A 60,948-nucleotide genomic window follows, 5' to 3' on the forward strand; every position below is an offset into this window, starting at 1 on the left:
AGAGGGGGCTGAGACAGAGGGATGGAGGGAGGGTTTGCCAAAGGATGGGGTGTTGGGTGAACAAGTGGCTGAAGCTTGGCTGCTGATTGTGGGTCAGAAAACACAAAACAGGCTTAAAATCATTGAGTGTTGGGGCGGTGGTGGGGGGGAGAGAAAGCAGAAGAGTGAGGCTGCAGAAGTTGTTGAAGTGAGGGAGCTGAGAACTACTAATGACACACAGAATCACAAGGGTTCAGGTGACGGTAAGAGGAGCACAGGAGTGATAGGAATACAGCAGATGTTTGGATGAGCTGAAGCTTGTGGGTGGTGGAGCTGAGGAAACCAGAGAGGAGAGCATTATAGGTTGGGTTTTTCAGTGACAAAATGATGGTTTCAGCAGAATCTGCATAAGATAAGGACGGAGACGGACGATGTGGCAATAATGCAGAAAGGGGACTTGGTCAGGCACAAGTTGAGAGAGATGAAAGAGGGTTGACATTGGTTCAGTGAATTGGAAAATGTCCTGGAATTTGATTATTTCAATCAGTTTTTTTTCTATTAGGAAAACGTGGATAAACTGACAAAACCAAAACTCTCCAGGCTGATCACATAGGCAGAGTTTGATGTCTTCATTCAGCGGATGTTAGAGAGAGAAATATTTATTGTACTATTATTAATAGTGTGAAAAACAGGTGATAGTTGTTGAGCTCTCCTCTCACTGTTCTTCTGCCTGCAATTGCGAAGCCAATTTTCACAGTAGTCTGCTAATCGGCATTTATTTCATCTTCGTTATAGCTTCATATTTGGAACCTTATCAAATGCTGAGTCGTTCTATCTGCTGATCGCCTTTATCTATCAATTTCATTTGCTCCCTTAAGAATTTAAACAAAGGCACTTTTGCCTTTGAACCTTTGTGCGGCAATTATCCGTTAAATCTGGCTTTTGCCATTCCCTATAGATATGGCAGAATCTGCTGTTCGCACTGCAAGCTCTTCCCCAGGACTTTAATCAGATCCAGTCTTGTTAAGATTAATAAGCCTCAAGTGTAAATCAAAGTGCTTGAATCGAGAATTGTGAAGAAACAAGTACCATATAGATAGATTTTTAGCTAATATGCTTAGCTAATGGAGCATGGCAGACGTTTTCCACTGTGGCTAGCGTATGCAGTAGAAAGAGGATGGAATTCAGCAAAAAATAAAACTGCGTGCTGTTACCTCAGCTCAGTGCAGCACCCCCTACCGTATCAAGGGAGCCTAACAATCAAAAAAAACCTCAAGCAAACAGCACCAGCTTAGAAAAGGCTGCAGAACACACAGCCTCACTTTGTGCTCATCCCTTCTCAAACACTGTTATGCTTTCTCATTTTGTGTGAACAGGAAACATTTTTTGGATGATGAATGTTAGGAAGTTTAAAATTATTTCAATAAAATGAAAAAGAAAATGCATGAAAAAAGGGCAGACAAGAAATGTTCCAGAAAACTATAAAATACTAAACTGGAAAATTGGAAGAATAAAATTACCAAACAATAATAAACAATGCTTACATTTGGTATAGCTTCTTTCACATCAGGAGCAAGTCCAAGTTGCATTATATATATATATATAAAAATAATCCTTGCATTTTATAAAGCACCGTATCATGTCTTTGAGACATCTCAAAACTTCATACTGTAAAGTGAATTGACTATATTTTGTAGGGCGAGACACGACAGCCAATTGCACATAGCAGTGACCCACAAACAGTCGTCGATTGAGTGACCAAATTATTTAAATTTATTTTGAAGGAATTATTACACCCCGAAAAACAATCCACCAATTGACCAACAACCGGGTTCCTACTTACTGCTAGGTAAACAGGCATGTGGAGTAAGGAACGTTTTGCACTACCGGGAATCAAACCCAGGTCCTTTCACTTGCCTTTAATGAGGGGTAACATCTCAGAGTGTGGCAAAGACAAGAGGCAGAGTTCTACAAATGCACTGAAATGTTCCTGTCTGGAAATGGAGAATGCACTCTCTGCCTGGAGGGGCATTTACTGAAAGTGCTACAAGATGTCTTGATCTGATAAAGCACTATAAATATGCATGTTTTGTCTGAGGAGCTAAGCAATTAGATTACTTATGTTGTAGAATTCATAACCATGGTAAAGTGTCAGCTAAGCTCAGTTTTAGCACTTTCGACTGTCTGTAAACACAGTCACTCCATTTCACAGTAAATCCTGTGAAGTGCTTCGAGGGGTCCTTCTGACGTGATAAGGTCCTATATTATTATTTTGATAATTGCTGAGCTACTGCAGGTAAGAATCTCACCTTTGCCTTTCCATCATTTGAATAGAAGCAGACATTTTAGCACAGAAGGAGATCATTTGGCCCATAGAAGAGATCTGAATAGAAAATATCACATTTGTGATAGTTTAACTGGGCAAGCTGTATGTTTTGATACTTTATAGCACTAGCTGTTTATATGCAAAAATATTTGGGACCACCCTATTGTTGTAGCCTCTCTTTTCTTGGGATGTCCTCAACTTGAAAAGCGCTGGATAAACGTAAATTTGTTGTTGCAAGGTCTCAGAGTAAAAATATAGATTTATAAAAATCTACCCCATTACAGCATGTACATTTGGCTAAGAAAATGATTATAATTCATGATTCACCCTTTTTCACACGAGGATCCTCATACATTTTACCGAGCTCATGTTCTTTTCATGTTTCAATTGGTTTTACTTCAATACTGTTCCACACTACTATAGCACCCTCCACTGGTGGTTATTTTGTATAACCAATTGTGAAAGAAACATTGCACAGTAAATACATGTCCCATCCATAAACAATAATGGTATGTATGCAAAACATAACTGACGCATAATTATAATACATTTTAATTTGAATGGCAAGTTAGTTTGCACAACCCATGGGCATAAAAAAACATGAAATAAGAAAAAAAAATTCAGCCCATAAAGTGCTTACCTTATCAAGGGTTTCACTGCACTCACTCATTTCTTTAAAAGCTCTGTAGATTCCTCCTGAACCCCAAAGCTCATCAAGCAAACTTTCAGAATATTTATTCATCCATTAGATGGCAGGTATCAGGAACTCCCTATGAACCCACTAGGTTCATAAGAAGTTCTTGGTACCTGCTATTCACCTCGTGAAGCCTCAAACCTGAGCTTGGTGGTTGTCAAATGATCAACCGGTAATTATCCACCGGGAGGTGGGGGAAAGAGACAGAGGATAAGTGGGGTATCCTTTGAACTGAACTGGCTTCAATTGACCGAACCCTCTATGACAGTCTCAGTAGGCCAGTTCCTGAGCCAAGCAGGTCCTCAGTACTCCAGGGCACAGCAGCTGACAGCACTGCCAGCCTGGCTCATCGGCAGGACTTGGAAGGGCAGACCAGTCACTGCAGGCAGGGACTCTTCCCACTCAGTTCCCATTAGCCGTGCAAGCCAAAAATAATGCCTGAAAATCTTAAAAGTCCACCTGAGCAAGTAGACAGAACCTTGGTTTCATATCTCATCCAAAGGTCAGTACCTCAAAAAATGAGAAACATCCCAGCACTGCATTGGAGTGTCATCAACAGCTTGCATTTATATAGCATGCTTCACTCAGGGCAAGATCTTGGAGCACGTCAGCAGACAAGAGTTAAATGTCCTGAGGTGGAGCTTAAAAGCTTTAAGAAAGGTTATTTGCACCTCCTGATTACTTTAAACATGTTTAACATTTAAATGTGCCTCTGCAGTATTGCAGTTATATATTAGGAAGCCTTGAAGTACACATGCGCAACTTTATAAAAATATTGATGAGCGCACATAACAAACGAGTTAGTTGGAGATTGGAAGGGAAAAAGGTCATGGCCATAAAGCTTCAGCATTATTCCGTATATAGTCATTCAAAATAATTGTCCGATTGGAGTCTAGTTTGGTATTTCTTAAGAACCACCCTGAGAAGTAGACACAAGTCACAATGACCCATAAGAACTCTGCTCAGATTTACTTCCGAATCAGAGGACTTGCAAATTTCTGAGCAATCCCATCAAGAAAAACTAACAGAGCCTATTATTCATAAGATGGCTAAAAGCAAGAAACCAACAGTAATGGAGATGGCAACACTACAAAAAACAGCCTCTAAGAATGACCTCTAAACAACAGAAAGAAAATCTGCTGAAAGAATTACTGCACTTTCAGCTAGTACTGTGGAGGTCGGCCAATTGTCCAAGAAAAGGTTAACCCAAATTGTCAGTCAACCAGTGAATACAAAAGCAGGAAAAATGGAGCCTCTACATATATACTGAATGCTGCTTTACAGTCCCTCACTGATCCTCGTTTCAAAAGAGCCAGTTTGCGTTAGTGCAGTATCAAAAAAACGAAAAAGAATCAAGTTTTGTAGGCAATAGGAAGAATTCATCCCCTGAAGCCTAAATTGAATTTATTGTCCTAGATTGAAAGGGCAGTGTTTTAATGCAAAATTCCACTTCCTCAGGGCAAGGCTTATAATAAAAATGATTGGGCGACACTAGATAATTATGTGACTTTGTACAGCCATTGGATGCTGTGACCCAAGCTTAATATAAAAGTAAAAATAGTGATAGCTTTGCATTAAGAATTTATGACAATATAATCCAGATGTTAAAAAGGAAAGCAGCTTCCACTCAGATAATCAATGTCTCAGATGTTACATTGAGATGTTGCTACAGTTGAATTATGTTGATGTGTAATTTACTTGAGTTTACTGCACTACAAATTATATAGTATTAATACTCTTGTTCTTGAAAATTATAAAATAAGTGAATTGATTTCTGCCCTGAACCAAAATCAAGTCCCATAAAAGAAGGAAAATGATCATTTCCATAAACCAAGGATAGGCAATTAGGATTAATCTAGATGTTTAATTTTTGGAAAAGTACAAAAATATAAATCCTTGCAGTTGAAGCATCTTTCATATGAGGGCAGTGTCTCAAAGATTTTCATAGAATTGAAAATTGTATTGAATGTATTTTCCAGGCAAAATTCCTCGATTTAGTGACAAATTTGGTGTATCAAACCCCAAAATGGACTTAAATAATGATCAAGGTATTATTATTATTATTAAGGTATCAAGCTCCCATTAAGCACTCAGAGACATTGCCTAATGTGAAAGGTGCTATGTGAATGCAAGTTGTGGTTATAATTCTAAGATTTCTCCAAAAGCCAATAACATTGCATGGCCCAGAAGCACTTACACCAAGGAAATAGGACAGAAAGGCTTAGGTTTGTGAAGCAGAAATTGAAGACATCATTTTTTTTACAGAAGGCTACACTGCTGGAACAGGTTACCAGGAAAGGTTGACATCATTAGTAAATAAACTTTTAATAGCTTGATGCTGCAATGGTAACATGGAGGAGTGTGTATTCTAAGAGGATTGAGTCACATTTGTGAATGTTTATGCGAGTCAAATGAAATAAAAACCTGGAATTGTATGTTTCTCAGATCTAGACAATGTAGAATTACCTTTATTCAGAAATTTCTTTGCCCAGGGTTGGTGAAAACCCTTAAATCTGAAGGTGGAAACTTATAAGGGATGTCACACTCATCTGAACAAATTTCTACTCAGAAGTTATGATCTACACTTGCAGTCTGACCAACAACAAGAACTTGCATTTATATAGCGCCATTCATGCGGGCTAGCAACCCGGAACACTCATGGCATTTGTATGTGCAGAGATGACTCTGAGCTGGAGGTGGGGGGGAAAAGAGAAACTACGGTGTACTAGAGATAGCAGCTGAATTCAACAAGATATGCACCTGGGAAAATTAAAGGCAATAATCACAAGCTAAATAATAATCCTTTCCTAGTGCCTTTCATGTCAGAACATCCCAAAGCATTTCACAGGATTTACTGCACAGTGACTATTTTGCAGGCAATCGTGGCAAACCAATTGCAATAGCAATGTCTCACAAACAGCATGGAATGAGTGACTAATTTTATTTGGGGCATTTTTAGCCACAAAACTCCCTACTATTTTCAAAAAGTGCCATGGGATCTTTAACATCCACCTGAACAACCAGACAGGACCTTGGTTCAATGTCTCATCCGAAGTACAGCATCTCTGACAATGCAACACAACCCCAGGACTGAATTGCAGGGTCAGTTTAGACTATGAACTATTGCCTACTGAAAGTAAAAATAGAAGGCATCTATACTACATGGAAGCAAGAAACATTGCCATGGGGAGGAGGAGGAGTGAGAAAACAAGCAGCAATAAAAGTTAAACAGATGCTGCCTACGTTGCCAAATCAGTTAAGTTATCTCCAAATGTCACACTGAAACTACAAAGTGCTCTGGTCAGACTGCACATTAAAAACAAAGCATACAGTTCCGGTCAACTTGACATAAGAGGGCTATCCAACCCCTAGAAGATGCAGTGAAAAGAGCACGAAGTCCAGTGCTCTGGACTGGATGAACCGGGGTAAGGTTCATCATCAAACAACAAAACTTCTCAAAAAGGACTGTAATAATAATCCTTGCATTTGATACAGCGCCATATCACGTCTTCAAGACGTTTGAAAGCGCTTCGCAGAATATACTGTAAATTGAATTGACAGTATATTTTGTGGGCGAAACACGGCAGCCAATTACACACAGTAGTGTCCCACAAGCAGTCGTGGATTATCCCCAGAAAAGCAACCCGCCAATCAACTAACAACCAGATTCCTATTAATGCTAGGCAAACAGAGGCGTGTGGAGTAAGGAAACTTGCCCAACATTTTGCCCTGCCGGGAATCAAACCCAGGTCTCTCACGAGGCGAGTGCTCTAACCACTAAGCTACAGGACTCCACAAATGTTCTAAGACTATTGCAGTTTATGTAATACAAATGAGATTGAAAAACTAAAAACACTATGCAGCATGAATTTAAAAATAATCGAAATCCAGGACAGAATTCATTCAGAACAATGATTTGAATTGACAAGTTGGGAGGCAATTTCGTGCAGAAGGGTGCTATACACTCTTGCTTAAGGATGCACAATTCCTTGTCTTCAGGAAATAAGGAGATCCCACTACCGCCTGCCGATTTGCTGGGCTGTGCAGAGTCCAGTAATATTAACTAGTATAACTAGTATAGTATAGCAGTGGGCAGTCCAGCAGCATCCACTGGTAAACAAGGAAATAAGCAGGTCATCAGTGGCATTTTTTAGGTGAATTTGGATAAGGGGGAATAAAAATCAGGTCGACCAGAATAAACTCCCCACTTTTCTTTAAAAAGCAGCAGGGGGAAACGGGAGAGAGGATGGACGTGCCTATTAATAGCCACCACGGTTTATGCTTAATTATTGATGGTTATGTCGGGAATTTGTAGCTGATTTCAAAATTGGTGGGGTGAGTAAAATCAGGTGATTAGTCCAAAAAGCAGGGGCTGCCTGAAATAAACACTGTTTAAGGAATGGAAATATTGAAAGATGAGAACTAATCAATTCGTGTAAATCAATTCCTGTAGGGAGCTCAAGACTTCCTAAAAAACCTTTTAAGTGTTAAAAACTATTAAGGCTATCTTAAAATCACGAAAACACTGATTAAAAGGACTACAGGGACTTTTCCCAAGTGTCAGATACAATAACAACAACTTGGATTTATATAGCGCCCTCCACGCCGGACGGGGTCTCAATGAATGGCCAGGGCTATTGCCAATTTGGAGTTGTGTACCGCATTGATTAGAGCACTCGCCTTGCAAGTGAGAGGGCCCGGGTTTGATTCCCGGGCAGGGGGAATGTTGGGCAAGTTTCCTCACTTCACACACCTGTTTACCTAGCAGTAAGTAGGAACCCAATTGTTAATCGATTAGCAGATCACTTCCCAGAGGTAATAAACCCTTTAAAAGATGTGGTCACTCAATCCACCATTGTTAGTGAGCCACTACTGTACACCATTGGCTGCCGTATATCACCCTACAAAACATAGTCATTTCACTTTGTAGCATATTCTGTGAAGCGCTTTGAGACTTCTCGAAGATATAAGGTGCTATATCAATGCAAGGATTATTATTATTATAATAATATGATGACAAAGTTGTGGCATCAGTACACTAGGGTGAGGACAGGCTAATGAAAATGGACCTGAAGCTCAAAGCTGTTAACAATGTGCCTATCATTCACATCAGATGTGAATCACTCATACATGAACAGATGATGTAAATACTGTACATTTAGACACCATAAAGGCAACGCCTTACATTATTCCATTCCTGAACTAAGCACTTCAACTGATATCATTACTATATTTATTCAAGTCTAATCCACCTCCAAAACTAAAATTCAGGCAGATTTTAGGGATTTTTGGAGAAGAAAAACAAAACAGCTTTACTGCAATTCTAAGGCACACCCTGATTTTGGAGGCATTTTCTGGGGGAGAAAAAATGTTTTATCTTAGAATTAAAGTAAAATAGTATATAATTTGCAGACATTCTTTTGAAAACAATTACCAATTGATTGCCACATTAAGGCAATCTAAAAATCATGAAAAGCACTTTAGGTTAAAAAATAAATTCGCCAGAATAAACGATAAATGCCCATTTCCCAATCCCTCCCCTCTTTCAAGGCAGTTCTCAAAACGTACCTCTTTGACCGCACTTTCAGTCATCATGAAAATCACGCTGATTAACAAATCTGTTTTCAGGTTTTTTTAAAAAAAACATCAGGGACAAGTTCCAAGATTGTCGCAAAAACTGAAAACGCAGAAACGTTGATAGGTTCATTGTACACATAGAGTACATTTATATAAAAACATATCAAATACAATTGTTTCATTAAGTTTATTAAAAATAATCAAATAGAAAACTATACATAAAAAATATGTCAAATTTTACTTGCCGTAACAAGTTGTCCCAGCAGAGTCCTAAACACGATTCATTTTGTACGCATGAACGCACAACCCCACAGTGGTAGTCAGGCCAAATAATTGTTCACCATGACAGAACTTGAACATGATACAGATGGTTATCCAGCACCACAAAATACATAGCACATTTCAGATATTAACTGCATAAACCAAACCTTTGCAATGTAATGTTTTTCTGCTGTTGCCAAAGCTTATACAGCTAGATGTTATGCATCACTTAAATTAATTGAAGCAACTCACCTTTATCTTTCAGGTTTTGGTTGGTGTTGCAGTGTTTATAAGTGCCAATGGAACTTAACCATTACCTCCTATTGTAATTTCATGAAATTAACCTATCCACTCACTTCCATTTGGTAGTTTTATTTCATACAAGTACTCACCAGACACATCTACTTATAACTCAAGTCATCAACACAACTAGCAAACAAAAATCCTCCAGATTTTCAAATTATACTTCAGATTAAATATGCCTAGAAAAAATAAAAAAATTGCAACCTAAATAGTTATCTTCGATCTTAAACTTTGTGAATTCAGCATCTTCTGATGGTCATTTTAAAATTGAACAAATGTTTACTTGTTAAGATATCCATCAAAGACTTATGGGAATGAAAGGTGCAAACTTTTAAATAAGTGTCACTCATCAAGTGTACTTTTTTTTAAAAAGTGAATGATCTAAAAATGGATTGCGCATTACACAGAAGTGAGGTGCCCATCAGCTATGAAAGTGCAGAGAATTGCAAGCCATTAATATATTTATTATTCTATAAACACCTCTCTAGAACAGCAATGCCCAATATATGGCATGCATGGTTAATGTGTGCTGCTAAGATATTTGTGTTTCCACAAGGTGCAGCATTCTAGTTGCAGAGTCGTTTTCTCAGAATATAAAACATTTGTGACTGCAGTTATCCTTTATTAATCTTTCAAACTTAATTCACTTGCAAGTCATATTTATGCAGATTGCTTCTTTTTTGGGGTGAGGCAAATAGTGTTTGTTCATACTGAATACTGATCATAAGGATCCACCGAGCTGCTATATTCACACTACAATCAGTAACGAACTGAGCTGCTAACACATGGTCTCAAATTTGATGGGCACATATTCATCATTCAGCACTGGTATAGGGATATAGATTTCATTTGTATTCTGGTAAGGGGCAGATATCCAACAATGTGCCACATCATTTCTAAAATGTGCAGAATAAAATGATTGAAAGATTTAGGCACATAGCTTTTGTTGTAGATTTTGAATGCAAGCATGCAGAACTGGAATGAATGAAATTTCACTGTTTTGTGATTAAAACACTCAATGTATTTCTTGGTGTAGCTTAGATTTTTAATGCCAACACATTGGATGTATCCAATTCTGAACTCAGCTCATGGGGAATATTCTCTGCAAGTTATCATGGGTTAGAGTGGAGACTTAAACCTCATTAAAAAGTGTAGTCTCCAACCTTAATAGTAAAAGTATCTACAGACTACTTGTTTGTAAAAAAAAAGCAAACTGATAAACCTACAAAATTCAACCTTGTTGCACTTGGATTACATTTTCATATCCTTGTTATTTTCATGAAATTACAGTAGCTACATAGACAAAAGTATGGACTTTACTGGAATGTTCTGGGACAAGAGCACATAGACAGTAAACACGTTGATACAATGCAACATAAAATCATGGCAGTGAGCAATCAACACTACACTTGGCGTACAAATCATTGAGATGAAATACCCTTGTGTTGCTGAAAAGGTTGAAACTATTTAAAAAATGTCTAAATGCTTTCTCTACAAATCTCTTTATGTCATGGCAACATTATATCAAACATAACCACCACCAACAATGGACTTCTTCCTCCATCTATTTATGTTTAGAAGAGTCACAACCCTTTTGTGAGACAGTGTCATGTTTAATTTCAACCTAATTCAGGCAATATACAAGACAAATCCCTAGGACAACTGCGGTACATTCTTTAAAACATAGGGCTAGGCAGGCTGTAAATTTTCTCTCTTCCAAAAAGTAACAAAACAGTGGTTGTCGTGAAAAAAAATCTTGCATAGTCTAACTGTATGCATCAGTAATTTTCATTAAGTGCCAACAACACTGATGTGTTAGATCACTGCTGTCGTACACCACAATGCTGCACCAACCCACTTCTCACAAATGCACACAGCAGATGAAGTACTGTTTCTTTTTTGCTCCTAATAGAACGTATGCATATGAGTATACAGATTCCTTAATGGAATCAACATAATTCCTTCCACCACGTTCTGTTAGCTGGGAACATCATTCACAAATGCCATTTGGACCCCAACATTAACAGGTTACATTTCTACATCAAATGTGAACCAACACGAAACAAAGCTCTGCTAATTCACACGTTTGTTTTCTTTGAGTATGCCTCTCTAGCAAGGCTTGCGTTTCTGGCTCTTACTCAAATTGGAAGTTAGAGATTCAAGGTGACTATAACAGACCCTGAGAAAACGCAGCCCAAAACACAATTGAAGACCAAAGCAGAAGAAAGGTGGATTCAGTTATGCTAAACTCCTTTGAAAACTTCCTGTTAGTATGGAGCGTTACATTGTGTATCAAGGAGACTTAACTGCTCAACTAATTCCTTATGTTGTTAGGACACTCACCTTAAATATCAAACCTGCCAAAACTAAGAATCCTCTATAAAGTTAGATAATGCAACCCGGAAAAGGATTTGTAAACTTCAAAACATTTCCCTCCTCCACTTAAATATAACTTAAACATGTGATAATAACATCATATGAAAATTAAATAAAAACTTCTGAAAACAGTTATTGCACAAATGATACAATCTGTTCAATATGTACAGAGTAAAAAGTTCTGATATATGTATGAAACAATGACTAAGAAGTGGCAAAAAACTATTGCCATGAAAATGTCCATGTAGATCAGCCACGAAAATGACCCTTGGATTAAAGTATTCCTAAAGTTTCCTCTGCTTGTAAAGAGTTGCAGAAAGTGCCTTTCATCTGCAGTGTTGGTGGAGAAAGCTTAAAGCTCTTGCAGATCCATCACCAGAGCTGTTCCAGCAGTGAGTTGAGAACTATGGGAAGCAAAACCTCCAAATCCAATAAGGCTTCACAAATACTTAGCACAAGATGATGTTCTGTGGGATGGAGTCCAATCATCATATTGGACACATGCAAAGTCAGTTGGAGATATGAACCAATATCCACGAACTGCAGTTAAATGCTGGTCTTTATTTCCAGTCTAATGTCAAGATTATTTCCAGTCTGACGTCAAGATTATTCCACTTTAGTGTGAATACGGGATGATTTTCCAATGGAATCACACCCCCTATCTACTTAAACTAATTACAGTGTCCCGAGTGTGTTTTCTCCTTTTCGAAGTGCTGCGAGGATATTGGTTATGGCCTCTGTTCAAGACTGGTTGCTTCATGCCACCCACTGAATTGAGATTGGAGCCTTGGTTATGAAGTCCCTTCACAGAATATTTTGGACTATTGTGCTGCTGTTAAAATTAAAGGAAAAGTAAATCAGAATACTTCAAATGGCAAGAAATTTCAATCCATAAACACCCACCACCCAAGTCTTTTTTTTCATTACAAATGTAAAGCATCATGCACAATACAGAGATTTCACCATTTAAAGTACTGTACATCATTTAATAAATAACGGTTTTAAAAATTTAAATACATAACCATAAATACAGAATCAGAATTTTTGGAGAACAATTTCACAATAGAAACATTTGGTTTATTGACTTACATTTGGATTTACAGCATAGAAGATCATTTGGCTAATCATATCTGCAACAGCTACCTATTCAGTCTTACCTCTTTGCCCCATACACCTTAATATTGCTCATTAATCTGTCTAATTTATTTTGTAAACTATTATTGATTCTGCATGTGTTTTGGTAGAGGATTCTATCTCCTAACAACAACCCTCTGTAAATAAAAACAAATTGCTTACTTAGGTAGCTGGTAACTAAATTTACGTGCTCTAATTATCAACTGACTGGTGGAAATGTTATCCCCATTTACCAACCTATCAAATCATCTCAATTTTAACACCTTAGTCATGTCCATTTTCAAGCTCTTTGTTCCAGGGAACATAGGCTCAATTTATAATTCCATCACTAAAGCCTCTTAGCATCATAGAATCATACAACACCAAAGGAGGCCATTCGGCACATCGTGTCTGTGCCAGCTCTTTGAAAAGAGCTATCCAAATCAATCTGTCCCTGGTATGATCCCGGTGAATCTCTTCTACACTTTCTCCAATGTAGAGTGCCCATAATTGAACACAATACTCCACTGCAAATTAACTAATGGAATGTACTTTTGTACTCTTAAATCCATATTTATAAAACACAGAATTCTATTAGTTTAACAGCTTTGACAACTTGAACTCTTAAAGCTTTAACATTTAGTGCATAAAGTTCCACCCAAAATATTAACACCTCATACTTATCTGCATTACATTTTATCTGCCATCTATCTGTCCAATCACTAATCTTCCTATGTTCTGAAGTTTTGGTCCTCTTCGGCTAGCCATGCTCCCTATCTTTGTGTCTGCAAATTTTGATATTGTGTCCCCTATGCCAGAGTGCAGATTTATACAGATTGATTGCCAGAGGTTCTATGGAAAATGGAAGAGGGGCAGCTCATTCACAGTGATGGTGAACTTTCCCCCTACACACTATTGCAGCAGCAAAATAAATCAAACATCAACCTAGCAATTAATGAATTATGAATCTCAGATACTGAATGTTACCAATAATTTAATAAATGTATCTGTTTGCCTCGACAATCTTCCTCATCCTCTTGTCTTATTTTCCGCAACTTTTACTCTTTTCTACCTATTCTACTTCATAATGGTTTCTTCTGCTTAGCTATATTCTGTGCATCTATGCAAATCTTTTATTTTGGAGGCGAGAGCAAGTTAACAGCTCAAAATAGTTAGCCAATAAAAATCTCAAAAGTTGCAAGATCGACTTAGCTACATCCTACTCAATGTCAAAATTTGTTTCAAACCAGGAAACAAAGCTGACATATAAACATGGCTACTGAACTCAAGGGGTTAAAATACCGACAGCCTATAATCAATTTTTATGGTCCTGTTAGCATCTCAAATCATCCAAATGGAACAGACAATACTAAGTTTTCAGTTTGTAACGTGCATCTATGAAAATTGGGTCAGTCTACAGAAAGGGAGGGCTGTGCAGCAACATTTCTTTGTTGATAAAGTAGTAGGTTACTTCTCCAGATATTAGATTCCTCAGCATAGGTGGGTTGTTCATTATTCTTTGAAAGCTCAACCTTCACATAAAAAATATTAAGTTTGCTGCCATTCTCAAAGGAAAATCTAGCACTGTGCCTGTCTCGTTTTGATATAACAGCTTGTGAAAGGGCTGAGAAGGGTTAGGATGCCAGCAGTTAAGTTTCAACATCCTCCAAAAAAGAATCAACGAAAGTTCTAAAAATGCCAAATCGAAGTGCTGTATCCACTGATGTCAGCAATTGGCATGCAATATACAAGCAATTAAACTTTACATACACTACTAGGATGGAGGGGATCTCACTGAGAGCCCACATTACTATTACTGCATAATGAGGATAATCAGGGGAAAATACAATTCTTTGAAGAAAGTTATGCTTTTCACCCCAAGGTGTTATGAACCACTCCATGGTACAACTTCATTCTGAGGAAAATCTTCAGCTTTTTTTTCTTAGAGGAGCCTGTAGCAACACTGATAGAACTAGCAAGAGAAAATATCACAAAGAGTTAGCTGGCAACAAATGTTGAGTCTGACAACTCAAAACCACACCACTTCAGAAAAGGAAAGCTTTGCTAAATGCAAGATAAAGAATGAGGATAATGATACTAAATAAAGGTAGGCGATCCAGCTTCATTTATTTAATTTCCACATACAAGCAAGAAGTTGTGCAGAAACAAGGAATGGGGCTCTAAAGACTTACATTTTCAAGCCACCCTGAAAAACAGCATAAAAGTTATTGCCTTAAGATCTTAAGTCAACAGCGAAGGCATGCAAACAGCTTACTGGTCTGAGAAGTGGCAAGTATACAAGTAGAACGAGCTCCAATTTTCCCTGCCAAAAGTATACAAATCCATGTAGTGTGCAAACTGCAGCTTGGTGCTGCTTTCAACAGAAATGGTTTGCAAAATAACTAGTTTCTGTTGAATGCAGAACCTAATGCTACAAGTTAAGGCATCAAGTGCTTTATGAATTTAGGATAGTTGTTTCTTCAGTGTAAAGAGTTCAGTAGCAACAAAGAAAAGTTCATATGGTATCAATTATCTTTATGCCTTAAATGTCCCATTTTCACATATCCTAAATCAGAGCATTCCACTGGAAGAATCACAATCCGGAAAAACTTCCTTGAACATTACAAATTAATGTTTAAAATGTAAGCAGGACATTTTGGAGAAAAAAAAAGGAAGTACACCCTAAACAGCAGTTCAGGAACAAAAATCTAAACGTACAGAATAAGAATCGTTGCATTTGGTATAGTGCCTTTCACATCAGGAAGACATCTCAAAAGTGCTTCACAAGATGTACTGCAAAGTGGGCAAATGCAGCAGCCAACAGTCAGGAGGATAGGTTCACTAAATTGGAGTAGTTTTCACCGCAACAGAAGATTAAGAGATGAGTTAATCAAGGTCTCTAGAATTTTATAGATTTGAGGAAAACAAAAGTAAAACATTCCTGCTGCATAGTGAAGAAATCCAAGATAGCATAACATCAGCATCACTATTAGATTAGTGACAGAAGAGGAGGAAAATATTTCACACGAGGATCATACTATGAAATGCTTGGCAGTTGTGCCTATTAAGCAAAGCCATAACATTAAAGAGAACTGTATAATAATAATAATAATCCTTGCATTTTGATATGGCTCTTTTCACGTCTTCTAGACATCTCAAAACACTTCACAGAAATTCACTGTAAAGTGAATTGACTGTATATTTGTGGGTGAAACGCGGCAGCCAATTGCGCACAGCAGTGTCCCACAAACAGTCGTGGATTGAAAATGACCAATTTATTATTGTTTTGTTCTGGAGGGATTATTATTAGGTGTGTGGAGTAAGGAAACTTGCCCAAGGTTTCACCCTGCCTGGAATTGAACCCAGGTGTCTCCCTTGCAAGGAGAATGCTCTAACCACTGAACTACAGGACTCCGCTGATATAAGATATAAGAGGATATAAGAGAAACAAGATAAGGAGTACAAGGAAGAACATATTGGAAGTGTATAGCTCCGATGGAGAAGATGGCACCAAAATAAAGTCGATGGGACTAGTCACCTCCTACTAGGCTTTGATTACTACTACTGTATGATTCTTCCATTTGGAAAATGTCCATTACCAAAGACAAATCCTGTATCAGGCTCAGTGTGCAATTTCTTCAATCATCACAATTCACAGATGTTACATCAACAAACCATCATCTCCAATGATTGTTAAAAGGATGCTCTGACACATCTTGGTACACATAAATGTGCAGGTCTCCTGAACTACTCCATGGTACAATAATCGTGTTTCAAAACTCTGGAACTAAACACATCTGGGCTAATTGTTTTTTTTAAAACAGTTCTCTTTAATGTTATGTAACCAAAAGTTTTAACTTCTTCAGAGATTGATCCTTTCCCTGTATAGAGAAGTGCAAGGTACTACATTTAGGAACAATAGGAAACACACTCCATGGAGAGCGTAGAACTTGCTGGGGGCAGGGGAGGGGTGGGGGGCAAGAGTTAAAAGACATCTAGGGGTGCTGGCTCCTTGCTAACTATGTAAAAACAGTGTGAGGCAGCAATAAACAAGGCAAACCAGTTGCTGGTCACGCTGCAGCTGGAGACTGCATACAGTTCTGGTTGCTGCCACATTTGGGGCTGCTCATACCCAAGAGGCATGGCAGAGCAAATCAATGAAGATGATCCCCAGTGTTAAGAGGAATGAGCTACGAGCAACAATTAGACAAGCTAGGGCTCTTCAGGCCTGTGCGAAAACAACTCATAGAGGACCTTAGAGAGGTGCATAACATTTTAAACTGGAATGAAAAAGTAAACCCAGAACAAAACTTTAGGATGCACCAAGACAGCAGAACAGCAGGACATGCGTTTAGGGTTACAAAAGGCAATTTCAGGAGATACTAGGATGTTTCTCCTTATCCAGATGGTCATTAACAATGAACAGGATGCCAGGAAGGGTGGTTGAGACCAGGAAACTGGACTCATTTAAAAAGCAGCTCAATGCTGTGATGGGAGGACAGAAGAGTGGGTGACCTAAAATCAGATGGGCCAAAGGGCCTTCATCCCAAATCATATTGTGACTCGCCATGCTTTGTTTGTAAGGGGATATACCTTCTGGACACCAGAAGATCACCAACCATTCAGAACAAGCTACCCCAGAATATCTTTATTGTTTGCAATGGGTCTCATCAACAAAACTGCAAAGCAAATACATCCACCAGGACTAGAAAATATCCTTGCTTATCATTGAATAGTCAACCACCACTCTAAGGACGCTGCAGAGACAGTAGATTCAAAATCTAGGATTTTAAATGCAATTTGGAACTAGNAAAAACAATGTATTTTCCTCATTTTAGGTTTTCTATCTCATATTACATATTCTCATTGAAAGGCAAGATCAACTTCAAAGGAACTGCCCATTTCAGCTGGTAGAAAAGGAGTTTTTGCAAGAATGCCTGACAAGCTCCACTATCCCATTCTCTTTGAGAAACTGGGAACTACTCTTTGCCTCTGAACCCTGAAATAATTCTACCCACATATCATAGTTAAAAGTCTTAACAATTACAAATCATGCAATGCAAAACGCACAAGCCCTTGTTGGTTCTGAAATTTAATCTGGTCTTTGGTTCCATGGATTCCTACCTTGTGACATATATGGGGACTTGGCAGAGGGTTAGGATATGTAGAAAGGGGAACAGGATATGAACCTGTCACACGATTCAGTGTTGCTCCTTCTATACAAACCTGTCTGGAAGGAAGTGCAGGGTGCGTTGAAACACCAATGCTAGTAGGTGCGATACCAATCCTAGCCTGTTTGAGGATAGTAAAATAAATATTAATAATGTTCATCAATAACTTGGTTAAAGAAACTAATTTCCATCTATACAGATATATTAATTTAGCCACAAACATTAAATAATCCATTTAACTACATAATGATTCAAGAGCTCAATTTCTAAATGAAGGCAGAGGGATTCAATACTAAAGTAACATCCGAGGGATCGTTCTACCACAATTCACCTTCGTCCATCCTCACAAAAAGACAGCCATTAAATACATCCTCCCCACAGATGTATCTGCACAACTAATCAATTCCTGAAGAATATCTTAAAGGTGCTAAACACAATATTTTGATCAGTAATGGGATGATGCAAAACAATATAGTGGGGGAAAATCATTGGCAAATTCACTGCAGTTTTACAGTCAAAATAGTATTCATTTAAAAAATATTTGAGTGAAAAATACATTTTCAATATCTAAATTCCACTTTTAGTTTGGACCAAATGGCCTTTTAGTCCACATTACCTTATGTCTTTTGCATGGCTACACAAAGCTTTAAGTGTTACGATAATAAACACCATCTTGTGGTACCAAGTCTAGAAAGCCTTAAATGCCCTGTTAACTGATCTCAACTAAAGCAGCAATAGGGCCACTGCAGTTGGTCCCAGCATTTCTGATGTTCATTCAATTGCTTGCAGGGGGGGTTTGAGAGGAAAGAAATTGAGCCAAGGCTCCCAATTTTAATTACCATCCAAATAGCCCTATTAGAAAGCACACTACTGGATGTCAGGCAAGATCAAGTATGACTGGGATGCCTCTCACAATTCAATAGTGTGACCCTCACACATGAAGATACAATATTTGAAGTAATTAGTTACAGTGGAACCACTCCCCAGCAAATTACACGAAGAGAGAAAAATCAGGACGGCGGGGGAGGGAAGAGAGAAATAAAACGGATTCATCTTAAAGTGGTCAAACCGTCTTCAGAGGCTGGAGCAAACATAAATCAGTTACTAGACATATTTTGACTTTACAATTCCCAGCTAAAACATAGCAACTGGTATAAAACTGGACAGCTATCATCATTGGGGAGTTGTTTCCTTTAAGTATATAAGCAACTTATAACATTGGAAATTAGATCAAATGTTAATATTTTATGTTAAACATTTAAAATTTTGGTTAAACCACCATTTTGTAGTGTTTAGTTTATTCTTGATGTCCATGGTGTTATGCACTGCCTCTTTATAATAGCCAACATTAGAAAGTTTGTAAATGTGACAGTGAAATCTGCTTATTTTGAAAGCTGAAGAGGGAGATTTGAATACTCACTCAAATGACAACAGCTTTCTCACCTGAGTACTTGAAGTCACTATCAATGCACTCGTTATGTTTGGCTGTGGTTTCCCACTTGGGATGGGCAGTGTAGGTGCTAAAGTTGCCATCAAAGAAGCTAATGCTGGGATGCTAAGTTGGTGAACGTTTGGAGTTGTGCATGGTGTAGAATCAGAATCCTGTCAAAAGTACCATTAAAAACTCTTTCACAGTGCTATTAAACCACTTATTTCAAATACTAATAGTATACATGTTTGATCCAGCAAAATTCAATTTAAGTAAGTTTGAATGATAGATGTGCTATTGCTGTCCCGTATTTCAAACAGTTCAGACATTGGGTACACTAACTATACTTTAGCTGCAATTTTCAGCACAAAATTCAATACAGAAGAAAAGATAGCATTAACGAGTTTACTTTGGTTGAAGGATTACTTACAATATCACTTCCAGACAGGGAAGAAGCTGATGATGAGGCAGAGGAGAACTGCTGTGGACTGCACAGGGACATAGGCGATGCTTGGCTATAAGGAGATTCAGAATCTCTTTGTTGTTGTTCCCTATTAAGGTTACCAATCATCTGATCCAGTGGCTCAATTTTAACACCATTATCTGCTAATAAAAAAGTTGGCCACATGTAAATGTATAAACAGAACAAAATATTTTCTTTGAAAATTACTCCATGTACTTATTCAAATTAAATTCATAATAATGGGCCATAATCCAAAGCCATAAATGTTCATGAATTTTATAATCCCTCCATGACAAACAATTTCATCTGTAGCATCTACGCTATAGATCAGAGGCCCAAATGGAAATTCAAACATTGTATTGAATTATTTACTATAACTGCATTTTACAAAGCAACTTATCACATCAAGACATCGCCACAGAATATATTATAATTCGGTTTGACTATTTTGTGGGTGAAAACGGCAATCTCCCACAAGCAGTGACCAATTTCATTTTGGTGGATTGCTGTCCAGGATATAGGGAAACTGAATTTTAATGTCCTTCTGGACAGGGAGCCGTTTAACATCTCATTCAAAGGACAGTAATTCTGTTCAAATTCCACTTACAAACCTGAAAGCTGCAAAACACACTCTCCCTATAGAAATCACCCTTCAGTGACTACATGACTATGCTATGTTCCAACATCGAGCATTTTCAGGGTAAGGATAGCACAAGCAAATTATAGAATAAAACTTCACATTACTAGGTTTCCTATTGAACCAACCCCTCGTTTTTCTATTGTTTGGCTGGAAGGTAAGCATAACTGCTCAATGGGGAAGGCAAATGGTAGTTGGAAATTAATGCAATCCATGTCAGGATATGCTCTCTTTGTATCTGCTTCAAATACTTTTCAGTATTCACTGTTAACAGTGGGGGAACTGAATAAATGGTTTCATTTTGAGCCATTTCTGAGATGACAAGTGTTCCTCTGGCAACAATACAGTCCCCTGCATATTCTGGAATTCTGATCCTATAAAAATGGATACCCTGGGAGAAACATCTGTTTCGTTGGGCTGTACTTCAGGCAGCTTTCCTAGCCAGAACTTTTGTAAGAGTGCTAATATTAAGTGTTAGACCGTGTTTTAGAGAAGCCCAGAAAAGTTTAGCTACATTAAATCTCTGGGGGTTTTTAAAAATGAATATTGAATGGATGACAACTTTTTTTAAAAAAAAGTGGCGTGAACAAGAACATCTGAAGCGTAATGTAGGCTCCTAGACAAAGTAGAAATTGTCCCATAATAAAGCCATTCATGCTTTATTTTTGAAAATCCAATTTGCTGGCTTTAGATCACAAATGATTTGTGGAAAGTTACTTTAAAAACNTTTTTTCTGTCAAACATTTTCCACAACATTGTTCTCGTTCACACCTCGTAATTCTATCAATTCTGACACCACCCACCCAGATTATTTCCATTAAATTTGCAGAAAAACTCTGGATTGCAATTTGGATTTAAGCACTTAATTGCCATTAATTGGATAGATAATAATTATAATAATAGACCAACGTTCCAAAAAAATAGTACCAGAAACTATTATACTAGCAGAAAATTCAAATTCAAGAAATAATTTACAGTTGTTGAATTTGATAGTTAAACCACAATCTGCAATTATACAAGAGGGTTTAAACCATAACCAAGTCTGAGTGAAACGGGCAAAAGGAACAGAGAGTCAAATAAGAAAGAAATCCTCCAAAGTGGACAAATAGGATTTCAGGACAATTTGGGGCATGAATTGTCAAAGAACGAACTGTTGGTGGGATTGGCATGAGGATCAGTTCAGAGTGAACAAAGGAACAAATATGGATACATATCTCAAAATTATGGCTCGTCAAAAAACGTTGAAGGTAAATGATGGTCTGTGTCTTAAAATCTCAAAAAGGGAGCAGGAGAATCCAAAGTTTGTAAATAGCATTATGCTGAACATTTTACAATTTTGTCTGTTCAAAACAATGACATTTTCAGCACAACATTTTGTATTACTAACCAGAAGATCCGAGATTATTTCCGACTCCCCATTTCTTCCTGATCCATTCCCTGTAATCTATTACCTCTTGTGTTACTTTGATTATTCGTCCAAGAGTGCTGCAACAAAATAAATAACTTCCATCAACTGCAGAAACTCCCAAATCCTTACAAGCAACTCGAGCATTTGCAATATCCTACCTCTCAGATTCTCGGTTTGGATAAGATCTTGCTAATGGTGTCACAGCATGACTGAGGACAATGTACGCATAATCGAAGACCTGCTTGACTTGCATGGCTCCATAAGAACTCCTGCCCACATCATTTCCTAAAGAAACAAGACAATACAAATTAAACACATACTAGGGAAACCTTCAGTTCCCATCAGAAAATATGGAGCTTTGGAACAGTCAACTACAGTGCAAATAAAAATTAAACCAACATATACTTGGTGGGCAATTTCAACCATAATTACAAGTTCTTCATTACTGTAATCATTTGGATGCAACCATCAATAGTCTGTCAAACATTCATTTCAGATAGCATTCTGAATGTGAATTTTCTGATCATTCCACATCTGCCCAACACGTGTTAGAGTAACATTGAAAATGAAACTTGAGGGAATGAGTAAAGGAAATCTAGCATTTGAGAGGTCGGAAGAACAACTCCACCATTCTTAATATTCTACCAAAAATAGTTCTTGTGAAATTTTGGACATTTAATGAATAAAACCATAAACTTTTGTGGGTATTGTATTCCAAATCTTAGCCTCGTCCAGGTTTTGGTTCATAAAGTGAGGTAAATAAGTCATTCAACAAACAACAATTTGCATTTATATCTCATTATACATGATATTAAACATCTGTGAAGGACTTCGAAAAGTTTGATGTGATAGGCGCTATACAAATACCAATTCCTGCACCTGACAGCTCATATCGGCTTTACTCATGTCTTTTCAACTGCTACCTCCAAGGTTACTAGGATCAAGTCTGAGTTAGTCTTGTCTCAAACCAATGCTGTGATCACAATGGCAGAGAAAATTGAACATATTCCTCAACACCCTTTATGACGATCCTGCAAACTGATTGCTCTCATGTTTTTAACAAGGCTAGCGTCAGTGCCAAGAGCTACATTGGTAGAAATGACGCAATTGCTTCACTGCTAATTGTGACCACAACTTCATCGTACAGCAAGTACTGGCCGTAACCCAAATGACTGGGCTGATCGGTGATCGGCTGATTTACAAGCTGGCTGTATGGGGTTCAGACACATCAGATGCTTGCTCTCCAAACACTGGATCCAATTTGGAATATGGTTTGGCAAGAATTTCTTAAATATCAAGTTGGATGCTAGACAGTTCTGTCCAATTGAGTTGTTTATCAGATATGAGAAGGAATGAACCTCTACTGAGCTGTATGCCAAAGTACATCGGCAATGAGAAGATCGCTTCACCGTGATGGTTCAGGACCATGAATTAGGTTGTGTTAAACCTTATAAACGGTATGTGATAATTGAAGCCATCTCACGGATCAGGAGCTTGATATGGTAGGATCCAAGCACTTGACAATTTTTAAAAATATAAATTAGAAGCTGGAATCAAACGGTTCCAAAGGTTGAATGAAATCCTTCAGATGGAGACATTTCGCCCACAAAATATACAGTCAATTCACTTTACAGTATATTCTGTGAAGTGCATTGAGCTGCCTCGAAGGCGTAGTTTAAAAACTTGATTTCAATGCCTTAGTAATACTGCAATTACATTTGCTGTCTCTGCCACACTGCTACAGTAATGTTGCCTTCATTACTACGACAACAACTTGCATTTATACGCCTCCCTTCACACAAGTAGACTGTGAGTGCTTAACAGCGGTGTGATTTAACTCCAAACTGGAAAGGGAGGGTAAGTAACCAAAAGCACAGTTGAAGAGGAAATTCTTCAGGTGTGATTTGAAGAGGCAAGAAATTCCAGAGATTCAGAGGATGGTGGCTGAAAGCATGGCTGCTAATTGTGGAGTGGGGGTAACAAGGGATTTCAGCAGATCTTTATCAACAAAGTGAAGGTGGAAAATAGTGGGGTGTGTGCAGATTGGGGAGGTAGGGACATGACAGATCTTGAAAAGATTTTAGTGAGTATCTTAAAATCAATCTTTCTTAACAGGGAACCAGTGGAGCCTGGCAAGAACTGGGTGATAGGGGTTCAGAGACTGTTACGGGCAAGTGCAGTAGATCATTTGAACCTTGTTAAGAGTGGAGCTGTGGAGACTGGCAAGTGCATTGGAAAAAAATGTAAATGGGTTTACGTGATTTTAATGATTTTAATGCCCTGCTGACCAGACTCCCCAGATTCTTCCTATGCAAGCTCAAGACTATCCAGAACACTGCATAGTGTCCTTTCCGGCATCAGGCTCCATGAGCATTCTCATTCAGCTCAGTGGCTCTTCATTCTCCAACAGATCAACACCAACAACATTACATTTATATAGCGCCTTTCACGTCGGGAGGACATCCCAAGGTGCTGGACAGACTGAGTTTCGGACCCGAGCTGAAGGTAGGGGTGGGGGAGGGGGAAGCATTGAGATCGAAAGCACGATCGAAGAGGAGAGTCTTGAAGGTGGCGGGAGGGGGCGAGATGGAGGGACTGCGGGATGGAAATCCAGAGGGTGGCTGCAGAGCAAGGTGATAGTGGGGCGAGCAAGGCGGGGGACGTGAAGCAGGCCAGAGCCCGCTGAGCGGAGAGAGCGAACAGGATGGTAGGGGGTTAGGAGGTCAGAGAGGTAATGGGGAGCAGGACCATGGAGGGCTTTGAAGGTGAGGTCCAGGATCTTGAACTGTATCCTCTGTGTGAAGGGAAGCCAGTGGAGTTGGGCAAGATGGGGGTGATAGGGTCATGAGAGCACAGTGCGGGAGAGGACACAGGCTGCAGAGTTCTGGATGATCTGCAGCCTGTGGAGGGAGGAGTTGGGGAGGCGAAAGCAGTGAATTTGCATAGTCGAGCCTGCGGTGTCAGACAGTGTCGGAGCCAGGCGACAAATTCAAAATATTAAATCGTTCTATGGACTCAAGCCTACTCTACCTCTGCAACCCTACCACCCCCTCCACTAAGTGAACACCAGCCTGCTTTATGCTCTTAACGCAAACAACCATCGATGTGCAGGCTTCCAGACAATCTGCCCCCTCTTTCAAGAACTCAGTCTTCTCGTTCTCGTCCCCAACCCCCCACCCACCCAACTCAGGTGCCCAGTCAGCTGAGTAAAGAGCTTTCAGAGATTCTTTCATGTGAAAGGTATTATATGAATTTTAAATTTTTGTTCTTGTTGTAGCAATTAGAAATCTGACACCAGAACTGTATGAACTGGCAGCAGTCATAATTGATCAGCATTCTGGCAAAGCCCACAATGCTCCACTACTTCCAAATGCTACGAACATTTTCATATTCAAGAGAATTTATCAACTATCACGACAGAGAAATATTTGAACTTCAAATCAACAGCGCAAATTTATCTCCTACCTTCAGTAAATTAGATAAGCCTCAGAAATACTTTGTTCCGTAAAATTCTATGATTCCGTGAGCACATTTGTGACAAGTGACATCTAGATTTATATCAACTCAATGCAGAGTTCTATATAACTGCCATAAATATTGACATTAACAAGCACGGAGATAACCAAACATTGAAAGACTGAGATTTTCTATAAAGTAATAATCAATATAAAATATACTGTAATTATCTCAAACAGCTATACTTTGAATGTATAGCAACATATTCACTGCTAAGTTAAAACCATCTAAATTGTATACATAATTAACTATTGTGACAGAGAAATGTTATGCATTTTCACAAATAACTGTAAAAGATACCAAACAACAAAAGTATTGAATCACCTTCTTAATACCACACGTTTATCACTTATATCACTGAGTCATCCATTGGATGAATTAATACAAAGAAAGGTAGGAACCACTGAGAATACCTTTTCAATAGGATTTGTGCAGTCTCAATTCATCTTGAAGTTTTAATTAAATTTATTATACAGCATTAAGTTGAAATAAAACTGGTGTAAATTGAAATGCAATTATGAAGATTCTGGATTTTGAAGTGACATTGGGTTTGAGCAATAAAACTTTTTTTTTTAAAAAATCCACTAATTATAAACTAGATTGGGAAATTAAAAAACAAGTCACACATTACAACATTAAGTTATTTTTTGGTCACATTTGTTTTTAAAGATTCATTAATATAGAATCCTGCTAGAATTCTCATCAACTTACAGGAATTCTGTTCCAGAAGTTGACTGCACTGGAGCAGAGTTCCATCAGGTCAGCGTGACATACCTCTGATTACCAGAAGGAGTCCCTATTTGTGCAATTCTGATTCCTCAGCGAATTGAACCGCATTGCTTCACTAAGCATTTTTTTTGGGAACAAGAGAATCCAAGACAATTTTGTTTAAAAAAACCTCACAATTATTTTATCCATAGCTTCAAAAAATTACCTGGGACCAGAGGATCTTCAATGCACAACATGGAAGGTCTATATCCATTGGTCATGTTCTTCATGATTTCATCTTTGGCAACATAAGCACCTCCGCTTCTTATTCGGATACCAGTTTTCAAATAATTAAAATGTCTACCATACAGTTCAAAGAATTCTATCAGAAGAACGCCAAGATCTACGCTGGACGCTCTGGCATCAATCCTTGGATGTAACTGCAGAATTCAAAATATTTACATTTTTAACACCAACACAAAAACCTTTTATTCAAAATTAACATGCTCACCACTTGGGTATTACATCACAAGCAAGAAAAAAAAGCAAACTAATATGTTGACTGAAATGCTCTTAAGGTTTTACCTGCAGGAAGCTAATAGCCATCAAAATAAGGCTGTAAGAACTAATTCCTCCAGTAAAGACTTCATTTAAATCCCTCTGAAGGAGAAACTGTTTTAATACCAGTATTAAGTAAGGCAGCACTGGGTAACCCTGTAACGAGAAAAATCCATACATCATCACTATAAGCCACAATTTGAAACAACTGCAAAGATAAAGTTATCCTGTACAAGAATGTTAAATAGATTTCAACAGCCATGGCAGCATCTACAGATTGCTGACATTTGGCCATTGGAAGAGAAACAAGTGAGAAACAACACTGTAAACATATTGCAATTAACATTCAGTTCCTGACACTGTCCATTGTTGAGTTACTGTTTTTGGTACTACTGACTAGTAACAGTGTTTCGTCCACAAAATATAATCATTTCACTTTACAGTATATTCTATTAAAATCTTTTGAGAAGTTTCAATAACATTATGAGGCACTATATCAAATGCAAGGATTATTATATATTATTGTTACATCAATTTTTTTTAGAAGAAGCTTTAGCTTCATACAGTAGTTAATTGCCTTAGGATGAAAGCACCACCTTATTTCTTTACTATAGGACATGAAGTTTGAAAAACGTGACAAGACCAACTTAGAACCTCTGCCCTCAGCAATACTGCAACAATTCATACATGTCATAAACACTTGAAACTAATTTTGATTGGGTTCCAGTTCACAGGAATATTGCAACAGTTCAGAAGCCATAAACTCTCAACATGGATACAAAACACTTATATAACAACGACCTTTCAATCAGTTTTTCAGGCTTAATAAAATTTGCTTTATTCAATACGACTATTGGTATGTGCATTACATAGGATTTGGATAATTAAACACAAGATACAAAAATAACCATGTATGATTGAATCCCTTGTGGTTAAGATGGATTCTTCCAAGCAAACCAGAAATTGAAACTGAGCTGATTTTGAGTATCCAAACAGTCAGATTATTTTGAGGAAGCAATTACTGGCACGATTGAAGATCGGTTAAGAACTTGACGAATTATAAAAGGTTGAAGAAAGGGACAGATTTTTTTTAAAAAAAACGACTTGTTTTGGGGAATAGAGAAATTATTTTAACTTAATTTAGAATCAGACCAACATATTGTAGCAGATTTATTCTGGGGGAAATCAAGAGTGGAGCAGCCAATCTTCGGACAGGGAGTGAAAGGACTGTGCTCTTGCTGCTAAACAGCAGAGGACAGCACACTGTAGCTGAGGTGCCCCAGGAAGCAAGTGCATGAGATTCCCATCCACACACAGTGCATGAGATTCTGGCCTCCCTCTGGATTGTTGAGGTGCACAATTCCCAGAATGATGCAGTTCTGGACTAGTTAGAACAAGTTGGGAGAAGAGGCAAAAGAGGTTTAAAAGGCAATCTGTACTCAGGAATTGGAAGTGCAAGTAGCAAAGTTGGTTGGAGTGTATGGATGTTTGAATGACCTCTCCAACATGTGGTGTTCCAAAATTTCTATATTAAAGTTTTTTTTAATCTTAACAAGGTCTGGTCAGCAGCTTTTGTTCCCTTGAACCCCTAAAACTGCTACAGCATGAACATTTTGTTTTGATTGTGTACTATTTTGCTGCAGAATGATTAACATATGTACAAAATACTCCAGGGAAATCTATTCACTGGAATCTTTTTCTACTTTAATGGTCACTTTCTCTGAATTGATCAAATCTATGAAATTGCATGGCAAGAGTGTACAACTAAGAACAAAATTAGGGCTATACACATCACAAAGTGAACGGTGATTAATTTATTTTGACGTTCACTACCCTCAATTTACTTCAGATCTTAAAATTTAAAAATCATTATTAATGCACTTTTACAGTCTTAAGCCAAGGAACACAGCCAATAGTAAATCCCAGATTCTTCAAGGTGCATAAGCCAGCACTTATTTTGATGTATACACTGTGGTTAACAGAAGTAAGACAGGTTTCTCATCTTTTTCTACTCCTTTCCTCTGCTTCTCCCTTCACTCAGTGGGTTTAGCTTCAGCCACTCTGCCTTAGTTTTCTGGAATTCCATCCCAGAGTCCCTCCGCTTTGCCTCTCTCAAAACCCACCTTAAGACTTATCTCCTTGACAATGCTTTTGGACATTCCCACCTCCCCTACTCGGCTCTACCTCCTCCCACCCCACCTGAGTTTCCCAGTCAGTTTTGTGAAGCGATTCCCAAGAGGATAAAAAGAGGAGAGATAATGGTGATAGACCAATATGTGATGGTCTTCATCTAAATAGGGAAAACCTTTAAAAAAAAAACACTCCTTTTCCCATTCAGCAAGCAAACTAGAACAATATTCCAACCAAGAAGTATTCAAAATGAGAAGCTTGCCATTTTGGTCTGAAATAAGACGTAGACCGACCGAGCAGACCAAATTCCTTGGGATGGAATTAATACAGGACAACGGTGTTATAAGACAGCAATTGGGGTTCATAAAGTGTCAGTATAATATGATAAGCTTAAGAGTGCTGCTGGTCAGTACTCAACAATCACACCTCGTGAAATCACTGAATATAATAATAATCCTTGCATTTGATAAGGCGCCTCAGAGACATCTCAAAGCACTTCACAGGATATACTGTAGAGTGTAGTGACTATGTGTTGTGTGGGCGAAACACAGCAGCCAACTGCACACAGCGACGTCCCACAAACAGTTGTGGATTGATATAATAATAAATAATCCTTGCATTTGATATAGCGCCTTATCACGCCTTCAAGACGTTTCAAAAGGCTTCACAGAATATACTGTAAAGTGAACCAACTGCATATTTTGTGGGCAAAAATATATTTTAATGCACAAAGAAAGCAAGCCAACTGCTCCCATTGTACCGCTTCATTGGGATTTGAAGTGTGATGACTCAATTTAGATTTTCAGGTAAACTGTTTGCAACCACAGTCCTATCGCATTATAAGCAAACCCGTGTTTTGAGGTTTACCCTGGATAATTATCAGGTGTGCAGACACTGCAGTGACATGAAGATTAATCCTCAGATGTATTTAGTTGAGCAACTTACAAAACTCAATATAGATAACTTCCGAGGACAAGAAAGAAATTACATTTTACATCACTGTATGTCAACTGCAGTATGTCACTCAATGGAGTTTTTGTAGGAAACATGACAGCTATTTGCTGCTAGGAAAGGTCCGGGAAACTCCAAATTATTAGTCTGGAGGATTGTTGGTCAGGGCAGCAGGAAAGCTGCGTCTCTTAAATATCATGAAATCTTCTTTGTACCCGTCATTTTTCTCCTGACGCCCAGCTAATTTAACCAATTCTTTACCATATTGTAATAGAATGTTCATGAGGTTTAGGCCAAGCAAACTCTTAGGATATAAGTCCCACAGATGTTCCATATCATGATATGTACAATATAATTTATGTTTACCTTAATAAATTCCTTGATAAACTGAGCTGCCTTCACACCAGTTTCTACATTGAAACTGATATCTACTTTGACTTCAGTCTCCTGGTCAGTAAGCTTTATAATTGGCACCTAAGAATTAGGAAAACACATTAATGAAACAATCACTTAAAGTAAACAATAGCTCTAAAAAGATGAAAAAAACTTTGAATAACCTACTGTAGCTTTGTCAAGTACTTTAATAGAATATGGTTCAGCAACATTGCGTCTTCGTAGTGCTTGTTCTAACAGTTGAAGAGGTGGATTCTTCCATTTCCCAAAAACTACCAGGTCTATGTCACTGTAAAGCAAAAGAAAAAGATGAACATCGGCCAACTAAAATACTCAATTTATAGAATTAAAAGGAAGAGATTTAACAAAATTCACAAAAATATTTGGTGCATCTACTTGAATGCACCTACTTGAGATGCGACCTGAAGATGGGGAAGGAAGGTGCAAGGTGGAGGGAAAGAGGAAGACTATCCCAGAGTTCCGGGGCATAGTAGCTGAAAGTGTGGCTACCAATGGTGGAACAGAGAGCACAAGGCAAATGCTGAAGGCTGGAGACAGTCGAACAGAGGCAACGGGTTGTGGGGTAAGCAGGTTGGAGAGATAGGGAGGTGCCAGGGCACGAAGGGGTTTGAAAACGAGTGTGAGGATCATGAAATCAATCCTTTCGGCGATAGGGAACCAGTGGAGCCTGGCTAGAACTGGTGTGATGGGGGTACGGAGTTTAATACAGGTGAGTATGCAGGCAGCAGAGTTTTGGATCAGCTCGATCCTGTGCACGGTGGACCTGGGGAGACTGGCAAAGAGAGCAATTGAGAAGTCAAGTCGGGAGGTTGACGAACGCATGGTAAGTGTTTTGGCTGCATCTGGGGTAACGTAGTGGGAGGTGGGCAATGTGGCGGAGGTGGAGGAAAGCGGTCCTGGTCAGGGACCAGATGTGGAGAAGGAAGGACTGCTGTGGGTCAAACATGCCTAGATTGCACACTGGTTCGGTAAGTCTGAGGGATAGGCCAGGGAGGTTGAGACAGGATAGAAGACATTAGCAGGAGTCAATGAGTATAGCTTCTGTCTTGTCAACATTTAGATGTAGGAAGTTTTCGCTCATCCAGGCATTGCTGGTTCAGATTTTGTGAAAAAAATCCAACCCAATATAATCAAAGCGATTGAGTGCCCTCAGAACATTTGTGTCCAATATTGAGGCAACATGCCACACTGATTTGCAAGAACAGAATTATATCTATCAATGGACAATTGGCAGTCGATTCTAGATGAAAATGAAAAACTGCTAGTTAGTTATTTTCACTGATGGCTGCATGTCAAACAACGTCTTAGAACTGTGGACAATGTGACAATTTGACTGGTTCTTATTTGGCAAACAACAAGCTACCCTCTACGCACATGCATAAAGTGACATGCACAATGACTCACAAGTCACCAATTTTTAGCATAGAGGAAGCCAAAATGGCCAACTTCTGGAGCAATAGGCCACTGCCATCACTTTGTGCATGTTATGTAGAAAGTGGCAATTTCAGTGCCCTTTTGTCTCTGAAATAGCCATTTTGCTTTCCCCCCATACTAGTGAGCATTTTGAAGAGGCAATGGAGCACACACACATTTTGGACTTTTGAGTGAATGGCATGTCCATATTCCAACTGCACAATACACAAACCCATGTTCTATTGAAGCACTTTATAACATGGTTCTTACAGCATATATTCTTATCCTTGTATCTTTCTATAGATTGTCACAAAATTTTGCATAATTAAACATTTCACAGAACTCATTCCAGAACGAGATTTTGCACAGTTTATGCGTGTCTGCCTGGAACCCTGAGCTTGGTTATGACTTTAAACAATTTTCACATACCTAGTTGGGAGATAGAGTCCTGTACTGAAACTTCCAAAAATCTGAACCTATAAACATAAAAAAAGACAGGTGTATTATTCACTGAAACATATGACTGGTACATAATTCATATTCTTCTGTTCGGGTGGTCCATTCTGTTGAGGGCCAGATGAAGGATTTGAGAAATGTCTGTGGGCCACGCAATCAATATTGTGCTCTAGTAGTATCGTAGAACTAAGCATTCTGGGTTGTTACACTGCGTGAGGAGCACGATATAAATGCAAGTTGTTGTTTTAAATTGTACAACTGCATTACGTAATTTCACTATAGATTAGTTACAATGTAAGCTTTAAATAGGCAATGTAAAATGCATGCATATTTTAAAACAATAATATCAATAAAGTACATATATGCAAGAATAATCATTAAATCCAGAGAAAACTAAATGAAAGTAAAATACTTAAATTAATTCGAATGCACAGAATTTAATACCCCTAACAATGAATAAAGTTATGATAATCTCAAATCAAATAATATGCAAGTTAATTTTTATGTATTAAAATCAAAATACAACATAACAACTCATCATATGAAGTCTATGGAATTGCCAGGCATAGAGTACATGGTGTCACTCGGTCACGTGTCTTGGTAGCCTGGCACAGGGAGTGAGGAGGCGGTCACCGATTGGGGAGCACGGGGAGTGGAGGTCACAAATACTCAATTTGGGCACCCAGGTAGAGATTGAGGGCAGGGGGCATTGATAACAACAGTCCGGGCAATGGCCACCAGTGTCAAACCATTTCCTGAAAGAACATTCCAACATTAATTTGAATTCAAAATCTTGGGAGAGCATGGCCTTGCTGAAAGTGAAAGATTAAAGGTTGAGGACAGCACCGGGCTTGGTGGTGATGCTCTCTGTGGTCGATGAATTCAACCTTGCCCAAAAAGAATGGTACATTCAACAAGTCAGAGAGCTAACAGCTCATGAGGAATCACCCAGCAAGAGTAACTTCCCTCACTAAAAATTAAAAATATAAAATGAACTGATTACCTGTATTAATAAAAACGGTATGGTGATGATAATGGGGAGGGGTTAGGGGATGACTTGCATTTAAACAAAACTACCAGTCTTTACATTCACATTCAAGTGGCCTTCTTTCATATCCGCCACACATACACTTAGTTTAATTTAGCAATCAAGCAAAATGCAGTGCTTGTAAATTTCCAGTATTCCAACTTAGTCTTTAGGGAGTAGTTCGCTGCAAATAACAAATTATTGGCCTACCCATTTTAATCATTCTGGTCATTAGCTTTGCTCAAATTCAGACTAAAACAAGAACAAATTTTAGTTTGGTCCAGCTGAGGATCTGACATGTACAGAAGCCCATCAACATATTTAAGAATCTCTGACCAAAACTACTGAAAATTCCACATAAATTATCTTTTGCATTTGATATTGTGCTTTTCATATCTGAAGTATGTCTCAAAACGCTTCATAGGATTTATATGTGTAATGACTATTTTGTAGGTGAACACAAAAGGCAATTTATGCACAGGATATATTGCAAAGTTTAGTAAACGTATATTTTGTAGGGTTTTAGTTTGTTTGATGTGGAGTGCACATGCTTTCCAGAAGGAAACCATATCTACTTATTTATTCACAATAAAACATTTACTCAAGTCTTTTTATTCTCTGTGCCAAATATCTATTATTTAACTATATAATGTAACCTACACTTAAATACTGGCCCACACTTATAATTACAGTGAAATTCTGTTAATTGAATACTCAATTTGACAGCGAAAATTATTCAATAAAACAAACTATTGATATAAACCAGACTAAATGTAAGAGGAGACTCATCTCCCGGAGCTTGGACCCCACCGGAATCTGAAATGCTCCCCTCCACTGTACTCAGATTAATTGGTTTTACACGAATGGTCACATGGAAAATTATTCAATAAACTGAATCATTCGTATATCCTGTATTCAATTAACTGATCTATATTCTTAGATTAGGCATACAAATGGTTTGAGATTTCTAAATTCTATTCAATAAGCCATTCAATTATCCCATATTCAATTAAGTGAATTTCACCGTAGTTGGGTACATTTAATGTTCTATCACATACATAATCCTTGCATTTGTTTAGAGTGTTGATGTGACGAAGCGCTATAAAGTGCCTGAGATTTTTCTGTAAAGTGAAGTGATTATTTATAGACAAATGAAGCAGCCAATTTGCACACAACCACAAAGAAGCAAGGAATTGAAAACTTTTTTTGCACAATGATTGTTCCGCATGGGGATTGCTCTGGAACTCCATCCCATAATCCTTCCAACTCCCTCCCTGTATTCAAGGCCCAACCTTGACCAACCTTTTACCTATCTTTCCCTTCCCCACCCCTGCTGAGTTACCCAGCCAGCAAGGTCAAGCAGTTTGAGATGTCTTCCTGACATGAAAGGTTCTACATAAATGTAAATTTTATTGTATTGTTACCCAAGAAAATGAGAGAAAATTCACTCTTTTTGAATTGTGCAATGCAATCTATAAGGTCCATCTGAACAGATAAGTGGACCTCAGTTTAACGTCTCAGTCAAAAATGGCACCTCTGATGACTGAGCGCTGCATTGAAGTGTCAGAGCTCTAGATTATAAGCTCAAAGTCCTGATGTAGGGTTTGAATTCACAACCTTCCAATTTAAGAGTGCTACCAACTCAATCAGGCTAAATCCTTGCAAATTTTACATGAAAACATTTTTTAAAAATGTATTATTTTGCACCCACAAAATAGTCAATCCATTTTTACAATATCTTCTATGAAGCGCTTTGAGATGTCTCAATGATGTGATAAAGCACTACATGAAATGCAAGAATTATTATTATTATACAGCAAATAGATCATTTGTATATGACAGTATAGAGCTACTGGACAATGTGAGTACCAGTGTAAAAATGCTGCATGGGTTGTGGGCAAACCCACACCTTTAAAATGGATTGCATTAGAATGGATAAGTTCAATATTAAAAAGTAGAATTCATGTATACTCACATCAGCTGATGGCCAAAGCTCTTTGATAACAGATTCTATCCGTTTCACGACTTCTTTACGCATGGCTTCCTCTTCAGGACGTGGTGACATGAAATTGTAAAAATCCATGATTTCCTCATGCAGACTAAGAAGTAAGAAATATATTAGAAATGTTGACAAGGTTCAATACAACTATTACTCTACAAATTGTTCATTTAGAAATAATGGATCAACTTTTTAAACTTAGTTCATCTGATATCATAGTTGGATGGTAATTGGCTAACATCTGGCTCTACTCCTTAAAATGTATACAACATTGTGCTGAACACAGGCAAATTCTAAGAATTTACTCCTTGATGAGTCATGTGTATTACATTAGCCAGGTCCATAAGCTGCAGTATTTTACAAACCAAGATAGCAGCAAAGATTTTTGGCATCACTCCTGAATTAAAGTGTGCCTTGAGGTTGCTGAACATTCAACCCAGTGATCCTCAATTTCTTTGAGGCTTAATTTGTCTTTACAAAATTTCCAAGAAATATTGTCAACAAACCATCTCAGTTTCTAAACACTGCAGAGCTACAGTCTGGATCTACAAACATTTAGCAGCGATACATGAAAAAAACACCCAAAGTAAAAAATGTGTTGACAACTAATTTTTAAAGACAAATTGATTTTTTTCTTGCCTCCATATGACTGGATTGAAGGCACCATATCTGCATTGCAATCATTGGTTGTAGTGTATACAATCACTTCCACTACCAGCATTGTACTGCAATAGAAACTAAATATAAATGCCTTACGGAAGCAAGTAATTCCCAACATCCTATTAAGGGAGTGCCTGAAGAGTCGTCTTCATTCTTTGAGAAGCTCACCCTCTACGTATAGGTGTGTTAATGGGCAAGAGAAAAAAAGTCAATCCTTCAACACAGGAATTTCTTAAAGAGGGAAAGAAAGTGTCCTCATGACATTTCTGATCCATGATGAACCAATACCAATATGTGAAGGATGTGNAAAAAAAACAAATGCTGAATTAATATCCTAGCATGAACTGCAGCAAATATCCTATGTTAGAAAGATATGGCCACCCTATTCTGAAACAAACAAACCACAACGGACAGTCATCTCTGAGCAAGAACAGACTTGAAGTAAATCCTACCATGTAAATAGTCAAGTTCGATTTGCCAGAAAATCTGACCTGATAGTGCCCCATTTTAACCTGTCCTTAAAAGACACCTCTACAATCAGAGACTGCACTTCTGTTTTCTGAAGATCTCCAGTTTACATTCACCTGATCCACATGCCTAACTAGGGCTTAGAGTGAATGGGAAGGAATATCACATAACAAGGAAAAAACAGCACTCCAGATCACACAATCTATCCAGATGAGGCAAAGGATCAAAGAAAAACAATTACAAACATTTGAAATCTCTGCAATGTATCAATTTCTACTCCAAAAAAGCTTCTCTGATAAATTCTGGATAAAAATGGGATATCTACATTCATTACAAACCAATGCTCACAGATGACAGAATGAATATAGCAAAGCAGATCCTAATCACTTGGCTGTTTTCCAAATATCAACAGTAATGATGGTGCCATTGAACACACTTAATGCAGAATGTGTTTGTGGTTTAAAAAAAAATCTAATTCTGCACCTTTTAATTTTGTAGTATTGTCCAAGAATTTAATACTAGTTAGTTACCTAGATTTTTATCCATATTCTCCGGGCCCCATGTAATCCTCCCTTCTACCCAATCCAACCTTTGTACAACACTCTATCTGCAAACCTTGGTGCATAACGTCATCCGCAAAACTTGTTTCCTCTCACTGGATTGTATAGATGTCAATTATACAGTTCACGAGGCACACATAGTGGAGATAATGCAAAATGTCACACTGGTACACTGGTGGGTCCTCTTCAGGGAGTGTAGCTGATGCATTTTCTTGCATTTGAATATAAACTTTATTTTGCACCCAGCCTGCGCTTCACTAACCCGAGTACACTTAATGCCTGAAATGGGAGTTTATTGCCTACCTTCAAACTCCCATCACTGTGATGAGCAACGAACATTAAAAAGAATTCCAAGTGAAACAATCCCCATTCAGGACCCATTCGGAAGAGTTCCATTTAAAAGATACCTATTGCCAACTGAAAGGATTGCTCTTAAGAGCAGCACATACACAATGGGCCAAATGGCCTTCTTCTGTGCTGTAAATTTCTATGGTTGTATGGTTCTAAGCAGTACTTAATCAACAGTAATAAAAGACAACTTAACCCCTTCCAGTTAAGTCCACAGATGCTGCTTTATCCAACACTGAAAAACAATCAGACAAATCAGTGGAACACAAATTCAATCAATCAATCTGAAAACAATCTTTTGGGAACTGTATTGCATTTAGTAAATAAGACATTATACACAATATGCTACTTGCATGGAAAAGACCAAGGCATTACATTTTGTATACCAATCCCCCAATATACATCGAGACTAGGCATGTTCACAATGGAAAAACATTGAGGCAATATGATAGCAGTTTTTAAGATTCTAAGGGACTAAATAATGTAGACCATAATAAGCTGTTTAAGTTGTCCAGGACAGTAGAACCAGAGAACATGGCCTGCAATTTAAGGGGGGGGGGATTTAAAACAAATCTGCGGAAACACTGTTTCAGTGAGCGAACAGTAAATGTATGGAACAGATTCCCTAGGAAGACTGTGGAAGCAGAAAGTGTTGATTCTTTCAAAAGCAAATTAGATTGATTTCTTTTCAGAAATAATATCTTGTGATACAGTATATAGTTTGGGACATGCCAGGTGCATGTGACTGCTGGAATGGTGGAAGGTGAACTGGATGGACCTTGGTCTTTCATCTAGCAATTCTTATGCTCTTAAAGAGACTGCTATTCATAACATACCCATATTTTAAGGATATTGGAGTTCCAAATATTTCACAAAGAGGAACAAATGAAGATCGTAGCCTTCCAGAAAAAAAACAATTCTACTACCAATGCAATAGCCTAATTAAAAATACTGTCTGGAATTATTTTGTCAATCCATTAAATATTTTATACATATTACGTGTATTGAGGTTCCTAACTGTGCACCTCTTTGCGATGCAGGAGACACCAGCTTAAAGTATTTTTTTGCTTATTGTTCTTCTACACGATTACTTGGGCTTGGACAGTCCTGATTCAGCACTGCAGAACAGCTTTCTGTGTTCCGAGTGAAGATTAGTTAGAGCCCTATACATTTTGATTTGACTGCTGGAAATTGAAATTCAAGTGATTTTACAATTCGGCCCAGCATTCCATTTTCATGGCTTACTGCTGCCTTACAGAGTTTGGAAATGGTGAATGAGTCGAACACCCCAGGTCTCTGAACTTCCCTGTCAAGTTCTATCCCATTCGTGCGCGTCAACAGAGCAGCCAGCATTGGCAGAGAATCAGGTTGTGTATTCAACTTTTCACCACCACATGCCGTAGGGCGGAGAGGGGGTGGTCTTACCCCACCACCACCAAAAAAGGGAAAGCATGAAGTTAAAAATAATTTCAGTTGCTGAATGGGAGTAAAAAAAAAAGTTAATTAGTCCAGCAAGTTTGTACAAGCTCCACACCAAATTTCTCAGGATGTTTAAAATTCTATCCACAATCCGGCAACCAAAAGACCATTTTAGTTTGCAACAAAAAGGCATCTGTATACATAGCAGGATCTCCTGGACACTAACTAAAAACAGATGAATGAAGATTCTTAGCAAACAAACATCCTAACCAATATTTAATACTCATACAGTATGGTATGTTTTAAGTGTATGACTACAATCTCAATTGGCTTAATGTGCAGGAGCATGCTGCATTTGAATTATTTGACTGCTATCCAGTTTTTTTTTCTTACAGTATTTTTTGTTTTCTGTTGAAGATGTGAGTTTAATAACGTGTGATGCCATTATTTTCACTAGAATCCACATTTTAGTCTGCATACGTTGTACTGTATAATCTTAGGATTGTTAAGCCACACATTCAGTAATTTTAAAGAAATCCAACTGAAATAAAGATCTTGACTTAAAGCTTTCTATTTTCTGCTTTAATGTTCAGGAACATTTTCACAATCTGAACAAAACAGGTTTCGCTAAACTTCAAATTCATCTGACCACTAAAATCATGTCTCACTATCTCTGATAATGATTTATTTAACACATTTCCACTGTAAGACTTTTTTCCCCTTAATTGCTGCTACAGAATACAGTAACCAACACAGTAACAATTATGTGAGAGAAGATATTCATAGGAACAGGAGTAGGCCTTTCAGTTCATCAAGCCTCTCCCACCATTACCATTTTCCAAGTTCATGGACAATCTGTAACTTTCTCCATAACATATCAAGATATCCCTGTCTATCAAGTATTTATCTATTTCCCTATGAATTCTTCAATTGACCCTGCCTGCACTGCCTCAGGTGGGGACTGAGATGAAAGGGCCTATGACGAAATGATGGAAAATCCCATTTTGTCAAAGGCTCTTGACACCAGGAATCATTCCAGTAAATTGACACAGTACACCCTCCAAGGTCAACATATCTTGCGTACGGTTTGATGCCCCAAACTGCCCACAATACTCCAAATGAGGTTTGACCAGCATTTTATACATCACGTTTTGATTTGTATTTCAGCTCCTCTGTGATAAATGCCAGCTTTGCATTGGCCTTCTGCACTTGTGCGCTACTTTTTAAAGATTTATGAACCTGAACACCAATATCTCTCTGCTGTTTAACCCCACTAATGTTTCTCCATCAAGATTGTAGTTGAACTCGATATTCCTGGGTCCAAAATGAATTTCCCCTCTGTTTGGTACAGCTGCACCAAGCTCATCTTGATCTCCTCTAGGATTAAAGGACATGATCCCTAGCATTGGAGAAATAAGAATTCCTTGAAAAGCAAAAGTCAACTTCCCCCAAGACCTTAGTATCCTATTAAGGCCAGGTTTAATGTTCTATTGCTCCATTTAATTGTAACAATGCATCCTCCAATATAATCCACTTCGCAATTTGGTTCTTCAAAACCAAAAAACCTACGCAGTAGGTAGTGAGAATGTGGAACTCACTGGCCAAAGCAGTGATTGGAGCATACAATTATAACTGAATTTAAGAGGAAGCTAGATATACACAAGGGATAAGGGAACAGAAGAGTATGGGAGGGAATAAGGGTTGTGGATGGAGACTCATGTGGAGTATAAACAGTGTCAGATTGGTTGGGCTGAATTGGCTTGTTTCTATGCTATACAATCTTATGTACCCTGTCTATTCTGACCTTCAAAGGTAAAGACTATGGTAAAAACTAATCATTTCTTCAACTTGTGTCCTGCCTATCATAGTCTTAAATATAAAGAAGGTACATATATGGAATGGTTCCTATCATTACAATTTCCACCATCTCAGATTCACTAAAAGATCAAATCTGCTTTTAGTCCCAAATACAACATAATAACTTGCACCTTTTACATAAGGATAACAATCTCAAGAGTGCTTAAATTCTGCAGAGTTAATCCTACAGAAACTTAAAAGCACTGTTCAGGTCGTGGGTTCAAGCCTCACATGGGGACAGAATGCTGACACGCCAGTGCAGTGCTGGGGATGTGCTCCATTGTCAGAGGTGCCATCCTTTGGATGAGATGTTAAACCGAGGTCCCTTCTAGCTGTAATAGGATCTTTTAACTATGGAAGTTAAAAGATCCTATTACACTATTCATAAAGAGAAGGAAGTTTCTCACGGTGTCCTGGCTAACAACCCCCACCTCCCCACCCCCCCAAAATAAAATTGGTCACTCACTCCATTGTTGTTTGTGGGACGTTGCTGTGCACATATTGGCTGCTGCGTTCATCCACAAAATACTGTCGCACCATTTTATATTATATTCTGTGAAGCGCTTTGAGGCGTTTCAATGAGATAAGGCACTTTCTCAAATACAACAGCATTCTCAACCATAGTAAGTACCATTATTTACTTGACCAATATTTGGCACGTACATTTATCAATATCTTATTCAATTTTAATTCCCAATTAGTTTCTCTTACTCTGAGCCCCTGAAAGTTCAAATACATTTGAACCTAAAAGTTGGGGTAGTCGCTAAGCAATGACAAAATTACATTTGTATAGCGTCTTTCACATCAGGAGGACGTCCTAAGGCGCTAGAGACAGATAATGGTACATATCTGTTGAAGGTCCAAGCTTAAAGGACAAAGTAGCCTTTACTCACTTATGCATTTTACTCCATGTAAAAAAAGCAAGTAGTTTTAGAAGCACTTGTAATTGTTAATAAACTATATGCCTGCATTCACCGCAATTCCAAGTACTTTCGTCACCCATTCAGGAATCATGGCGTTAATCCATTTTATGTGACCACCCAGCTCCATCAGGGTGAAACAATAGATTCAGTAGAATGCATTGTCAAAAAATTGGGTCAAACTGCAAACAAGTACTTGACTGGTTTCAGCCTGCATAGCATATACAAGTGTAAAATCAAATGGTAGCTCAGGGAAAATGTTTGAATACCCAAACGTGATAAACATTTGATTAGCTTTACATGGCAAAATATCTTCATTTTTTCTTTCAGAAACACTAAAATGGCATTCTACTTGAATAACATCATGAGCACTAAAAATTGAACTGCAGGTTTAACTGTCTATTTCACCGAGCTTGTCCTTATCAACACTAAATAGGTTGGAAAGTTGTCCTTGGGTCACTCACATTTCTAAGCAGCGAGTCAGGAAGCTGACAGATCAAAAATCTACAAACACAGTTGATATCTTTTAAGGCCACACAAGTACACACATGTAATAACCATTAGACCATTACCATACACATTATGTTCGGCTCCGAATAGGCAGATGGGACCTCAGGCTTATCTGAAGGACGATACTTCTAACAATACAATGCTCCCCCAGCACTCCACTGGATGTCAGGCTGGACAGGATGGTCAGCTCACAGGCCACATCCAGCCCAGGGAATGATTTCATCCAGCGCCCAAATTATTTCCAACTTCATTGTCCAACAAGCAAATACAGGTCACACGCAGGCTCCAAGTCAATCAGAAGATGGTTACTGGTGGCTCAGGCTTTGCCAGCAACAGAACTGGTCAGTCAGTGGCTGGTCACTGAGGAGGACTTGGGCTCATCGCTATGCTTGGTAAAATATGAAAATTTCTCATGTATCTCAGCAGTTTTGTAAGGTTGGTAGCTCTGTACTCTCATTAGAGTTTCTGAATGCTGACACCTCGTCATTGGCTGTCTTCGGGGATTCCCTCGCCTAATTATTCTATTAGTCATATTCACCCTTGTGAACTTAACTCCATGGTGGACAGTTAGAAACAGCTAGTGTGTTACTGGGATATGACAAGTGTATACCCTAATGGTATATATTTTAATAAATTACTTAAAATCAACATTGCCATTTTGCATTGCACCTAAAATAGTGAAATTAACTAATAATTACACAATTTAAAATATTGGATTTGTATGTAATTCTTACGGGTTACATTTCTGGAAAGGAAACACAAAAATATTGCTTATATGGACCATAGCCATTTCTCAAATCCAGCATCCGGTCCTCAGCAGTAAAAGATTGGACCACTATTCTGGCTCAGACTATCAACTCGAAGCCCAGATGTTAGGCTTGAACTACAACCTTCTGACTCAGAGGCAAGAGTAGTACCAACTGAGCTAGACTGACTCCTATAGCATTAAAATAGAGAAGGGAGTTCCTCCCAGTGTCTGAGCCAACAATCCCCCAAATAAAATTGGTCCTTCACTACATGGTTGTTTGTAGGACACTGCAGTGCACAAATTAGTTGCACCTTTGCTTACATAATACGTTCACTACTTTTTTACAGTGAATCCTACGAAGCAGACATCTTCCCAATGTGAAAGGCACCAAATGAAGTGCATAGATTGTTATTTTATTTAACTACTCAAGACAGCATCAATATTGTGGACTATAATGCAAATTTTGAGAAACAGATGTATTACATTAATTGCAACTTTGGCCTGCAAATAATGGAATGCAAGATTTGTAAATTACATTTTGCGCCAGTGTTTGCTGGCTAAGGATTCATGATTTGTCAAATTTATAATCTGACATGAACCAGAAATTCCAATAACATCAACAAACCCAGTTTGTGAATATTGCATTTTAGATTCCAATAACTGCACCTTCAGATGTCCATGAACTGGAAACCCACCGATTTATTTTTTGGGAGGGGTCAAAGTGAAAATATTTGGGATTGTTGCCCATAATTGTTTTAAAAGCTGCTTTTCACTTATATTGGAAACTTTTCAGGATAAACAAAATGTGTTGAGATATTATTGGGTGAGCAAAACACTCAATAAAATTGTATTCAATGTTTGTCCTCAAAAATTATTTGATTATTTTTATTTCCTGTTGCACAAACAGGGTAGGTTGATAACGTCACTAACATTTATGACAATGTTTTAATATTTGGATTATGTGGATTCCAATTGGAGTCAAAGCATTCTAACAATCAGCCTGCAAAACAGAAAAAGCAAACAATTGCATGGAGTTAAAAAGGATTATTACGCACCTAAAGTTCACTTTCAAAATTCAAGGGATAATGGTTTACCTTATACCCAGAACTATAGTGAATATCTTTCATTATGCTCTTGCACACATACTAAAAGATAGAAAACACTGATGGAAACTGGTTCTGCACACAGCATTTCCCTGTAGCAATGAATTACGCAAATGTGCTCCAAAATTCATGTGCATTCACTTTCACATTCCAGAAGCTCATGCTTAATATTACAAGCAATATTTTCATTGGCGCCATGTAGGTTGCAGCTCATGCTTCACAACATTGATCCATTGCTGAAGCCACCCACCAACATCACTTAGTGAAGAAATTGTAAAAAAAACAAATTTGACAATTTAAATTGATCATGTCCAGGGTTTCTGTACAATGAAGAAGGTAAGGGAGGGGGTGAGGCGGAGGGCCTGCAGGATGGAGCTCCAAAGGGTGGGAGAGAGTGGCAGAAGGCCCACCCGCCAATGGTGGGATGAGTGAGGCGGGTGACGTGAAGCAGGCCACAGCTCGCTGAGCGAAGGGAGTGGGCAGGATGTAGGGGGTTAGGAGGTCCCAGAGGTAGGGGGGGAGCAAGACCATGGAGGGCTTTGAAGACGAGGACCAGGATCTTGAACGGAATGCAGCAGCCCATTCGTGAACAGCGATGTCCCACAAATGACCAATTTTATCTGAACGATTGTTGGCCAGAACCCAAGAGAAATTCACTCCTTGTTTCGAGTAGTCCTATGAGATCTCAACATCCACCTGAATAATCAGACAGTACCTTGAATTAAAGTTTCACTTGTGCATCTCTGACAATACAAAACTCCTACCCTTAGAACTGCTTTGGAGTGTCGGCCTGGGCTACATAAGGCTTGAACCCACAACTTTCTGACTCAGAGGCAAGAGTCAGAAGGTTGTGGGTTCAGTAACAGGAAATGTGCATCCTCCATTGATGGGATAGAAGATGCTAAGGCAAAAGATGAAATATCTAGGGGTGTTAGATGACTCATTGCTCACCTTGTCAAAAAGTGTGAAGCAGCAAACAACAGGATACCAAGCTATATTTGCAAAAATAGTTAAGATGGCCGTACTTCACACTCATGATTAAATAATGCTCTGGTAAGGCCTCCCGATAGTACTGCATACTGAAGCTCTGGTCACTAAGACATAAGGTGGCTGCACAGGCCCCAGAGATGGTGCAGAAGAAAGCAGTGAGGATGATCCCCAGTGTTTGAGGAAAAATGATGCTCAACAATTAAACCTGTTATGGCTATTTCAGTCTTGAAAAGACATCTCATAGGTGACTTTATAAATATAAAAGTTTAGGATGCACCAAGACAGTAGAACAAGTAACAGGTTTAGAGTTGCAAATGATAAATTTAAGGCAAATTATGTTTTTTTTAAAAATCAATGCCTTGAACAGATTGCTAGGAAGATGGTCGAGGTCAGGACATTGTACTCATGATGCTGTGATGGGAAGGTAGTTGGAGGGGTATTCTGGAAGGTAGAAGATAAAAAGGGGAAAAGGGCGTTCTTCATCCAAAAATGATCTCGTCACATACACATTACCTAAAAAAAACAATGTTAAAGTTTTGAAAGCATTAAAAAGATGGAATCTAAACAAGGGAAGTTAAATGGGATTGACTGAATTACTTTTTGAAAAGAAAATTATGTATTGACCAGGAGTGAGAAGCTGAAAATTTGGAAGATAAGCTAACACTTTGAAATTGGATACGTATTTTAAATTATTATAGCATCATGCAAAATATTAAGAATAAACTGGATGTGAAAACAGTCGGTTCATTTAGGATCAGTGGCGATATAATAATCATCTGAAATCCAGTGCTTAGCGACATCCTCCTGACGTGAAAGTCGTTAATACAAATGTAACTTTGCATTCTATTAAAGACAAAGCTTTGCACTTGAATTAAAATAACTATACAAAATCAGAACTTTAGTAGGAGATACAGCCCTTAAAAGTTTTAAGATTCCAGGAATACAATGCCTAAACACAATACTCTAATGTAATATTTTTAGACTATACAGAAAAACACCTGGTTTGCATTGCTAACAACCCCAAAGAGCACTTAATTTGTTACAAAAAAAGGTACTGACTTTGTGTGTGTGTATACATAGTTGAAATTTAATTAACATTTTTGTGTAGTTGGAAGACCCTCCTCCCACTGATGTAGAAATTTGAGATAATAGGTTGCGGCAGTCTTAATGGTCTAAGTGGAGAGAACTCCATTTTGCGGCCTGAAAGGTTGCTGGTTCAAATCCCAGCCAATGCTGAAACTCATTGTAAGTGTCTGCCCGGATTGCAGGGGTGATTAAATTGTCCCAGGCTTCATAGTTAGGGAAAGGAAAAACAGCCAGGGTTCCTCATTCCCCCTACTCGTTGTGTGGACATAAGGCAGTCGGGTAAGGAGAGGTCAGGCTCGGCTGTTAGTCCTCTATAGTCGAGTACCTGTCAACACACTGCCAAAACTTACACATGAACAATGGTCATTTGAGCAGAGTTCTGGAGAGTAGGTAGCATCATTGATGCAGCACCCCTGCGAGACAAGCACTAATTAATGGGGAGAAAGTTAAAAATTGGATACTTTTTTTTAAAAAAGAAAAAATATTGGGTTAAATACACCAAAAGTAGAATGTTCTACTTTGAAATATGTCAAACAAGTAAGCTGCTGCTGTAACATCCAATTACAGTAATAAATAATTATTTAAGGTCTTTTGGGCTTTGAATGATAGAAACATTAGACACTAATCAAGACACCGGTTTGCACTTCTAAATTGTGAGCTTAACCATTATAACCATCCAGATCTCTAGTTTAATAATAATCCTTACATTTATTGTAGGCTCCATGTCACAATGTAAATTTTTGTGTAGCGATCGTATTTGCAGGTAGACATGGCAGCCAATTTCTGTACAGCAATTTCCCCAAAACGGCAAGTGACCAATTTATCTGGAGGATTGTTGGCCAGAAAACCAGGAGAAATTCTTTCTATTTTCGAATGGGGCAATGGAATCTTACATCTACATGAACAGGCAAACTGGACATTGAAAGGACAGACATCACCTCCAACAATTTTGCTCTAATTATAATAATAATCCTTGCATTTGATATAATGCTTTTCACGTCTTCTAGATGTCTCAAAGCGCTTCACAGACTACACTATTAAGTGAATTAACTGTATATTTTGTGGGTAAAATTGTACTTCATTATATTAAAAATTGTAATAATTTATTATTGTAATAATTTATAATAAACTGTATTATAAATTGTATTTATAATCAGCCTAGACTATGAGCTCAGGTCTTGATGTTGGCCTTAACCTACAACATTAAGACTCAGAGGTGAGAATGCTACCAACTGAGCCAGACTGATGCCTCATCCAAAGGAATTTATGTTCAACAATGCAGCAGGGCCTTCTGTACACGCCTGAACTGTCAGAATTCATTATCAGGGCGTTTAATTCTGTTGGTACAAACTTTCAACATTCTGCCCCAGAAATACAAGTGCAAACCATTACCATGGTGTCTAATACAGTATTTTTAACATTCAGACATGCTTTCCTCTTAATTATAATAATCCTTGCATTTTGCACTTGATATATCACCTCATCACCTCTTCTACACGTGTCAAAGCGCTTCACAGAATTCACTGTAAAGTGAATTGACTGTATATTTTGTGGGCGAAACGTGGCAGCCAATTGCGCACAACAGTGTCCCACAAATAGTTGTGGATTGAGTGACCGATTTTTTTAAAAAAAAAGGAATTATTACCCAATCGACTAACAACCGGGTTCCTACTTTTTGCTAGGTAAACAGAAGCGTATGGAGTAAGGAAACTTGCCCAACGTTCCACCCTGCCTCCATAGGCTGCACATCAATTGCAGTAGGCTTGGATGACTGACTCATTTACAGGCCTCCCTCCACTATACACTAAAACCAAATAGAAAGCACGTAAAAGCTGACAATGGTAACGGTCTCCAATTGGGAAAGTAACAACAACTTGCATTTACGTAGCACCTTTTCATGCAGGCCGGGGGAAGTGTAGTCAAACAGTAAGGTCTTCAGTCGTGATCTAAAAGTGGGGAAAGAGGGGACAAGCGGAGGGATTGAGGAGGGGCGGGTGTGGGGGGAGAGAGAATTCTCAAGCTTCGGGGTGCAGTAGTTGAAAGTACGGCGGCCAATGGTGGAGCAGAAGGGACGAGGGACAAGCAAGAAGCCAGAGCCAGCAGGTGGTGAAGTGGGAGAGAGGTCAGGAAGGTAGGGAGTGCTGGGGGTAAAGGAATTTTTGTAGATGAGAGGATCTTCATATCGATCCCTTCTGACAGGGAGCCAGTAGAGCCTGGCAAGGGCTGGTATGATGGGGATACAGAGTTTAGTATGGGTGAGTATATGGGTGGCAAAGTTCTAGATCAGTGGTAGTTTGTGGGTAGTGAAGCTGGGCATAAAAGCAAGTTGGGAGTTGGAATAATCCAAGTGGGATGTGACGAAGTGGTGGAGGGATTCAGTTACGTTTGGTGTGAGATACAGTCAGAGGTGAGCAATGTGGCAGAGTTTAGACTTTTATAATTCCGTGGTCTATAGACACCTTATGACCAACAGACCAAGAGTTCCAACTTGCACCAACCGGCATTCTCGGTGCACTGCGCCTACTGTTGGAAACCAGACCGCAATGGACATTTGTTACCGGGAGCTGATGGTAGTCATTGGGGTGTTGGGACAATTTAACAAGCTGTGCAAGTAAAGTATTCAGTACCTGCTCTAGGTCTTGCCTACGTAGGATAGTCACTTCCCCGAAGGGGAGAACAAACATTAGTAAATATTTTAAGTGAAAATTGCTCTTTCAGTCTTTTTCCTTTGCGATTTCCAGACGGGAAAGTAATTTTATGGCTTTTCTTGTACTCTCAATTTGTCAAGAGAGATATTCGAATATGAGGACAACCGTCTGTCAATTTGGCAGTGAACAAGAATCTGTACTGGTTGTGGCTTGTATGAAGGCCCAGAACTACAAATAATCCTTGCATTTGATTTAGCGTCTTATGACATCATTGAGACATCTCAAAATGCTTCACAGGATTTACTGAGAAATGTAGTGACTGAGTATGCAAACATGACAGCCAGTTTGCACACAGTAATGTCCCACAAACAACCATGAAGTGAATGATCAATTATCTGGAAGACTGTTGGCCATAGGATCTTCAAAGTACGTGCAAACAGGCAAATGGGACCTCAGTTTAGTACTGCATGTAAAGGACAGCACCTCTGAAAATGCAGTGCTCCCCCAGTGCAGCACTCGAGTCTAAACTGAAGTTGAACTCACGACGTTCAGACAACCAATTGAGCCAGGCTGGCAATTGCTAATATGTGCAAAAGTCTAAAACCACATTACATAGGGCTCCTTATTATCTTTGGGATAATCAAATATTTACTGTACAGGGGGAGAGAAAGAGCTCAACTGGCTCCAAGGTGATATGCTTGGCAACACAATGTCAGAATCTAGTTAATCCTGTGGTGGTCTTGGTAGTACAGGCAGACAGGTCTGCAGGTACTCCAGGACATTGCTGATGACAGCCCAACCAATCTGGCTCATCAGTGGACACGAGGGGCAGAGATTCTTCCCACTCAGCTACTGTTATCCCTCCAAGCCAAAGCCCTAATGGGTAGGGTGGCCCTACATGGACAAGCCAGACAGTGCATTCAATGGCAGGCTATGTTTTTTTTTTCTGGTTAAACTCCTCCCCATAGCTAAAGTAGCTTTTTAAAACAAAAGGGTGCTTGAGGATGAATATTAAAGAGTTAATAGGAATGCAAATGTTCCACAATGAGGAAAAAACAAGGTGAGATTGAGGTGGGGAAAGGCATGGTACAGATGTGCTGTTTGAAACACAGTTGAGGGTCAAACAAGACAACAAAATTTCATACTGGCTCAGTGATGTGGAGAGGACACCCATGAATAGTGATGCAGTCAACGCCTGAAGTGAAGAGGCATTGACGGGAGCCAAGCAAGAGGGCCTCAGTCTTGTCAACATTCAATTGAAGAAAACTATCTCTCATTTAGGACTTGATGTCTGACAGACAATCCGTCAGGACAGCAGTGCTCCTGGAGTCGACAGTGGAGGCAGAGATTGTAAGGTATCATCCGCACACATGTGGCAATGAAAATCCCAAGTTCAATTCCCATTTTTGACATAACCGATTAACAAATGTTACTATTTCAAATAAATGCAGAGATTATATCAAACAAAAACAGAAGTCGTTTGGAACAGTCAGCAGGTCAGGCAGCATCTATAGAGAAAGGAAAGTGAGTCAATGTTTTGGGTCCACAGAACGAGTTCTGTCAAAGTGTTGTGGACCCAAAACGTTGACTCACTTTCCTTTCTCCATAAATGCTGACTGACCTGCTGAGTGTTCCCAGTGACTTCTGTTTTTCTTTCAGATTTCTAGCATCTGCCATATTTTGCCCAGAGATTTACATTCCCTACTCATCCAAATGTTCTGGATTGGGACAGAAGATGGAGGTGAAAATTAGTTAAGATTTGAAATTTTGATCAGTCATACTCAATGAAAATTTAAACACAATAACTAAGAGGATCAGACTTACAGGAAGGCATTTCCTCCTGTCTTCCCCACACCCAATGCAGGCCCTACAAACATAAATTCAGGCTCAAATATTAATTACCCACTTATTATTTGGAGGTATTTAGCATCCATAGACAGCATCCCCACCACAGGCAAGATGTCTTTGGAAAGGGAGGAATGGAGGGGAATAACTATGAACTTGCAATCACACCCAATGCATTAATTATTCTGCAGTTTATGCTTCAATGATGAACTTTTGAACGTTAAATACTCCATTGCTTCTGAGCTAATTATTTAGGTTAATTTGGTAACATTTTTAAAAGACTTCAAAACAAACCTTAATTCTCCACAACAGTGGTGTAATAAAAATAGAAAATATATCCCATTGCTTTTAACATTACATACTAACTATGTAAACTGGCTATCCCTCACCACGTTTTCCAAAACTATATTTAAGAAAAACGACAGTACTATATAAAACAAACTTTCAATTCTGTTCATTTGTCAGATGTATGGAGCTTTTGGAGGAATTAGACACAATCACCACAAAGTGGCTGATTACTCGGATTAATTTCTCTTTGGGAGANTTTTTTATTACGGCAAATACTGGTAAATTTGCATGAATCGAAATCTGGACAATANTTTTTCTAACGCCTTTGCAGTTAGTTCTCTGCTGCTCTGGTCAAACCGCATGTCACTTCTCCTGCTCCATCCAGCAGTGTGCTCCATACTGCGATAGTGAGTGATCGGCACTTCAGGACCTCTTTCAAAACCATTACACGTTTCAGCGTATAGCCCATCGACGTGTGTAAACTATTAGATAAACTTCTTTTTTTTAAAAAAAAATGCAAAATGTGCAAGAAGGTAAGAACCACACCCGTAACTGTTCATACATCGTCTCTGAACCTCGCAATCGATTGAGGACAGGCAAAAAAAAAACATATTTGTCATCACTTCCACCCGCAATTTTCAGCCTGTCTGCGATTTTTTTTTTACATTCAGCCAACCCCAGCAATCGCAAACGAGATTAGTCATGCCATTTAAAATACGTGAACCGTTCCTAACCGCAAAATTAGCGAACCAATAATCAAAGGGATCTTTTTTTGTGTGTTTTAAAAAAAAATGCACATTAAAGTAAGATGCAGAATTACAGATTTTTTAAATTCTTACACGGAAACGGAATAATTCTGCATGCTCTCACTGCGCTTCGTTCAACAAGATCGAGACCAGGTTTGGCACACAAGGTTATCCGACTGCCCGCTTAACTGTAGAGGACTCCTGCTTCACTGGCCATGCTTCATCCACCAGGCACAAGCCCGTCCTTCCACTACTTTAGCACCATTTTTAATTTAAATACTAAACTCAAGGGGCTTCTTCCCCTCCCCCCACGATGGGTGTGGAGGAAACATTCACTGAATCGATAGCTCGACCTCGCCTACAAATTATTTGCCCATTACCGTCACCGAACTGGTGAATTAACTTGTATTCCAAGATTATATACGACTAGAAAAATAAGATTAACAGCCTGGAAAAAATACTCCGGCTAATTAAAACTCTTTCGGCTCAAGGCAATACGTAGTGCTGTTACGATTTTTGCAATCGCTTTGCAGTATCCCTTGGATGCGAATGCGCTTCAGTGATTTTAAAAATATACATTATAAACTGCTAATCTGTTCCTGCACCGCAAACCCTACCCCACATATCATTTATTCCGGCCATTTCATTCCTCCCCCCACCACCACTCCCCCCATCCTTGCATTTCCTCCGCCGCTTAACCCTTTCGTTTCCGATTTTTTTTTAAAAAAATGTAGTTACCCCCAGACACGCAATGCATCCTATCCACATGCATTTACAACACGTATATATATATATATATATATATATATATGTGTGTGTGTGTGTGTATGTAGGTGGAGTGTCTCTCTCCCTCCCCTCACGACTGCGGATGCATCTGAATGATTGCTGTCGCCCCACCGTGAAATCACGCCGAGACCATCCCCATGTGCCTTACCCCCGCACCCCCGAGGTGTATTTCATGGTTTTCCAGGGGGTCCCGCTGTAGTGGTTGCCGTTACAGGAGCTCAGCATGTAGTTAATCCCGTAGGTGCTGGCCTTGTTCTCCCTCTTCCTCCTGCCCCCCAGCACCAGGCTCTTCAGACTGTGGCCGCCGCACCTCAGCGAGGAGTGACCGCCGCTCTCGGCGACGCAGTGATTGAAACCACCTTTAGTCCTGCCGAGCGACGAGGAGCAGCACGAGGATGTCGAGGAGGAGGAGGAGGAGGTGGTGGTGTAGGTGGTGGCGGCGGTGCTGCCGCCGCCGCACTCAGGGGAGGGAGAGGACGATGAAGAGGAGGAGGAGGAAGAGGATGTGGTGGACAAGGACTTGTGCAGCCCCCGGCGCGCATCCCCCGAGCCCCCTACAGGTCCCACTGGCAGCTGCCCGGGGCATGCAGTCCTGCCGCCGGCGGGGGCAGTGCTGCTGCTGCTGCTGCTGGAGATGCCGACTTGCTCGGCGGCGGCGGCGGCGGCGGCGACCGCCTTGGCGTCCAGCGCCGGCGAGTTGCCGCACAGCAGGTGCTGCTGGTGACGGGCTGCGCTCCGGACTCCCTGAGACGTCTCCCAGATCTGCATCCACAAGGCGTTGGCGGGTCCCTTCTGCTCAGGCTGAATCCAGGCCACCCGAGGATCCATCAAAACCCCCCCTCCCCTCCCCTCCCTCCCTCTCTTTCGCTCTCTCCCCCCCCACTCCCTCCCTCTCTCTCTCTGTCTCTCTGTCTGTCTGTCTGTCGTGTCGTGTCGCCTGGTCTCTGCCCCGCTTCACACTGACGCTCACAGGAGAAGGAGGCGGCGGCGGCGGCACTAGACACACTTTCTCACTGACCAACCAGCCTCTCCGCCTCTCATCAGCTGCCGCCGAGCGGGTTTGGGATCTGCCTGGCGCTCTCCGTGCGTGTGTGTGTGTGTGTGTCTCTAACTCTCTGTGATTACATTGAACGGCCGGTCACTCAGCACCTCCCTCCCTCTCTCTCTACATGAACTATAAGGCTGTACTTTCACAACATGGCGCCCCCCTTTCCCCCCCAACGCAAACACACCGCCCCAGCCGAGCCCGCACTGCGCACGCGCGCGGATTTTCAAAACTCTTCGCTCGCCTCCCAACTAACCGACAACGCCGCGCGTGCGCACTCCTCTACCTCTCCTCTCCCCCCCCGCGCGGAGGGGCACTTCGCTTCCGTGTGCACTCCCTTCACGGCTCACCACGGAGGGGCGCATGCGCACAGCTCGCCCCCCCCCACACACACACACGCACGGCTGCCCCGGTTGGTGGTGCGGGAGAACACTCCGTTCCCCCTCTCTCCTGCACTGGTTTCTCCCCTCCCCGCCCCGGGCGAGCGCGAGTCGAAAGGGTGTGCGCGTGCGCACTCCACTCCTCCCGCTGCCCGCCGCCAGAGGCGTCAACGCACGAAGCGCGGCAGATCCGGTCTGCGCCTGCGCTTTCCAATCCCCCCTCCCCCCCCCCCCGCTCGTTCGCTGAGTCTAACAGGCAGGCACGATTTGCGCATGCGTTGAATGGAGTGTCCTCAGAGCCCCAGTGATGCTAAGGTTCATTTTACTCGGAAAACGAAACTTGTTTTTCTCCTCCCCCCACCCTCCCCCTCCCCCCCCCCCCCACACACCACACACACACACACGCACTTTCCAAACCAATGAAAACTGTCGGGTATTCATTCTCAGTTTGCATTTCGTAATTCAGTTTGGGTTACTACCAAAAAAATAAGTGTAATGTCTATTTACAGCAGCAAATACATATCTGCAGAGGAAACTCCTGTCAAACTGACCTATTTAGCAATGCAATTTTTTTTGGGGGGTCGGCCGGGTGTCTGACACATGTGGAAACCCATCACCATGTTTAAGAGTACACAAACCAAATTGAGAATTACATGCATCCTATCAGATATTCCAGAGATAGATTGTTGGAATGTAATAATAATAATAATGCGCACTCTCTTCCTGGAGGGACGCATCCTGCTTAACTAATTCCGGAAAGTATTAGGCTCTGGTTGGCAAAACCTGAGTCTCGGAGATCCCAGAGTGCGCCTTTGTGGTACAGCTGGAGCCTAACCAGCTAAAACCGCATAGCTTGCCATTGAAAGCACTATTTGACAAGCTATCTCGCTGCTTCTCCAGCAAGATCCACCCTAACTTGGGGCTTTGGCTTGCACAGTTAACAGGAGCTGAATGAGAAGAGTCCCTGCCTCCATTGACTGGTCCTTCCTCATGAGTTGGATGGCAGATACCAGGGACTCCCTGCAAACTTCCTAGTGGACAACATTATTCGGCATGAAATGCATGAGAGCATTGCTACTATCTTCCCGTCTGCAGCTTGAACACACAACCATTTCCATTGAAAAATTGTTTCACCAGTTGGAGGTTTGGAGCTTAAGCAACAGCTGCTTGCTTCTCTGCAAACCATTTAAGATGAATTCCAGGTGCTGGGTGTCTGAACATGCGGTTCAGACTCCAGGCAATGCCTTCCAGCAATATTACCCCAAGCCTCAGCTATCTGATGGAGATCTACCTTCAGCATGGTGGGAGGACCTTTATGGGACAGCTTGTGACATGCCAGCCACCTTGATATTCTCAGGGTCCAAATCCAATGCCATGTATCAGGCTTATTCAGCACTAACTGCTTAATCCATGTTCTCATGTAAGGGACTTTTACAAAGAGACATGTTCATTTTGAAGCCAACTCTGCCTCCAGGGTGCTCAGTGTCAGTGTAGTGCAGAGTTATAATAATAATAATAATCCTTGCATTTGATATAGCGCTTTTCATGCTTTTCATAACGTCCCAAAGCGCTTCACAGAACACACTGTAAAGTGAATTGACTATATTTGTGGGCGAACGCGGCAGCCAATTGCGCACAGCAATTCTCCCTCCCTATCGTGTTTTCCAGTGTTTGCCACAAATTTTCCTCTGCTTGATCCTAGAGTTTGCAAATGGGCTGGAGGAAGCCTCTCTGCTGAATACACAGGAGCTCAAAGCCATGAAGAACTGTGTACACAAGCAGTGACTTGCATGGAGACCTGCTCACCCTGAAGAGAGATGAGCATGGACAGAATGCCCTTCGCCCCATCTCTGTGCGTTCCTTTAAGACAGTGCCCAAGCAAAAGCTGATGTCCAAGTCCTCCGGGACGCTACCCCGCGTGAAGGGCACTATAAATTAAAGCAAGTTGTTTTTGTTGATGTCTACCACATTGCCCAGGTAACAATAAGAATCAACAATTGGGACTGACAATCCAAAATAAAAATAACAGTTTGAAAATAATGTATTTTTGCATCCCTGTCAAGAGCTAAGTAGTTTTGGGACTTTGAGAATAAATAGTTTATTTCTTGTTTTGGGGAGTTCAGCCCTGCTGAATAGAGAGAGAATAGGGAGAATAAAACTCAATGATAAAATGCATTAGGCCAACTTCTTTACACTGTATTCAACATAGAGATCGATATTGAATCTCAAGTATCTCTTTAAGTAAGGCTACATTTGAAAGAGTTTGTGTCGTCATAATTAGTGTTATCATTGCAACAATAGTTGCACCATGAAATGTTTCAGGCACAAGTAAACATGCAAAACATAATACAAATATTTGTACTTAACATTTTCAGCAGCATCTGCCACAGTTCTTATTTAATCAGAAGGCCAAGATCGCATAGTTCAGTCATGACTGTTGCAAAACCCCAGCATTCCTTGAAAGATTCATAACATTGCAACATCTGAGGCAAAGCAACTTTGTTTACCTTCTCCTTTGGGAATAGTACACATGGTCAGCAAAAATAATAGGAAAACCAATCAACGATGTTTGTTTGCTGCTTACATCATCATTTTGTATGTTGAATAGGAAGATCAGATGATCATAACATGGGATAAACCAATGGAAGAATCCAGAGTGATGCATGTTGCTCATATGCACCAAATTCATTATTGTATTACATAGAATAATAATATATCACATATCACATAGGCATGCCAAATATTATTGCATATTTGAAATAGCTTGTTTATATTTTGTAGTTGATGATATATATATGAGATAGATGTATCACAGGGAAGATAAGATGGATTGGTGAGGTGGACTTACCATTTCAGTCTGCTCGAACCCCTATACCTCCAATACTGTATTTTTTAGTCAGCCAGGTGTCTTTGACACATGTATAAACCCATCACCGTGCTTAAGAGTATCCAAACCAAGCTGGGATTTCCATTCAACCCATCTACACATGGAAATACCAGAGATGGATTGTTTGATGGTATGCACACTCTCTCCCTAGAGGAACACATCCTGCTTACCTAATTCCAGAAAGTATTAGGCGCAGGTTGGCAAGATCCAAAGTTTGGGGACCCCAGAGTGTGCTTTGGGGTATTGCTGGAGTCCAACCAGCTAAAACCGCATAGCTTGCCATATTGCTGTCGGGCAAGCTTTCCCATTGCTTGTCCAACTGGGACTACCCTACCGTTAGGGCTCTGGCCTTGCAGGGTTAACAGGAGGTGAGTACAATGACTCCCTGACTCTAGTGACTGGTCTGCCCTTCCAGGTTCTGCCGATGAGCCAGGCTGGCTGTGCTGTCATCAGCAATGCCCTGGAACACTGCGGACCTGCCTGGCCCAGAACTTATCTACGGAGACCACCACATGCTGTTTACAATCAGATATTTGTTATAAACTCTTTCTTTAAGGGTACAACATTTTCCAACGCCTTGCATTTTTAAATTAATTGATTATTTACCTTATGGCTGTTTATGGGTCATGTAGCAAATGGTTGCCAAGTTTCCCTGTACAAAAAGTCATTACACTTGACTGTAATTATGTGTGAAGTGCGTTTCCCCACCCTCTGTCACCAAACTCATCCTGTTCTTGAAACCCACCACCTGTTCCCTGGACCCCATTTCCCACTCCACTCCTTATCTCCCAGTTCCACCTCCTTGCCCCACTTCTCACAGACACCATTAACCTGTCCCTCTCCTCTGGCTCTGTTCCCATTCCCCTCAAAACTGCCACCATCACTAATGGAAAAATCCTCCCTTGATGCATCGCAGCTATCAAGCTACCGGCCCATCTCCAAACTCCCCTTCCTGTCCAAGGTTCTCGAAAGAGTTGTCGTCTCCCAGCTGCGCTCTTCCCTCTCCACTCACTCACTTTTTGAACCCCTCCAGTCGGGTTTCCGTGCTGCCCATAGCACAGAAACCGCCCTGGTCAAGGTCACTAATGACATCTTGACCATCTGCGACCAGGGCTCCCTCTGCTCCTCGTCCTCCTCGTCCTCCTCGACCTATCGGCCGCATTCAATACGGTCGACCACTCTATCCTCCTCCACCGCTTGTCCTCCTATCTCAACATTCAAGGCACTGTCCTTGAGTGGTTTAGGTCCTACCTCTCCCACTGTCTTCATTTTGTCTCTGCAAACAGCTTTTCCTCCGGCCCCCGCACTGTCTCATGCGGTGTCCCTCAGGGCTCTGTCCTCGGTCCCCTCCTCTTCACCCTCTATATGCTCCCCCTCGGTGACATCATCCACAGACATGGGGTTAACTTCCACATGTATGCGGATGACACCCAACTCTACCTTTCCTCCTCTACCCTCAACTCCACAAACACCGATGTCCTGACAGTCTGCCTGTCCGACATCGAGTCCTGGACGAGAGACAACTTTCTTCAGCTCAACGTGCGCAAAACTGAGGCCCTCATGATTGGCTCACGTCAGTGCTTCTGCACCTCAGGTGCTGACAGCATCAGCATCCAAGGCTGCACTCTCCACCTCTCAAAGCCGTCAGGAACCTCGGGGTTCTGTTCGACCCTGAGCTGTCCTTTCTCCCTCATATCCGCGGCACAACTGGCACCGCCTTCCATCACCTCCGGAATATCACCAGACTATGGCACTACCTCACCCCTCACGCTTCTGAAACTCTGGTCCACGCCTTTATCACCTCAAGGCTGGACTATGGGAACTCTCTCCTCGCCGGCCTTCCCGGCACCTCCCTCCACAAGCTGCAGGTCATTCAGAACTCTGCAGCTCGTGTACTGTCCCGCACCAGGCTTCGGGACCACATCACTCCCACCCGCGCTCGCCTCCACTGGCTCCCCATCCCCGAGAGGATCGAATTCAAGATCCTCATCGTCACCTACAAGGCCATTCACGGCCTTGCACCCCCCCTACCTCTCCGATCTACTATCCCCCTACTTACCTGCCCGTACCCTCCGTTCCTCTGGCTCCGGTCTGCTCCACATCCCCCGCCCCAACCGCCCTACCATCAGTGGCCGGGCTTTCAGCCTCTCAGACCCTAGTCTCTGGAACTCCATCCCTCAGGGCCTTTGCCGCCTCCTCCCTTTCTTCCTTCAAGGCCGGCCTCAAAACCTTTCTCTTCAACCATGCCTTCAGTTCCTCTCTCGACTCTCTACCCCCTCCTCGCTCCCTCCCTCCCTTCCCTCCCCTCACCCTGACCATTTCCCCCCTGCTCGGGTCCCGACCCAACTGTCCAGCACCTTGGGATGTCCTCCCGGCGTGAAAGGCGCTCCATAAATGCAATCATGTTGTTGTTGTTGTTATTGAAGCATTTCAAAGTGATAAGACACTGTAAAAAAATGCTAGCTCTTTTTTCTTTTGAAATTTCCTCTTTGCCATTGTTTTCTATCAATTACAAGTAATTCACCTCCACAACCACATCTGACAAGGTTTCCACTGCTTGGTTGAGCTAGGACCATTCTACCGGTCATGACTTTGGCTTGCACAGTCAATGACTGCATCAGTTTCTGGAGGTTGCTGTTACATATTGAAACAAAAATAATAAAAATAGACTTTTGAGAACTTTATAATGATCTACTCTATATATATTACACAGGTTCAATAACCCTCTGCCCTTAAACACGATAACTATCAGGTGAATAAATCAGATTACAGCAACACTGTATCAAACAAAACCAATCTCTCTGATGGGAAGTTATAAATTAATAAAACCATTATGCTGTTTTAGACTTTAATAGTTCAACACCAACATTTTTTATTTAATGATTTACAGCGTCTTACACATCAGGGGGACAGCTCAAAGTACTGCACACAGTTGACTGGGAGCTCAAGCTGGTGAGGCAAGCTGAGGAGATTGTGGGGGGAGAAGGTAAGCAATATTACAGTCGAAAAGAAATCTTTATAGTGGGCTTTAATGTTGGGGAGGGAGAGGGCTAACTAAGATAATCAGATAACTAGGATAAATGTATAAATCCCCAATGGTATGGTGGTTTTGCAACAAGATTCGAGCCGAGAGCCCAGAGTGAGCTACGTCCGGAGTGAGGCGAGGCCAGAGTGTGAGGGAATTTGGTGAGAGTGGGAAATAGGTGCAGAGGAGGAAGTGGGGGCAGGCTATATATCTTTGTATCTATATAAAGTTTGTGAAGATGGTGTGGCAGGTAAACTGCGAGGTCTGTCACATGTGGGAGTCAATGGAGGGCGCCTTAGGTCCGGGCGACTTCGTCTGCTGCAAGTGTCTGGAAATCAGAGAGCTCCAGCTGAGAGTAGCTGAGCTGGAGTCTCAGGTGAAGACGCTGCGCAGCATTAGGGATGGAGAAAGCTTCCTGGACAGCTTTATCCTGGAGCCGGACACTCCCCTGAGTCCCAAGGAAGAAGAATGTAGCAGCGACGGACATGACTGGGTGACTGTCAGGCGGGCAGGCAAGCATTCCTGAAAGAGAGGGGCTGAAGAATCCAAGACTTTAGCCTTGTCTGACAGGTATGAAATATTGGCAACCTGTTTGGACAAGGAAATCTGCGAGGAAGACGGGCAAACTGACCCCAACACCCCTGTGCAGGAGGTTAAAAATGTAATTCTTATTGGGGATGAGACAGTCGGGAGGACTGATACAGTTTTCTGTAGCCGTAGCAGGGAGACAAGAAGACTCTGTTGTCTTCCTGGGGCCAGGGTGAAGGATGTCACCGCCGGGCTGGAGATAAATTTGAGGCATGAGGGAGAGGATCCAATCGTAATGGTACATATAGGGACCAATGACATTGGTAGGACCAGTAGGGACGAGTTAAGGAGCGAGTTCTGGGAATTGGGAATTAAACTAAGGAATAGAACTTCCAAAGTGATGATATCGGGACTGTTACCTGAGCCAGGAGCTAATTGGTACAGGCAAAAGAAGATCATAGATCTGAATGCCTGGCTAAAAGAGTGGTGCGGAGAGCAGGAATTCCAATTCATGGGCCACTGGCACGAGTATTGGGGAAGATGGGAGCTTTTCCAAAGGAATGGGCTCCACCTAAATAGGGCTGGGACAAATGTCCTGGCTATGCGAATAAATAGGGAGGTAGAAAGGGCTTTAAACTACTAAGGGATGGGGGAGGTAAAAACATAGTAAAGTATAGTCCACCACAGTTAAACTTGAGATCAACAAAAGCAAGAGAGCAGATTAACAAGGGAGAAGAGCAAAGTGTGTCAAGCAGGGAAAGGAAGTACAGTGATAGAGTGCTGGTGAATAGGGTTAATAGCCGGAAGTCAGAATTAAGGGCGCTATATCTGAATGCACGAAGCATTCGTAACAAGATAGATGAATTAGTTGCACAAATAGAGACAAACCGGTATGATCTAGTAGCCATCACCGAGACATGGTTACAGGGTGATCAGGGATGGGAACTGAATATTCCCGGCTACGTGGTATATAGGAAAGATAGGCGATGTGGTAAACGAGGAGGGGGAGTGGCCCTGCTAATAAAGGATGGGATAAAAACAGTAGAGAGGAAAGATTTTAAATCTGAAAAGCAAGATGTAGAGTCAGTATGGGTAGAGATACGTAACTTCAAGGGGCAGAAAACTATAGTGGGAGTAGTTTATAGACCCCCAAACAGTGGTCAAAGTATCGCTCAAGGTATAAATCAAGAGA

The 60,948-nt window shown here is 40.3% G+C and overlaps 2 protein-coding genes across 6 annotated transcripts; both read right to left on the reverse strand.

Moving 5' to 3' along the window:
* Nucleotides 1-8,744: 8,744 nt before the first annotated feature.
* Nucleotides 8,745-52,271, reverse strand: tent4a (terminal nucleotidyltransferase 4A). 5 transcript variants are annotated; one of them, XM_042331922.1, is made up of 13 exons: nt 52,040-52,271; nt 34,886-35,009; nt 31,857-31,903; nt 30,162-30,282; nt 29,967-30,074; nt 26,547-26,675; nt 26,188-26,401; nt 21,896-22,022; nt 21,717-21,814; nt 19,660-19,832; nt 19,244-19,402; nt 17,754-17,921; nt 8,745-12,348 (listed from the first exon to the last, which is right to left on the reverse strand). In XM_042331922.1, the coding sequence occupies exons 1-13, from the start codon at nt 52,114-52,116 to the stop codon at nt 12,175-12,177; spliced, it is 1,719 nt and encodes a 572-aa protein (XP_042187856.1). In that variant the 5' UTR covers nt 52,117-52,271; the 3' UTR covers nt 8,745-12,174. The 5 variants fall into 5 exon arrangements, with proteins under 5 accessions (XP_042187856.1, XP_042187855.1, XP_007898723.1 ...); XM_042331921.1 differs by having other exon boundaries at nt 19,660-19,835; XM_007900532.2 differs by having other exon boundaries at nt 17,856-17,921; nt 19,660-19,835; nt 52,040-52,177.
* Nucleotides 52,121-52,766, reverse strand: LOC121852911 (terminal nucleotidyltransferase 4A-like). Its single transcript, XM_042346969.1, has 2 exons — nt 52,352-52,766; nt 52,121-52,250 (listed from the first exon to the last, which is right to left on the reverse strand). The coding sequence occupies exons 1-2, from the start codon at nt 52,717-52,719 to the stop codon at nt 52,121-52,123; spliced, it is 498 nt and encodes a 165-aa protein (XP_042202903.1). The 5' UTR covers nt 52,720-52,766.
* Between the last annotated feature and the right edge of the window lie 8,182 nt (nt 52,767-60,948).

The sequence above is a fragment of the Callorhinchus milii genome, unplaced genomic scaffold, assembly GCF_018977255.1.
Source record: "Callorhinchus milii isolate IMCB2004 unplaced genomic scaffold, IMCB_Cmil_1.0 Scaffold2, whole genome shotgun sequence".
NCBI lineage: Eukaryota > Metazoa > Chordata > Chondrichthyes > Chimaeriformes > Callorhinchidae > Callorhinchus > Callorhinchus milii.

Coding starts and splice junctions, on each gene's coding strand:
- tent4a (XM_042331921.1), bottom strand. CDS start 52,116: ATGCTGAGCTCCTGTAACGGCAACCACTACAGCGGGACCCCCTGGAAA. Junction 22,023..26,187: donor TGAAGATCCTCTGGTCCCAG/GTAATTTTTTGA, acceptor TTGTTTCTTTAG/GAAATGATGTGGGCAGGAGT. Junction 21,815..21,895: donor CCAAACCGAGAATCTGAGAG/GTAGGATATTGC, acceptor ATTTTGTTGCAG/CACTCTTGGACGAATAATCA.
- LOC121852911 (XM_042346969.1), bottom strand. CDS start 52,719: ATGGATCCTCGGGTGGCCTGGATTCAGCCTGAGCAGAAGGGACCCGCC. Junction 52,251..52,351: donor TCGTCCTCTCCCTCCCCTGA/GTGCGGCGGCGG, acceptor GCAGGACTAAAG/GTGGTTTCAATCACTGCGTC.